Source organism: Mercurialis annua, linkage group LG3, assembly GCF_937616625.2.
Source record: "Mercurialis annua linkage group LG3, ddMerAnnu1.2, whole genome shotgun sequence".
NCBI lineage: Eukaryota > Viridiplantae > Streptophyta > Magnoliopsida > Malpighiales > Euphorbiaceae > Mercurialis > Mercurialis annua.
In genome coordinates, this window is record NC_065572.1 from 13,904,903 (window position 1) to 13,976,991 (window position 72,089).

A 72,089-nucleotide genomic window follows, 5' to 3' on the forward strand; every position below is an offset into this window, starting at 1 on the left:
ATCTTAGATTTATTTGAAACAAAATAAAAAGTCATATTTTTAAATACCAACTTTTGTGTAAAGATCGTGATTTTTTAATGAAATTAACCCATTTTTAATCTATCTACCTTCAAATAAAAAAAAATAGAAAAATGCAAGTGAAAGTAAGAAGATAAGTTACAATTATCTAACTTAAATAGGCTCAATACATCTGCACGTCCCTACACTTTCATTATTTTTTACTTTAAATCCCTCCACTTTCAATTGTCTATACTGCGTCCTTGCACTATGATATCTTATTATCCTAGGTCCTTTTTTTTAATCAGATTTTCAAACTTTTCAATTATTACAGTTTTAGTCCTTCAACTTTTATTTTTTCAAAACAGTCTAGAAATGTTCAAAAATTTACTAGGCTCTGATACCATCTATTGTAAGCCTACTCCTACAAAGGCGGAACTAAAGAGTTACTCAAAGATCCTTAAAATTTATGTCTGTTATTTCTGGACTCCTTCAGCTTCTCATACTCATGAAAGTATCAAGAGTTTGCAACAAAATCTAATGGTTCTCTATTTTTAAGAAAATAATTTTCAAATTCACTCTGTTTAAGAGTCAACTCTTCTAAATGTTTAGAAAAACTTTCTACAGATTTATTTAATGTTTCTAAAGTCACACTTAGAGAATTAAGACGATCAACAATAGAATTTAACAATCCTATTACTGGTTCCTTGCCTACTCTGTGATCTAAATGGAAACAATCAGAATGAGGGCAATTATAATTCATCAAACTTCTAGCTAAAACTTCAATCCTAAATTTTATCAATTAAGGATTAATAAATTTCAAGTTTCAACTTCAGATAAATAAAACAATTTATTCATCTGAAAATATATACCTTCAATGAACATGGTCCACTAAGTTTCCGCAAATAGCTTCCACTTCCTTTACGCTCGTCACCAGCAGCTAGAAGGTTCTTCTGTGTTATGAATGCCCGCCTTACTTCAGTTGGTTATGGGACTTATGAAACACTACTTCACTAAAAAAGACCGTCGTAAAATAAATAAGGTATATCGTAGCAAAAACTCTTCAGCAAAATAATATGAAAGAAACTCTGATTTATTTCTGCTCCCTTTGTTCATAGAATTTTAGGGTATTTATAAGAAAATACACGAGTAGTTGGTGCCTCCAATGATGTTTGCCAACTCAAAAGCAACAATAATTACAAGCACTAACAAAAAGTAGTGCGCAATAATAAAACAAGACAGCTGGTGTCTCTGGTACTGTTGTCCAGCTCGTGCACACCATTTTACAATAATTAGATGCCCATACAGCACTAAACTTGTCTCCACTAACTAAAGTAGTATGGGCAGTCCACATGTAGTGCTTTGGGAAGGGTGTCCGCCTCAATTATGTATTGAAGCATTCGTCACGCATGACGTTTTTGTCATGCCACCTGTGAGTGAGTGACAGGCAGGTCCCAATTTATTTCGTCTAGTTTCTGCCTTGCTTTTTCAAAGAGCTGATCCTTATACTCAGCTACTTTCTTCCAAATCTCAAAGGTTTCTGATTTGAAATTCATGCTATCATCTCTTTTGACTAGCTTCAAGAGTAATGCTTTTGCCTCTTCTCGTCCAGAGATAAATTTTTCATTATCGACTACTTCAAGATCTTTGGACCATATAGTTATGAACATTCTTTCATCTCCGATAATGATATAGAGAGAATTATTAACTATATTCTCCAGAACAGACTTGAGGAATTCAATATGAAGAGCTTTGTTTGCGAGCTTTGATTCTTCATACATTTTCCACCTTAACCTTTGATTTTGACTATTAATTTTTTGGGGTTCCACAAGTTCTCTATTGGTAACAGGACGAAGATCCCAAATTTGATAAGGATATCAGACCTTGCCATCCTCTTCATATTCCATCATTGTACTTACAATTTGAAATGTAACAAACTTAGATGTTTGTTTAACATAACTTAGAGCTGTTTGCACAATTCCTGGAAATACTGACCGGGGAGTTTCTAAATCCACTTCTAAAATTGAAGTTAGACCTGCTTCTGTGAATTTTAGACTTTCCACCGCCATATCTGTTTCAACTTGCAAACCAAGCCATCCATGTGACTGCCAATGGATATAAGGTTGTAACATAGAACATTCTTTGAGAGAACGATCTATCGAATCAACTATTTTCTTCTTGATGGTGTATCTTACATCTGGGGGCAAATATTGATTCATTCTTTCAAGAAGTTTTTTCCTCTCAGAAATATGGTTAGGAAATCTTCTTCTCATGCTGAGCGGAGTCCAAGTTGTTTTTCTAATTTTAGGATGTACTGAACAACTTCATCTGCAAAGTGTGATATTTGATGAAAATCTTTATTTTGGATTCCTCCTTTTAAGCTTGCACACAAATTAGATTCGTCTTTTGAAAGACCAAGACTTTCGTCTTCATAATAATTCCAGGTTTGTTCAACCTCAGGATTTTCTAATGATGCAAGAAATCCTCAAAGATTAATATCTTCAGATTCGTTTTTTGAATCTTTTTCTTCTTGAGAATGTGCTGGTTTTTCCACAGAATATTTGACTTTAAAGTCATATTTTTCAGAGGGTTCTCCCAACGTATCCCATTCAGGACCATCGTCAAGAAGATCATCACTGTCTGAATAGTCATCTTCAAAATCACTGAACACTAGTATCTGATGATACTTTCTGTTCGAATTTTTAACCTGCTTGTTGGTGCTTGCCTAATGACTATTACCAGAGCTGTCTTTTGAAGAAGGTTGGTCATAACAGTCTTCTCTCCTATGCATTTCTTCAATAATTTTTACAGCCCGTTCTTTTGATAAGCCATGCTTGGCAGGTCCTTCAGCTAAATAGTCTCTTCCTGTTGTTTGAGACTCTTGCAGCTTCTCGTTCTTTTGAACCAAGAATTTTTCTTTTCGTTCCTTTTGGGGAACCAAAGTTTTTTCTTTAACCTTTTCATAAACCTTTTTAGAGTTTACAATTCTTTTGAACTCGCAGCTTCCTTTCCTATTGGGCATTCTGAAGTAAAATGACCAAGTTGCTTGCACCGCCAACAAAGACATCTTTTGAAGCCTTTGTTTTCTTATTCGTCCTTTTAGGACCAGAGCAACTGCTCTCGTTCTCTTCATTTCCTCGCTTCATAGGGACTTCTTTCTTGTATGCCCTTCCTTCTTGCAAATCCAACATAGCTTGTTCTTGGCAGCAGGATCCATCTACAATATCAGAAAGTTCACGAGAAAGAGAATCAGCTATTACATTTTTATCAGATGCAATATATTCAATATCAAACCTGTAATAACTAAACCATTCTTGCAACCTCAAGAGTCTAGTTTGTCTAGCTTCTTTGAAGTTCAGATTCCTAAACCTTTTAACATAAGTAGAATATGTTCTAAGAATAAACCTTTTTGGTGCTAAAAAGAGATAAAAAGCTTTCATTCCATTTTTTGCCGCTAATACTTCCTTTTCATGAATTGGGTAATTTAATTCTGCACCTTTAAAGGTTCCAGACCAATACTTACAAATAGGTTCAGGTTTCCGTCCTTTGATTCTAAGGACTGCACCCCAACTCTTTTCCGAAGCATCTGTCTCTAAGACTAACTCGTCTGTATAAGAGGGTAAATTTAAACATGGCAAATTTTTCATTTTTCCTTTTACCTGTTGTACAGCTAGAGTGTCTTCTTCATCCCAATGCCAAGGAGTTTTATCAGAAGATTTCTTAAATATCCTTCCTAAGTATTTGGACAAATCTTTCACGAATTGTCTAGCATAGTTAGCAAGTCCACAAAATCTTTGTACTTGCTTCCTATCTTCCAATTCATCAGGAAAATTGATAAGTTTTTTAGAGATATGACTTTGTAGCCATATTTTTCCTTTTGCTATTTCTATCCCTAGAAATTTTATTTTTTCCTTAAACCATTCTATCTTTATTTCAGATAGAATCATACCTTCCTTTTGAAGGATATCAGTCACTTGTTCAAGGTGACTCATGTGTTCAGCTTCATTATTGCTAAAAACTAACACATCGTCTATATAGACCACATAAAACTTCTTTAATGCTTTAAAAGCATTATCCATTTTGCGTTGAAATATGCCTGGGGCATTTTTCAAACCGAATGGCATTACTAACCATTCATACATTCCTTGAGGAGCAATGAAGGCTGTTAATGGTATAGAGTCTTCTTCCATTTTTACCTGCCAATAACCGCTTTTTAAATCAAATTTAGAAAAAATAGACGGTTGTTTTATACTTAACCTATCAATTACATCTCAGGTTGTAGGAATCTTATAACCATCATCTTTTGTCATTTGATTTACCTGACGATACTATAACCATGTGCTTTTCCACGCACCTGCTCTACATGATTAATTACCATAAAAGCTGGACTAGAATGTGGACTTTCACTATTTCTAATCAAACCTTTTTCGAGCAATTCAGGAATTTGTTTATTAAATTCTTCTATCATTTCTTCAGAATATGTTATATTTTTTGATCTGATGATAGTATCATGATTTTTTAGTTCTAGTTTGGCTTTTATACCATTTAGAACCCATAACTTTAATGGATCTTCACTAAAGTTATCAGCTAACTTGTTTAGAAACTTATCCCATTTGTTTCCTGCAAGTTGTATGCTTCTTGTAATAGGTTTTTCTATTACATCTTGTGTTTGACACAAATTTTCATACCAATTGGTATCATTTGGAATTTCTGATCCAAATAAACAATCTATCCATGACTCACCACCCTGTGCTCGCACTATGTATGCTGGTTCGCAAGGTATAGATTCATACAACTCAGAAACTTTTACCGGATAAAAATCAAATTTTAACTTTAATTGCGGACTTTTAAGAGTTGTGATTCTGATACCTGCAATTGAGATAAATACATCATCTTGCGCAAAAGGACGGTTTTCTTTTTGCCCTTTTAGGAAAGCATTTCCTAAAATAATATCTGCATCTAGTTCAGGAAAGGCTAAAATCTTATCAATAATGAATTGTTTTTCATTAATGATAACAGGAACCTTTTCAGCATAATGTGTTACTATATTTACCTCACCTCCTGCCATGCGTAAAACAATAGGGTCGGCCAATGGTTTCCACCATTCATCTGGAATGCATTAGGTATTGCACTACTGATTGTTGCTCCTGTGTCAATTAACGCATCTAAACAATAATCATAATAACCTGAAAATTTGAATGTTAGTGAAATATAAGTGCTCAAATTGGTTTTTTCCAGGCTAAAGATCTTTTGTGATGCCATTGGAATAGGTGATATCATATTCCAAATATCTTCAAAAGGCATTGAACGTTGTTGCAAAATTGTTTGGATTTTTCGAACAACCTCAAGAAGTATTATTGCTTGTCTCATTAATCTTACACTTTCCTGACCTTCTTCATCATCTGCATAGATAGGTAGACTTATTTCTTTGTAGCCTATAATTCTCCTATTATCAGATGATTGTCCATCTTCTTCTCTTATTGATGTTCTAGGAATTTCTATCCTATTTTGAGTTGCACTAGACACTGATCTTCTAGGAAGTTGGTCTACAATCGTAGGATTAAGCATGTTCCTAGATGATAATGATCTCCTGAGAATAGGATCAGAGATTCTAAAAGTTCTTATAGGCTCTTCTAGATTTAGAATGATGTCTTTTCCCCTTTGGGTTATCTGAGGAGATCCTATTTGCCTTGAAGATTCAGCTGGTTCTGTAAGCACCCAACTCTTGGGCCAACTTAGTTCTACAGGATTTATCTCTTTCCTATTGAATTGCTTATAGTTTTCTGAACCTTCTTCGAACAATTCTGTTACTTTAGAAATGTTCCTCACTCCTGGATTAGTCGTGTTAATAAGTCTAAAGACAATCCTAGTGTGATACGCCAAATACTTGGCCTGAGAACTCATTCTATTCATCTTAGAGGATTTAATCCTAAGAGTCAAAGAATTTCCCAAACATTTATCGCTTAAGGCCATCAAATAATTTGGATAGGCTTGAAATCAGACTGGACCATTTGCTAGGTTAGTCTGAACACCTGATATTAGCTGGTCTTTAAATTCTTTCCATTTTTTGTCTAAGACTGCTGCTATCACAGGACTGTCCGCTGGAAGATTAAACAAAGGGACTAATCCTACTTGCACTAGACCAACATGGATGTATTTATATTCACCTTTAGACTTGTTCATCATTTCTCTAATTTTGGCAAGTGTAATTAGAGATACATCCAACGTTTCTAATTCTATGCTAGAAACCTGAGCTGTGGACTCAGACTGGGAGACATCTACTATTGATTTGAAGCTAAATCTAGACTTACTATAAATAGAGTTGATGTCTACCTTCAGCAGTTTCTATTCTAGACAGTTTCTAGATGGATCCTCGTACTGAAAGGATTCTTCATGCACTAGAGTAGTATCCAACGGTACTAACTCATTATCCATGTCAGCTCCTGAAGTGTTCATCATGAATATTTTAGCTGTCCATAAATTAGATTCATCATTATCAGTTTCATATTCAGAAACTACTTCATAAATTGAATCTACTTCAGAGTCTATATCGGAAAATTCTTCTTCATATATTGGCTCATATGTTAGACTCTCATTTTCGAAGAATACTCTCGTAAGATTTTCTCTTCGCTTATTCTTTTGAGAACAAGTATCGGCTTTATGATTTTTAGAGACACATACCCAGCAACAAGAACAGTTACTCAAAGGTTTTTTCTTAGGACATTTTGGTTCTCTACCATATTTTTTCTTGAAAGCATCTATCCTATCTTTGTCTCTAAGGTTACTTCTTTTTCTAATAAACCTACCTGGTCTATCAGACTTTCTCTTTTCTACTCTATCCCTTCTCGATATTCTTCTCTTTCTATTGTTAGCATAATTAATATGCTATTGGAGTAATGGCCAAGTATATGACTTGGAGTAGTGGCCAAGTATAAGACTTGGAGTAGTGGCCAAGTATATAACTTGGAGTAGTGGCCAAGTATAAGATACTTTCCTTTATTATTGCTTAGCCTTGCCTATATAAAGGCCTCCTATGTTATTCTAGGATTTAGGATTTTCTCTTCTATTGTTAGCCTCTATTTCTTTGTATCTTATTCTTCTATTCAATCAATGGTTTCGTATATTTCTATTAATGTTATCATGGTATCAGAGCCAAATTATTCGTCTGGTTGTTAGTCTTTTCTACTCCTCCTTTAAGTTTGTCCTCTCTAATTCGTTGATTTAATTTGTTAGTATTCTATTGATTTCTTTTTAATATGGCTAAAATTCGAGATGATTCGGTTCAAGCAGTTAGTGTTCAGTTAGATGGTAAAAATTATGCATATTGGAGTTATGTGATGAAAAATTTCTTAAAGGGTAAACAAAAGTGGGGTTATATTTCGGGTGATTTTGTCAAGCCTGAGGATGGCACAACTGCTGATTATGTGTCTTTGTTAGATAAGTGGGAAGTTGCTAATTCCAAAATTATTACTTGGATCAATAATTCTGTTAAGCACTCGATAGGGACCCAGTTAGCAAAATATGAGACAGCTAAGGAGGTTTGGGATCATCTATCTAGACTGTACACACAGTCTAACTTTGCAAAACAATACCAATTGGAGTCTGATATTCGTGCTCTGCAGCAGAAAAGCATGAGTATTCAGGAATTCTATGATGCTATGACAGATTTGTGGGATCAGCTGGCTCTCACAGAATCTGCTGAATTACGAGGCTTTGGACCTTATATTGCACGAAGAGAGGAGCAGAGATTGGTACAGTTCTTAATGGCTCTTCGTGATGAGTTTGAAGGACTTCGTGGGTCCATTCTGCATCGTCATCCGCTGCCTTCTGTTGATTCTGTTGTTAGTGAACTTTTGGCTGAGGAAATTTGTCTTAAGCCTTCTGTTGTAAAGGAAGTTTCTACGGTCTCTACTCCATCAGTCTTCGCCATGCCTCCACGACCAAACTTTTATTCTCAAGTCAGGCCATATGGAACTGTTGCTCGTGATGAATGTAGTTTTTGTAAACAGAAAGGTCATTGGAAATCACAATGTCCAAAGTTGGGTAAAGGAAAGCAGCAGTATACTCAGCAACAGCCCCATCAGCAGTCTCAGCAATGGAGTTACCGACCACCAGCTCCTCATAATGGACCTCCTCTTCTTCCTCGCCCTCACAATGCATTGGCGACTTCTTCTTTAGATCCATCAATGGTTGAGCAGTTTCAACAGTTCCTTGCATCTCAGTCACATGCCATGGCAGCTTCATCTCAAATAGGTTTGTCATCTAGTTCGTCAGGTATACCTTCTTCCTCCTGGATTTTAGATTCTGGTGCTTCGAATCATATGTCACCTAATTTGTCATCTTTTACTTCTTTGACTCCTAAAGTTTCTGTTCCTGTCATGAGTGCTAGTGGTACACCTATGCCCTTGCAAGGTGTTGGTTCAGTTACTACACCTTCTTTGTCCTTATCTAATGTTTATCATATTCCTAGTCTTACTTTAAATCTTGCTTCTGTTGGTCAAATTTGTGATAATGGTTGTTTAGTTTCCTTTTCTTCTTCTGCTTGTTATGTTCAGGATCCAAAGTCTCAGGAAGTGATTGGGACCGGCCATAGGGAAGGAGGACTTTATATATTGGATCAGCTCAAAACTCCTAAGATTGCGGCTGCTGTTCCTAGTGTGGATGTTTCGTCTTTTCGTTTGAGTCAGTCTTCTTCTGTGTTTTATTTGTGGCATTCTCGCCTTGGTCATGTCTCTAGATCTCGATTACAATTTTTAGCGTCTACAGGAGTTTTAGGAGATTTGAAAACTCATGATATTTCTGATTGCAGTGGTTGTAAACTTGCAAAGTTCTCTGCTTTGCCTTTTCCTAAAAGTAATTCTTTTGCTGTTGCACCTTTTGATCTCATTCATTCTGATGTTTGGGGACCCTCTCCTGTTCCTACAAAGGGGGGCTCTCGTTATTATGTCTCTTTTATTGATGATTGCACTCGTTATTGTTGGATTTATCTTATGAAACGTCGCTCAGACTTTTTTGACATTTATAATGAGTTTCGCTCTCTTGTAAAAACTCAACATGAAGCTGTTATTAAATGTTTTAGATGTGATTTGGGGGGCGAATATACTTCTCATGCTTTTAAGGAACTTCTTGCTTTAGACGGCACAATTTACCAAACTTCTTGCACTGATACTCCTGAACAAAATGGGATTGCTGAAAGAAAACATAGGCATATTCTTGAGACTGCTAGGTCACTTTTATTGTCTGCTAGTGTTCCTAGTGAATTTTGGGGGGAGGCAGCTCTTACTTCTGTTTATTTGATTAATAGAATTCCTACTTCTCATAATTCTGGCTTGTCTCCTTATGAGAGATTGTATGGTATTCTTCCAGATTATTCTTCTCTTCGTGTTTTTGGTTCCACCTATTTTGTTCTTCTTCCTCGTGTTCAGCAGAGTAAGTTAACTTCACGGTCTGCCATATGTGTTTTTCTTGGTTATGGCGCAGGACAAAAGGGGTATCGTTGTTTTGATCCAGTCAGTCATAAGCTATATGTTTCTCGTCATGTTGTTTTTCTTGAACATATTCCTTATTTTACAATTCCTGACCGTTCTCACAGTATATCTATGCCTGATCTTATTCACATTGATCCTTTTACTGCTGATAATGATGAGATACCTCGTGATGGCCATCCTGACACTCCTATTGGCCCCTCAACTACAATCACTACCCAATCATCTTCTGAGACTGCGGATACTACTGAACACCGTTATCCTGTACGAAATCGTAAGTCTACTAAACAACCTGATTTTGCTTATTCTTGTCTTTCCAGTTCATTTTCTTCATTCCTTGCTTCTATTCATTGTCTTTCTGAGCCTTCATCTTTCAAAGAGGCAGTTCTTGATCCTCTTTGGCAACGTGCTATGGCTGAGGAGCTCACTGCTCTTCACCAAACCCATATTTGGGATTTAGTGTCTCTTCCTGCAGGAAAACGTGCTATTGGTTCTCGTTGGGTCTATAAAATTAAAACTAAGGCTGATGGATCTATTGAAAGATATAAAGCTCGCTTGGTTGCTAAGGGTTATTCTCAGGAATATGGTATGGATTATGAGGAGACTTTTGCTCCTGTTGCAAAAATGACTACAGTTCGAACTCTTATTGCGGTTGCTTCTGTTCGTCGTTGGGATATCACTCAAATGGATGTTAAAAATGCCTTTTTGAATGGCGACCTTCATGAAGAAGTCTATATGGTTCCTCCTCCTGGTATTGATCACCAACCTGGTGAAGTTTGCAAACTTAGGAAGGCTCTTTATGGTCTCAAACAGGCTCCCCGTGCCTGGTTTGAGAAATTCTCTACTGTGATTACTTCTCTTGGTTTTTGCCCAAGTAACCATGATTCTGCTTTGTTTGTCAAGTGTACCTCGGCTGGTCGAATTTCGCTTTCGCTTTATGTTGATGATATGATTATTACAGGTGATGATGTTGTTGGTACTAACTTATTGAAGTCTAAGTTGACTCGAAGTTTTGCCATGAAAGACTTGGGTCCCCTTCGTTACTTCTTGGGTATTGAAGTTGCTTCTTCTCCAAAAGGGTATCTTCTTTCTCAATCTAAGTATATTTCTGATATTTTTGAGCGTGCTCGCCTCTCGGATAACAAGACTGTTGATACTCCAATTGAGCTCAATGCTCGGTACTCTATTTCTGATGGGTCTCCACTGCCAGATCCGAGTCTTTATAGAACGGTTGTTGGAAGTTTGGTTTATCTCACTATCACTCGCCCTGATATTGCCTATGCTGTTCACATAGTCAGTCAGTTTGTTACTTCTCCTACTACAGTTCATTGGGCTGCTGTTATTCGCATCTTGAGATATCTCCGTGGCACTCAGTTTCAGACTCTTTTGCTTTCCTCTACTTTATTTTTAGAGTTATGTGCTTACTCTGATGCTGATTGGGCTGGTGATCCTACTGACCGCAAATCTACTACTGGATTTTGTATTTTTCTGGGTGATTCTCTTATCTCTTGGAAAAGTAAAAAGCAGGATGTTATATCTCGGTCTTCAACAGAGGCCGAATACCGTGCTATGGCTTCTACTACTTGTGAAATCGTCTGGCTGCGATGGTTGCTTGCTGATATGGGCGTTTCTTTGCGGCGACCAACTCCTTTGCACTGTGATAATAAGAGTGCTATCCAGATTGCTCATAACTCGGTTTTTCACGAAAGGACCAAGCATATTGAGATTGACTGTCATATTACTCGCCATCATCTTCAGAATGGCACATTGACATTGCCATTTGTCTCTTCCTCCTTACAGCTTGCAGATTTGTTTACTAAATCATTGTCCTCTTCGCGCTTTCGTTTTTTGACTGACAAACTCTCGATGCTTATTGCTATCGCATCATGAGTTTGAGGGGGAATGTTAGCATAATTAATATGCTATTGGAGTAATGGCCAAGTATATGACTTGGAGTAGTGGCCAAGTATAAGACTTGGAGTAGTGGCCAAGTATATAACTTGGAGTAGTGGCCAAGTATAAGATACTTTCCTTTATTATTGCTTAGCCTTGCCTATATAAAGGCCTCCTATGTTATTCTAGGATTTAGGCTTTTCTCTTCTATTGTTAGCCTCTATTTCTTTGTATCTTATTCTTCTATTCAATCAATGGTTTCGTATATTTCTATTAATGTTATCATCTATATCCTTTGAAACTTTTATTTTTTGAAGAATATCCAGTCCTAGATTTTTCTTCTGTTCCAGAAGAACATCCATACTTTCCTGGAACATACTCAATCTGAGAACAACAACTCTTGTTTAAATAAGGAAGACGTTTTGCGTCTTGCCTTACTTGGAGTTCAGTGCATGCTTTTCTCATAGCATACCTCACTGCTTGTATCCTCCCTCCTAAGCCATTGACCACTTTGTCTTCATTTAGGAGAAGTTGAAATGCAGTCTTTGATACTTCCGGCCAAGGATCCGGGAGTTTAGCAAAAAATAATTCTGACATGTAATTTTGGGCTGCCAAGTTTAAATTATAATAATATTTTTGGAATTCACATGCAAAGTTATCAAAATAGCACATGTCACAGATTTGAAGTTTCATTAAAGCCATTAAAGATTGTTCTTTTTCTAATGACTCTGTGGACAATGAGAAACCACAAAAATTCTCTTTTCAAGGCATCTACCACTATAGCTAGAACTCCATCAGCAAACACTTCTCTATCAATTTCTTCTTTTATTGGAGTGTGAGCTATTAATAATTCCCATTATTTTTGAGCATTGCCAACCATGGTGGCTTTGCACAATTCGTAGGCACCTCCAGGAGTGTAACCACCTGATTTGACCGTAAATCTAATCATAGTAATCCGCTCATCTATTTTTTCAGACGCATGTTTTTCACAATCTAAATTGAGAAATGCCGTCGGGCTAATTACCGGTCTCAAAGGATTATCCCTAGGTACAAATTCTTCATTTGTCCTATGAGGATAGTTGGGTTTGTACATCGTTCTTTTTGTAGAGACTATCTCATTAAAAGTTCTATCATCTATATGCAGAGGAGCTTCTTCTACCAATCCTAAAGATTTTCTAAGGTTGCCAAATTATTATTGTTCGTGTTGGCTGCTTTAGTTGCCAGATCTGCAATAAAAGGAACAATTTTTTCTTTTCTTAGTTGGAAAATTTCTTTTTCAGTTATTGGTCCTTTTATCCTTTTTAACCCTTTTTCCCTGATTGCGTCTAATCTTTCATTTACCAGTTTTCCTACTTCATTTGCTAAAGTAGATCTTTCTTCTGGTGAATCACTTAAAATTTCTTTTGCATGAAATGTTCAAGAAGTTGGTGCACTTCGCTTTGCACGTTGTGTAGCGAAGTCAATCCTGATGGATTACTAGAGTCTGTACTCTCGGATGGATTTCCCATTAAACTAGCTTAATTAGGCCTAATTTAATTAACTATTCAAATAGTATTATGTGTACTATTTCAGAAGTTTATTCCCTTTTTATTTTAAAAATTATAAAAATATATGGACTTATTTGAAACTATTTTTTCTTTTTGTACTTGTCAGTACTGCTGCCTAAAAAGTCTAGGAACCAAATTTGCCTTTTTTGATTTAAAATTCTGATCTGTTTTCGCGGGGACCTACGCTAAACGCGCTATGCAAGTGCATGGACCTGTAGTGCAGTATTCAAAGTGCAGGGATTTAAAATCAAAAATGATAAGAGTGAAGGGACTTGGGGATGGGTTATCTCACTTAAATATGGATGTCATTTTCTTAAATAATAAAATAAAAATATATGGATGTCATCGATTGATGTTGCTAAGAACTGAAAAAACACAAATAAGACGACACTTTGGCAATTTTAACTTGTAATAATTTTCTTAAAAAAAATTATTAATCAAAATTTGATAAATCAAATGGTATAGAGATTTTGATATTGAAAGGACTGCATCCCATCGATCTAAACATGTGTAAAATATGTTGTGTTAAAGGAAAACTATACAACACAACTGTTGCGCTATGTCATTTGTGCAATAAACCAATAATGCATTAATCATGTGGAAAATTTGATGAAAAAAAAGAATAATAATTAAAAAAAAAATCTATGAAAAAAAAGAATAATAATTAAAAGATTTTCTATGAAAATGTTCTTTGACTTGTTGTGTATGATATAGCACAACCAATGCATGAGATAAACACTTTATGTTAAAACATTACTTACCAATTACGTATTTCTATTTGCATAAAAAACCTTTATACATATTACTTTTTTAAAACAGTCTTGTGCTATCAAACTAATAATAATTATTTGAAATGAAGAAGAGCTTGTTTTCCACTTTCGATGCATGACACATTCGTGCTGCCATCACAAGAGCATGAATGAAGAATAGCCAAAGACTAAGGAACATAAGCAAACTAACAGCATACACTTTCATTAGAATAGACCTGTTCATGGGCTTGGGTACCCGATCCGCCCACCCAGGCCTGCCCCCTTAGGGCCGAGTTTAGGTACTAATATTTTGTCCCAAGTTCGGCTCGAGCCTAATATACAGGCGGGCTTTGACTTTCATTTTTGTTTTTGTAATTTCTCATGTAAGACTAAAAAAATCCCGGTCCAACCCCGCATATATGTTGTGTAAAGGCCGAGATTGGTTATTTATTCTTCACAATAATTCTATTCAATTGCCTATAACCAATGCATAATCGCATACTACCATCTTTCTTCTTCATAAATAACACAGGTGCGTCCCAGGGAGATATACTAGGTCTGATGAAACCCTTATCAAATAGTTCTTCTAACTGTTTCTTCAGTTCTTTCAATTCTAGTGGAGCCATTCTATATGGTTCTATAGAAATAGGATCTGACCCAGGAATAGTTTTAATTTCAAAATCAACCTCCCTATATGGTGGTAAACCATGCAAATCATCAAGAAATAAATCTGGAAAGTCTCGTACTATTGGAATTTCTAAAACAACCTGACTAACTTTAGTCATATCTATTACACTAGCCAAATATGCTTGACACCCATCTTTAATCAAATGAAATGCAGTAACAGCAAAGATTAAACAATTAGGCACTGTTTTCCTTTCCCCAACAATCATTGTTTTCATCTGTCCTTGAATTTTCATAACTACTTCTTTAGTTTGACAATCAACAATGGCATGATGTTTTGACAGCCAATCCATACCCAATATAATATCAAACTCTCTCAGGTTAATAACAATCAAATCAGCTTGTAAGGTCATACCATCCATAACCATAGGACAAGATTTTATGAATGTATAAACAATAAGAACACCCCTAGCAGGCGTAGAAACATATGTATCATGTCCCAATGGTTTTAATATGCCATGCACACGTAATGCAAACTCATGTGATATAAATGAACATGATCAATTAGCACATGTGCTTCATAGTTAAAGATAGAAAAATATACCAGTAATCATATCCGGTGCAGTAGGTGTATCTTGTCTCGTCACTGCAAATACTTTGTCTTGGTTCTGAGGTCGGCATGTATTTCCAGATTATATAGCTGAAGTTGTTCCTCCTCTATTGCCTGTTCCTCTTTCCCAGCGTACACCCACTTGGTGTATATTCTCACCTATACAACTCTGACCCATAGCTTGAGATTCTTCAAGAAAACCTCTCCTAAGTGGACAATCTCTAAAAACATGGCCAAGCTGACGACAATTATAACACACAATATGTTTTCGTCCCCAACACTCCCCTGAATGTACTGTACCACAATTAGTACACATAGGAGTAGACCCCACACTAACTGATCTTGTTGGGCGTTGTCTATTATCAAACCCATTAGATGTATATCCACCCCTGCCAGATAACATTGAGGCTGGCCTTCTTGATTGGCCTCTTCCCTTTCCTCTATAGCCACTAGTATGTGAACTTGACCCTCTAAAAGAAAAGGAACTACCATATCTTGAAAGAGCATTAAAAGTCCCAATCATTTTCTTCTTTTTAGACTCTATCTCACTCTTTTCAACAGGTATTTCTTAATCCCTCAAAGCGGCTTCAATCAGTGCACTATAGGTAGGGTCTTAACATCAATTTTCTCTCGAATTTCAAGGCTCAAACCCCTTACAAATTTGCTTCTTTTCCTTTCCTTAGTACTTATCTCTTTAGGTGCATACTTTGATAATCTGATAAATTGAAGTTCATATTCAGAAACTGATAACTTATTCTGCTTTAGTTCCGTAAATTCAATTTTCTTTTTATCATGATACACTGGTGGCATGCACTTTTCACCAAATTCTCTGAGGAAATCATCCCAAGTTAAAGTCAACGGCCTATTCCCGCTTCCTGAAATCCCACCAATCCAAAGCATCCTTCTCAAACAACAATACAACATATTGTAGCTTTTCCTCAGGAGTTCATTTTATTCTGTCTAAAACCTTTTCAGTATTTCTCAACCATTCTTCTGCTTCTGCAGGATATGTAGTACCTCCAAATGTCTTTGCCCCTTATTTCCTAACTCTTTCATAGTTTTTGTCAGTTTTTGGTTCTTGTGCTCGATGTTGTTGAGGTGGTGCAATTCTTTGCAAACTTTCAAGAAATTGTCGCAACAAAGAATTTTCATCTTGTGGCGGAGTATTATCTTCATACTGTTCCTATTCATTAAATGACGCATTTCCAAGACCATGCACAAACTCTAAAGACACTTCTGGGCCAATGGAATCATCTCCATGCTTATCCATCCTATAAACGATGTACTACATCAATTAGATGTATATCATGTTATGCATGTTATGCCAATATGCATCACAACTCTACGCCCTATGGAATCTAATCCCCGCTCTGATACCACTAAATGTGACACCCACTTAATTAAAACATTATTTACTCATAAAGTTATAACAAACACAATAAAATCCATTTGATACATGTCATGTTACAACACAAAAGTGTTAGCTAAAAGCATATCCATATACATTCATACTATCTCACATAAAACACTAACTCTTAGTATAAACGTTTCATTAATCTAACTTATATACATAAACACTTCAAAATATGCACTTGCAAGAACTCTCTATTAGCCCACCTGAAACCTCTATCAAATGCAAATTTCAACTCAGTGCATCTCTTTGTATCCTGAAAAAGAAAAATAACGCATAGGGGCGATCATGCAACTCAATAAGAAAATAGATATATGTATACTAAACATACACATTCATAAGCATTCCAAGTAACTAAAATATAGCTCAAGCGATGATCCATTCAACATAAGCAATAATTATAAATATGTCGCTAAGTCCGCCGCTAAAGTCAAAGGGGTAAATGAAACGCATCGTTTTATTTATCCGGGTAGCGACGGATACGGACATAAAACATCCGTCGCTAACGTGGAAAATAAAACGGTGTGTTTTATCTGGGCTTAAAGTTAGCGACGAATATGAAAATCTGTCGCTAAAATTGGCAAAAAAAACAAGCGCCAATCTCCCTCCAAAATAGCGACGGTTCAACGACGGAAAGACCGTCGCTACTCCATGTTAGTGACGGATTTGGTGTCCGTCGCCAAATCCGTCGCTAAAGTGATATGTTAGCGACAGAATTTTAGTCCGTCACTAAATTCCGTCGCTAATAGCCTATTTTCTAATAGTGTAACCCATAGAGCAATCCAATAGTCAATTCAAACTTAACACATTCACACAATTTTAATCAACATCAAACTTATAAAAGGATATTCAATCATGCGCATTAATTCACATGTTGGCCCAAATCGCCATATAGGCAACCAACATACGTTATTGGCCCGAATCGCCCTTTAGGCAACCAATAACTAAATCTCACGTCGTTGGCCCGAATCGCCATTTTAGGCAACCAAAAGCTATCTCAATTCTTATTGAATATCCAAACATAAGCATGATATGATTCTCATAACCAAAACATGACTCGCACCAACAATTCAACCATAATTCACAAGTGCATTTACGTCTAAAATCAACACACACTTGTAATTGCAAACAAACGTATATACCAAGTATAACACTATCTATTCACTTACTCAATTCACCGAGTCTCAAACCCGTGAAGTTTCAGGATTTTCCGTCGAATTACCTTCTAGTTTATGAGTACCTATTTACATATACAATCTCAAATCATTCACAAGGAATAACTATTTTGTTAATTTACATAAATAAGCAAACTAGTAATAACAATCCTCTTAAATAGGAAGATTTCATGTACCAGCTTCAAATAGGTACAAATCCTAACATAAACATCATTTGTACAAAAATAATGATATGAGTCCTGGACATTTGATTTTAGTTTCATTTTCAATTGGAAGCACATAAATTGGATGAGTATAAAGCAAATTATGCAATTTACAATACAACTAGATTAAACTTTCTAGATAGACTGTACAACTAAATGTTTTCTCCTTATTCACCATCCAAATGGAAGAATTGGTCTTCTGTCAAAACTAAATATTTTTAGTGAACATCCTAAATAATCCATTGAATTAAAAATGACATTATTTATATATGTATAACTCATTTTATCAATTTTAAAATTAGTTAAAGTTGCAGCTATAGTTATACAAGTAGATAGAACAAATAGCCTACATTAAAAGTAATCCTACATATATAATTTTATAAAACTCTTTGGTGTAACTATAGGTATATGAGTCTATAAAACATATCAAAAAGAACCAACTCAATTAGATTTCTATACAATGAGATATTCATGTTTTGGTGACACCCTATCAGGCTGTATAACAATAAAATGGTGTGGACTATTAGGCCATCATAACGACTTCAAATTATGCAACACAAAATAACAATTGTAGTAGACTAGATATAGTTTCCACAGACTTAAAAATAAATTAATATGGTGTTATATAACTGAAGAAACATACAAATTACAGAGGCTGTTTTGAATTGATGTTTAAGACAGTTTTAAGTAACTTCAAACTTTCTTTTGGTATATGATCTAATTGGCATGTCCATGATAAAATTGGATTTGATTCTAACATTTATAACCCTAAGCCTTTTATTTAAATCATCTAAATTAATTTCCCTTAAATTCCTCCAAGAACCCTATTTCAAATACTTAGGAAGTAAAGAATACTTACCAATTTGCTTTTAAAAACTTCTAATTAATTGTATAAATTCTTATGAAAAGCTTTTTTATGTCTTCAATTAGATTTAGGAATCTCAATTTCTTATCTTCTCTATGGTTGATGTCTGTTCTCTTCTTTCACTTGGTGTTTCTCACGTTTTTACAGTGATGAATTAAGTAGATATATCTTTAAGTAAAGGAGACAAAGTTTCCCTTTTAAGCTAGCACATTCACTTATTTTCAAAAAAAAAAGCTAGCACATTCACTTAATTACCATATAATAAGCCATAGCTTATCATTTCTATATTTTTTATTATCTTAACAATATATATATACATATACATATATATCAAACTTATTCCTTTGTTTTCATCTAAACACAATTCAATCCCCTAACTTTTAATTCTTTCAATTAAGTCCTTATCTATAAGTTCAATCGCCTTTATTTTAGTGTAATTGAGTCTCATGATATTTTCTTCTCAGTTTTAGAAATCATAATCATATCTTCTATTCAATTCATCATTACTATTTATCATTTATATATTTTTACTTATATGCTCACGACCGTTGAAAATGAATAAAATGCATGAATGCATATGCATGATATAGTGTGGGCGTTACAACTAACATCAATGATCCTCTCCAATTTTAAATAAATTTTTAATTACACTTTATTTGTATCAATTAACTTAATTCATATATTTGTATAATTATATTAAATTATAATTTTAAGTCATTTAAATTGATTTAAGCATGAAAAATTAGAAAACATATCAGACTAAAACAAATTATTATTTTTTAATTATTGTCATTTTGTTCTATCTTGTTGATAATTAATTTTAGGGTTAAGGTATAAAAATTTACTAACTTTAAATATTTTTTTAATTTAATCGCATCTTTTAAATTTTATCATAAAAATACACCAACTTTTATTTATTTTTTTAAATTCATGACCTGAAAATTATTTATTGGTTAAAAATGACCTCCACCTCAGAAGAAAAAAAAAGTGTTGAATTTGATTAATTACTTATCGTTTAGTCCGGGGCTGAAAACGTTTTTTTGGCTCTACCACTTCGGTTGTATATGGGTGATGCGTTCACCAAGACGACAATGATGGATATGAATGGTGGTGATTATTTAAAACAATAATAAATAAGTATAAATTATATGGTGGCACCGTGGCAATCCACATGTAAAGGTGATAATGGTGGCCATGTATTTGTAAGCAATGACGATGGTGGCTTAAAGATGAGTGTTATCTATTTTTTTATGTAATTCTTTTATTGATGAAATTGTATCCATATGTTAAATTAGATGTCAAATAGATTTAAATAATTTAATGAAAATGGGTGAACTTTTTTTTTTAAGAATAAATATATTTGACTTTCTTATTTTACAATTTATTCGAAATTAAGATTGTGAAAAAAAATAATATTTTATAATTTTTATAATTATTTTTCATTTTTGTATACTTATGTAACAAGTAAAAACTCATCATTTCTTTCTATATCTTTTTCTGATGAATTTCTTTCTATATCTAATAATAGATTAATTGTGTTTTTTTCTATAAATAGTATTAATTGTGCACATTTTAAATAATTCATACGCAATGATATTGATTAACTTAAGTAAATTAACTTAATTACCTATTCGGAAATAATGACAAATCTATTATTATTACTAGGCCTAATTACTTAAAAACCACTGATATTAATTTTTTTTTTAATTTATACCATGACCTAGAAAAAAACCGTTTGTACTCTTTTTTGAATTTTCATATTTCACCTCTACCTCTAAGGTATTAACTCGACATCTTTTCATTTGAAAAAATAATAATTAAAATGTCCTTCATTTTTAGTCCATATTTTATTTAGATGTTAATGTTATTATAAGTACAAAAGACCCTCTTTCTCACAAAATTCAACAAATAATAATAATTTTTTTATTTAATTTATATAAATTATCAATAAATTTATAAAATTCAAAATCGTAAAAAAAACTCTTTATTCAAAACAAAATCGAGCTATGTGTTTTCAAAATAAAAAAAATTAAATTTTCAGACCCATCGGAAGGAGGAGCAAATCTGCTCCTCCTTCCACTTTTCCTTCCTCGGAAGGAGGAAAATATGTTCCTCCTTCCATGGAAGGAGGATACTCTGTTATCGCCAATTGTTTGTTTTTTGCTCGTTCCTCCTCTTTTTATCATATAGATTTTCTTTATGATGATTCTTTTATTTCTTCTTAATTTTTTGCTCCTTTGTTTTCTAGAAGGATTTCTTCAATGAGCCTTTTTTTTAATTTTATCACCTTTCTCGTTATTTCTGTTTACTGGAATTTTTGTCTTTTATAACTATTAGATCTGAGTTTATTCACTCCCGTCGGTTGTTTGTTCCTGTGGTCTTTTCTAGACTCTCCAAATTTGACAGATTTGTTAGATCTGTTTGTTTGTTCTTAGGATTAATTCCACCAGATGTCATCCTTCAATGAGAATTTGTTTTGAATTCAGAAAAGCTCCTTCAAATTTTGATGTTTTCAAGCTGTTTTCACAGACGGCGCCAATTGATGTATCCGAGCATCTCGACCGCTTTAACCTACAAAACAGTGTAGATGGCTAACGGACGGATGTCCGATTAGTTTTTTATGCTTAAGTCAGTATTGAGTTTAAGGGAGAATAATTGTATTATTTTTAAATTGTGTTTTTTGACATATCTCAAACTCCTTCTATAGTAGTAGTAAGAGAATATCTTGTAGTCTAAATAGGAGAGATTAATTTCTTTTTAACATATGAATCTAAATAGGAAACTGATTATTATTTGGCTTGTGAGCTTATTTAGGATGCATCTCCTAAATATAATTATCTTTTTAGAATAGGAGTATTACCCCGAATAGGAATATATTCCTTTATAAGATTTCTATCATTTCATATTAATAATAGAAATCCAATAATCTCATGTCTTTTGCATAGTTGTTGCTGATAATGTTGAAATATATTAATACATACACCCGATTAATATATGTATAAAATAATAGAATAACAAAAGATAGAATAATTTTTCATTGATAAACTTACACTTATTTAATACGCCAAATCTATATATTGGACCTTCACGTTTAGTTGAGTTTTGAATTTGGATCCTAATGGATTTTTTTTTCGATGGATGTACTTAACGTCATAAAAAAATTCACATCGGACCCTCAGAACATAAAATGCCACATGTCCGTTAGTAACTGGCCAAATCAGCGGTGACGTATTAGGTTTGATGGTTCATATTGACCAATCACTAATAGAACATGTGACATTTTAGATTCGAAAGGTCCGATGTGAATTTTTTTTATAACGTTAAGTACCTACATCAAAAAAAAGTTCATTAGGGTCCAAATTCAAAACCGAACCAAATGTGAGGGTCCAATATGTACATTTAGCCTATTTAATATAATTTTTTTCATAAAAAAAGAATAACTTTTTCAATAAAAAAAATAATTGAATATAAAGCCACCCAAAATAATAAAATCAACAGAAAATATCACTTAGAATTGTGTAATATTTTTTTTGGAATATAAAATATAAAGCAATTTACTATATGTAATTATGTATCATTTAACTTTGTAATGAATATTTCCCGTTTTTGTGGAGATCTTTCTCTTCTACTTTAGGGTTTTCCTAGGGTACGGTTTACTTCTCTTTTTTAGAGTTTCAATCGAATTTTTTTTTTGCTTTTCCTGCCTATCAGGATCATTTGTTTCTTTTCTTGTGGCAGACTCAGGTCGTTATATAACTATGGATGGGGACTTGGTGAATAGGTGTGCTAATTTGCGGCTAATGGATATAGAGTTTTCTATTGTTAGTTTGGAGGATGTAGTGGATGGCAAGGTGGAGATGAAGGCACGTTTGAGTCTGGTAGGGAGGGTCCTTACGCTGAAACCGTATAAACTAATCCATATGAAAACGCTCTCTCGAGTGCATAGCGACTGGCGAAAGGATGTAATATACGTGACATATGAGATACTCTCTTCATATGTGAATTCAGTTCCAAGACAAACAAAGATAGAATATTGAAGGAAGCCCTGTGGCATTTTGATAAACAGATGATTTAATTTGAACAAATGAACGGTAACCTACAACCTAATAATATGATGATACAATGATGCCCAGTGTGGATGCGAATTTATGACCTTTCCCTGAACTGTAGAGGAAAGGCTCCAACGGGGAAAATTTGCTCAAAGGTGAGAAGACTTATTGAATATAGTGCAGAACATACGGAGTGGAGCAGATATAGTAGAATTAGGGTTATGATTCATGTTTCTACACCCTTAATTAGGGGTACGAAAGTAATGCTGGATTTCGTTTAATCATGAATGAATCCAAAATTTCTGCTACTGGTGTGGCTTGCTTGATCAAATAGTATACGATTGTGAGGAGAAGCCAAAAGAGACAAACTGTAACGATTAGCCGTTTGGACTTGCTCTACACGCTACACCGAGAAGGAGAGTTATGTTGGGTAGTAGAAATGATTACGGTAGCAACATGTACGAGACTATCAGAAATAATGCAGGGAAGAATAACATGGAGATAGGTTATGCTAGAGATGTTACTGCACGACGTAAGCTGAATTTTGAGGAGGATGATGTAAGGGTGGAAGGAGTTCAAGGGAGTGGAAATACAAAATGCTAACACGCTGGTAAAGGAAATACATGATGTGCTGAATGGAACGGTAAACGAAAGGGTAATAAGAAGTGATGGCTTTGTAGAAGTTAATATCGAGTAAGCACTGTTTGAAAATAACACTTCAGCTATTCCCCTTTTTACAGGTGTTGCTGCACCTGTACAGAAATGCTCCAATAAAAACTCATGGTTTGACTCAAAAGCAAACGATTAGGACCAACAAAAATAGGGGCGAAGAAGGGTAGCTCGAGTATGAGTGAAAGGCAATATGATGATATGCAAGACGTGGAAGAGTCATATGAATGGAGCGGGGTTCGGGGGCCGCTCGCCCAGACTTATGGCTTCTGGATCTGGAAATGGTTTGAAAATGGAGTCGCCACCTAGTTTAACTAGGAAAAGGTCTTTTATACAGACTAGATAACCATACTCGCTTATGGGTAAGATTATCGTGCATTGGACCAAAAGACCGGGTTTGTTGACCTCCCCGAGACTCGTGTGCTCGGCTTATCAGTTACTGCTTTATTTACTGGACATATTCATTTTATCTCATCTCAACATTTGATTAGCAGTCCACGGGATATAGTGCTGGAAATATAAACAAATATGGAAAAGCAGTAAACACGTTTGACGCGCATATGACTTGATCTCTACTGGTCATGCAAAGCAAGTAGCAGGTACTCCTAAGCATACATCTAAACCTGGAGATATCTAGCAAATAATAGAAGTTTGGCTAGTCTGGATTGATTACATGCATAAAGCCTAAACTGGAAGTCTAAGTTTGATTGATTTTACTAGGTGATCTTTAATGTCCTATACAACCATTACTACATTTTCACGTTAGTCCTAAGATGTCTAAGAGATTGGCTGTAATTTATTTGATTAGCTAAATTAACGTGCTTAGTCCTTTAGCCTGTTAATATTTAGACTTGGCATGCTTTTTGGAAAGCAGTAAACATTGCAAACATGCTCACGGGCAGTTGGTATGCATATAAGGTGAGGACCACTTTTAAACCTCGTTGACTTTCTAAGTGCCTGGCACTCGTGCGGGTTTGACTGTCGGTGTGGTCAAAATTGGTTCTCGGTTAAAACATGAAAGTTGTTCGTCTCGTCGATACAGTTCTATCTGGTATGAACCGATATCGATTCCGAGTTCGAGTGGTCCCTAAACTCAGTCTGAAAGTTACTGAGTTTGCTGGCTTCGTGCTCGTGGGCCCGGTTTATACTTTATGTTACATTTTTGGGCTTATGGGCATGTATTACATTGGGTCTAACCCGTTATAGTGCATGAAAATAAAGTATTTCAAATTATCTACGTCCTGGTTCGAACCGCACCTAATTCCGAGCCCGAAAACGCGTCTGGAAGTTTGGATCAGGGTTTGGAAGTTCTGGGAGGCTGGTTTTGGAGGCAGGGAAGCATGAACTGGGCACTGGTGTGACTGCTAGCACCAGAAGTTTAAAGTGGTAGCGTCGCTGGTTCATTCAGGCTGCGCTGTCCATTGTAGAGGCGGCGGTGGAGGCGTTGCACGCAGTGAACAACAACAGTTTTCATCAGTTATTTTGGGACGTTTTCAGTCCATTTCAGCTCGTTTTAACTCCGTTTTTCATGCAAAATCGAAAAAATGCATAAAATGAAACAAGAAATCTAAATGCGACAAGTAAGGAGTGTTTGGAGGTGATTTACATCATCACAATCATCTAGTTACAACAACTATTAAGCTAAATAAGTCATGGCAAATAAGCTTAAAAATCACCTAAACATGCATCATAAGTGATTTAATTGTCTGGATTTCTAAAATAAGTGTACAAAACATATTAATTCAGCCATTAACATGCTTTTTCATCGATTTCATGATTATTTATTAAAAATACATAATTTGGTAATTATGGTAATTTTATGAAAAAATCAATAAAAAGACTAAATATGCATCCTAAATCATACAAATTCAGAAATAATGACAATCATGGCATAAAAATTGATATGAGATATAGAGGGTCCTCAAAATTACCGGTTTGAGTCCTTGGCTCGCTTTCTAGCAAAGTGGATGTGGAATCCAGCTTCAAATTTGTGCAGGGCTCTGTTTTTAGAGTATTAAAGTGTTTTTAGTGTTTTTTGAGACTGGAATCGAGTGTGATTTGTGTATGTGTAAATTTTGGCCAGTTAGGGTTTTTAGGGGGGAATTCGATTTCTAGATCTAAGATTTTGTTGTTTTTAGACTAACCCCTTGACTCAGCTATCTTGAGGCTGTATTTATAGTGGTGAATTAGGTCTAAGGTTAGGTTAAGTCTAATTCCCGTTTTGTCTAGTTAGAGTTTAGGTTCTAGTTAAAAAAGTGTTAATTGATAAGCTATATTTATTATTCAAATTATTCAAATTAATGTTTTATGATTAAAATTCGTACTAGAACTTGATGGTTGGTGCCCGAAAGTATTAAAAACGACTATTGGAACCCTATTGGTTTGGGTATGGTCAATTTTAGTCTGTAAAACTTATAAATTGGCCCATAAACGTCTAAGATATTGCAATTAGTCTAATTTCTTGACTTAGACTGCAGTCTCTTCTAATTTTTATAAGCTATTTGCGGCTAATTATATTATAATCCTCTAAGTTTGCAACCATGCACTAATTATGCCTGCTTAGATTTCAGCAAGCAAATCAATAACTCGTCACCAGGGCAAGTTTCTCTGGAAATCATCATTGGACGCTTTAGTCCTTTATCACTTTTTATCTGTCCAAAAAATAGGTGTCTACAAGTCCATTAATATTTTCTCAAAGAAGGCTAGAGATGGTTTAATGGTTTAGGTAGAAAACTTAGAGATATCGGCAGAGATTGCGAGGCAGTCTCGACGGAAGCCATGAAAATCCCTACTTGGAACCTCAAAGGTGCGGAGAACCTACGTGCTCTAAAATTTGTTATTAATATTAATTTCCCCGATATTTTCTTTTTGTTGAAAACTAAATTAATAGTTTGAGAGTTTAATTTTATTTGTAGAAGTTTTTCGGAGTATTTTTCTTTGATAGTAGATTCACATGGTAGAAAAGGTGGTTTAGAGTTATTTTAGAGGAAACACTTAGACATGGATGTTACCAATCACACATTTAACCATATTTCCTTTACTGTGCATGATCCTGAGATTGATTTACGATGGAAAGTTGTTGGGATATATGGGTGGCCGGAAGCTCAATTTAAAAATCTTACCTGCGAGTTGTTAAGGCAACAGTGTCTGAATGTAGCATTGCCAATACTAGTTTTCAGTGACTTTAACATGTATTTGTATCCTAGGGAGAAGAGAGGAGGAATAGTTCAAAATCAGAATGAACTGGATATGTTTAGAAGAGTGATTTATGAATGTGGCTTAGAAGATTTGGGGTTTTCTAGGGATGCTTTTACATGGACGAACAATCGAGTGGCGATCAAGATGTTCAGGCGAGACTCGACAAGTTTTGTGCAAATTTCACTTGGCAGGAAAGCTATTTAGATTGGTAGATTCAACATTTAGCTAAGTCTAAGTTAGATCACAGTCCTATTATTATTAATACTAAGACCGAGTTGGTTAAAAAATCATCCAAACCCATTCGTTTTAAGAAAATATGGATGAAATGCTCCATTCAATTCAAAAACAGTCTCAAGGTAAAGTAGGTATGGTTGCTCTTAAGTTGGATATGAGTAAAGCGTACGATCGAGTAAAGTGAAGTTTTTTTAGAATATGTAATGATGAAAATGAGATTTCCTATCATGTTAATTCAAATTATCATGGCATGCATATGCTCGGTGACATTAGCCTGTTTTGAAAAATGGTGATCCGCGTGGGTTTATTCAACCTCAAAGAGGTCTCCGTCAGGGAGATCCGATATCTCCATACCTGATCTTAATTTGCTCTAAGAGATTTTCAGCGTTACTTCGTAAAGGTGAGCAGAGAGGGGTCTTGACGCGTAGTAGAGTGTGTCGAGATGGTCCTATAATTAAACATCTATTCTTCGCTGATGATAGTATTCTGTTTACTAATGCGTCAATCCGGGAATGCCAAGTGTTGAAGAACACTATCAGCCTATATGAGAGAGCGTCCAGGCAAGAGGTTAACTATGATAAGTCTGAAATGGTATTTAGCGCGAAGACCGTTGGTGATATTAGGCAGGCTGTTCAGCAGGTGATGGGTGTTAGAGCAGTGGATAAATTTAAAAAGTATCTCGGAAAGCCAACGATGGTGGGTCAATCCAAAAAACCAATATTTGCTTTCTTGAAGGACCGGCTTCACAAAAGAATTTTTGGATGGAAAGAAAAATGTTTGTTGAAGGTTGGAAAGGAGATTCTTATTAAATCTATTGCTTAATCCATACCGACATATATAATGAACTGTTTTGCGATCCCCATCGCATTTTGTAATGAAATGCAAAGCATAATTTCTAGATATTGGTGGAGCGGTTTGGATGATAAGCGAAAAATACCATGAGTCAGTTGGAGCACAATATGTAAAGTAAAGGAGAATGGAGGGTTGGGCTATCGAAAATTGAGGGCGTTTAATGTAGCTATATTAGCTAAGCAAGCGTGGCGGTTTGTTCAAAATCCAGAGTCTCTTTATGCAAGAGTATTCCAAGCTAAGTACTTTCCAACTTCTGAATTTTGACATGCAGTCGCCAAGAGGGGCTCAAGCTATGCCTGACAAAGCTTAACTTGGAGGATAGGTAATGGGTAGTCAGTGGATGCCCGTAATGATAATTGGATAACTGCTTCTCCTATTTTCAAGTCAACCAGCTAGTTTAATGGCCTAAAGTACTGTCGAATTAGTTATTTTATTGACCAGGGCCATGCCTGTTGGAATATTAGATTGCTGAAATCTTGCTTTTTGCCTCAAGATGTGGATGCAATTATTCAAATGCCGATCAGCAACAGATTGCCTCCGGATAAATTATTTTGGCCATTTAGCAAGAGTGGGCACTACACGGTAAAATCTGGTTATCACCGTGCTTATAACATGTGTGATCATTCTCGAGCTAATCAGAATAATTCAATTGCGCCGGATCCTATGTGGAGAAAGATATGTAGTTGCTTTATCTCACCTAAAGTGAAGCACTTTTTGTGGAGGCTCTGTCATGGAGTGCTACTGTGTAGTTCAAATTTAGCAAAGAAAGGTATTGAGTTGTCTCCGCTTTGTCCGAGATGTGGAAATGAAGTAGAAACTGACCTTCACTCTCTTTAAGATTGTGAGATGGTCTGTGAGATTTGGTTAGTATCGCCGCTAAAAATCCGGGTTGACAGCGCCCAAGTTACTTCTTTAGTGGAATGAGTGTCTAGTCTGTTTAGCTCACTAAAACCGGAGGACCGGCAAATTTTTGTGATGAGTTTATGGTGCATTTGGAATGATAAGAATAATGTGGTTTTCGGTAATACTCGTCTGCCACCAGCCTTTCTTGTTCAAGGCATTCCTAGTATGTTGAGTCAGGTCGAGAGAAAGGGCAGAGGTAACTGATCTGCTGCTGAAGCTTATATCGTTGTTGGAGCTGTTGTTGAACCTGCAGGTCAATCCTAGAGACCCCCTCTCTATTCGGTCATTAAAGATAATGATGCTATTTCTATCGAGAGAAAGCTGTTTTTAGTAGTGCGGTGCGTAGGAAGGCGTCAGGAGCTGTTGTGCGAAGTAGTGTTCATGTTCTCCATGGAGTGACACACGTGTAATTGGCCGAAGCTTTGGCTGTTCGACATGGTTTGACAGCATCCGATATAAATGCTCCAGAGTTAATTGTCGAATCCGATGCAACTACGATAGTTATCAGACTTGTTAACCATGACCAAGCGATGGATTAACTTCAACTATTACTTGATGATTGTTTAGTTAGCTCGCCGAATCGGAATGTTAGTTTTGTTCATGTTAAGAGGGCGAGTAATCAAGTTGCTCACGCTCTATCTATATGGGGAATATTCTTTGGCAAGGGATTGTAATTTTATTGAAGTGGTCCCGTTTCCGGCAAATGAACTTGTAATTGCCATTGTTTGATCAATAAAGAGCTTATTTCTTCTAAAAAAAACTTTGTAATGAATAAAACAAGTGCCATTAAGACCAATTCAAATGGACAAAACTTTACAGAGTATTTTTAAAATTTTATTTCGAGTCTCAATAGGGTTAGTAATTTAATGCCAGTTTAAAATTAAATTGTCTAATCACTAACCACTAACTGTTAACGTAATTAGATTCTATTTTTCAAAAAAAGAAGCAATTTTCTATTAGCAAAATAACAATGAAAGGATAAAATGAACGTCATAATGAGTATAAAAATAAAAAAAATCTAACCGTCTAAATCGTTTTGGTTCTCGAGATTTACTTTTGCCATTGACGGTAATTTCTTGTTTAATTTGGTAAAAATAATATGTAGCCCGTTTTTCATTTTTTTTCTTAATAACTATATCAGCGAATCGTATATTTAAAGCGAATTGGAAATCAAAGATAGATTGAAATGGTTTATGAGTTATAGTCATTCTATTTGTTTTTTAACATTGTCTTTTATTTGTTTGTCTTTTTTAAATATTTTTGTTATTTTTTGTGAAAAGATTGTTATCCTTTTCCAATGAATGGTTTATCAAATGATGGTTAATCGGATGTCATGGTTGTAGTGTCTGTAATTGATGGATTATGTCTACTGATTAACGATTTAACCTGCAAAACAGGGTGGAAGCTAATCGGACGGTGGTTGTCCGATTAACTCTCCGATGCTAAAGTCAATGGTGTCTTAAGCAGAGTTTTGTGTATATGAATGTAATTGTGTGTTTAGGCATATATCAAACTCTTTATATAGTAGTTGAATGCATACCTAATATACTTCGAATGTGAAAGTGATTAAATAGGATTTGACCTTGAATATGATGAAGGTTTCCTTTTCAGGTAAAAGTCTTATTCAGTGATATCTCCTGAATAAGCTTATCTTCCTAAGTTGGAGTTCGTATCCAAATAGGAAAGATATTTCGCAGATTTGATTTTTGGGCGAATCTCTCGGGTGACGCGCTTTATCCGAGTCTTTAGGGATTCGGCCTTATCTCTGTGATTCGGTTGATCAAGGCGGATCTCTTGGATTTGGTCCTTGATATTATTTAGCTTTCAGCTTTTTGGGTGAAATCGCGATGTTATCTTAGAGAACGAATCTAGTGCGATTCGACCTCATTATAGTTATAATAAGATTCAGTATCCATCAGTAATCAATAAATTGGTTTGCGGTTAATGGAGAGGTTGGTCGAAAATTGCACCCCATTAACGTGTTGTATGTTTCATATTAAGTCATTAGATTTAGTTTTAAATTTTTTCGAATTTTTTATACATGTAACTGTTTATATTAAAATCTGATTAATCTAAAAAATAAAAATTATAAAAGACTTCCTCAAAAAAAAAATGAGAGAAAATTATACTGAGATCCCTAAGGTATAACATAATTAACAATTTGGTACCCCTTATTTTAAGAGTTTATTTAATGGTTACTCAATTTTAATTCTGTTAGCTGAGAGACCCTTCTGTTAATTTGGGAGATCAAATCGTTTAATGGAATTAAAACCGAGGTACCAAATCGTTTAATAGTAAGGTACCGAATCGTTTAACAAATTTAAAAATGAGGATCAAATCGCTCACGAAATTAAAAGTGGAACACCAAATCGTTTGAAAGTAAATGTCGAAATTAACGGAAAGACCTAATAGTTAACGTAATTGAAATCAATGGACTATTAAATAAACTTTTAAAATAAAGAATATCAAACTATTAATTATAATATATCCACGATCTCGGCTTAATTTGCTTAAAAAATAATAGTGAAAAACTTATAAAAAAACAATGACCCTTAACATCATCAAGAAGATTAAAATAAAACGAGAAATCAAAATCAAAATCAAAACGGGCGGTCCAGATCATTTCACCGACTCAAAGTTCATACTAAAATCAGCAACACATATTCACACGGTACAGTTCCCTCTTCCTTCTATAAATACTCACAAAAAGATCCATCATCTTCCCCATATCGAAAACATAATTAAAAAAATTCACAAACACTTGTTAGGGTTAAGATTAGAATACAGATATGGCAATGACCAAGGCTAAAGAGCTTGTTTCTTCAAACGCTGTTGTCGTTTTCAGGTTTCATCTATATTCTTTCAAGTTTTTGTTTTCATTCTGATGTCGTTTATGTAATCTTTTTGTTAATTGTTTGAAATTTGCAGCAAGTCTTATTGCCCGTATTGCCAGAGCGTGAAGCAGCTTCTGAATCAACTGGGGGCTAAATACAAGGCTGTGGAGTTGGATATTGAGAGTAAGATTTTTTTTATTTTTTATTTTTTGTTTTTGTTTGTTTGTTTGGTTTTAGAAGGAATACAAGTAATTGGATTTGAAAATTTTATTTTTTAATAGTATTTTTTTGGAAATTTTTGAAATTGTATGAATTTCAATTTGATTGAATTTTTATATATTGGGCTGCTCTTTTGTTTTCAATGATAATAGTATATTTTGTTTTTGATATTTGGGAGAGGGAGCGTTTGTGCGAGGAATAGAACCCACGACCTTAGTAGAGTGTTGTGCAGGCTTATACCATTTGAGTTATACCTCGTTGTTGAATGATATTAATTGCTAGAACTCACTTCTTTGAACACATCATTCAATTTGAATGAATTGAAATTATGCCAAGAGTGACAGAAATGTCTAGAGATGTGTTTGATTTTCTCTTGAGTAGTAAATTGGTTTATTTTGGATGCGGAAAGCTGATTGATTAGGTAGAATGAAAGCCGTGACTTATTTCCGTAAGAGTAACGGCAGTAGTAACACTCGTCTTTCAATTTGATTAATGAATTTGTAAGTCAACACACCTTACTTTGGTGATTGTCGAATTAGTACTATTAGAGGTTGACCCTATGTAATGTAATGGTCAAATACCAATTAGAAGTACGGCCTCCTGATTAAACATTGTCATGATATCCATTTTCGATGAGCATGTCATTTATATGTATTTGAAGTGAATAACAAGCTGGGTGATTAATTACTGTGTGATGTTTTCAAGGTGATGGAAGTGAGCTTCAATCAGCATTGGGCGAGTGGACTGGACAGCGCACCGTGCCAAATGTTTTCATCGGAGGAAAGCACATTGGTGGCTGCGACGGTATGTTCTGAATTCTCTGTGCTTTCTATTTTCTCCAATATCGGCATAGTTTCCTACTCTTTTGTTATTGGGTTCCCTGGATATGAATTTATTATTATGTTTGTGTGCAGATACGAAATCCAAGAACAACAAGGGCGAGCTGGTTCCTCTGCTCACCGAAGCTGGAGCTCTCAGCAAGTCTTCAGCTTAAAAAACGAGTTCAGCTATCTAGTCGATATGCTTAGCAATTAATAAAAGAATCATCTTCTGTGTTTGATTTGTTGTTGCCTTGTTGGTAAATGTATTGCCTTGTTAAATACATTTTTAGTTTTATGTGATTGGATGATTTATAGTGTAACCTGTGGGAAATTTATGAACTTTGGTCACCATGTTTCCTGCTGTTATGTGGGCATTAAGAAAATAAAGTATGACTTAGAGCTGAATCCAAATGATAGTTAGGTTCAATTTGGGATGCGTTTTGATTCAAAAAAAAAAAAATGGGTTGAGTTGACTTTTTGAAAAACAATGTTTATTTACACATCTATTATCAAAGACTCTTTTTTGATAATTATTATCAAAGACATTTAATAAAGATTTTCTTTAGTATTTCATTGTTTGAGTTTTCATTTCCTTAAAGTAGTGTTGCACTTTTTGAAAAGGGAAATCTAGAAAACTATTCAAAATATTAATTAAGCTATAAAAATGCTAACTAGAGTCATTTATTTCACTAGCATTTAATTTTTTTTTTTAAATTACATTTTATATCTTTTTATTCAGAGTGCAACACATCATTCTGTGGCAAAAAATGCATCAGAAAATGCTTCAACGCGTTAGTCAACGCGTTACGTGTGCCAGTCAACGCATTAGTCAACCGTGTCAGCCAACGTGCACATATGCGCCAGCCAATATGCAGCCTGTCAACGCTACAATAAATCATCCATTAGAGATTTATCTCAAATGCATATCTGATAAATCTATGATACATTTTTAATAATACCTATCAGAAATATTAAATAAAAATTATATATATCTTTTATGTATATAGAAGGTATTTCTAATATATTTTAAGTATTATTTTTCTCATATATGTATCAAAATACATTATATATAATTAAAATGTATGTATATCATATATCATATCAAAAGATATTGTATTAAATGTTCTAAAAATGTATAAAATAAAAGATTATACTTAATACATAATCTATACAATTTTAGAAAATTTAACACATATCTTTTGATATATGCTAAATATACATTTCAAATACATGTCATGTATTTTGATAGATATATGGAACAAATAATGTCTAAAATATGTTAGGAATACTTTTCATATATATAAAAGATACATACAATTATAATTTAATGGTTCTGATAGGTATGTTTAAAATGTATTATATGTATCCATTGTTACGCTAGATGCGTTGACTAACTCGTTAACTGATGCGCTGACGTATTTTCTGACGTGGGCTGATGTGTCGTGCTCTCAATACAAACTGAAAAGGTACAAATGTAAACTTTTTAAAATTTGGTTTAAATACATAAAAAATCACCAACTTTCGCGTGTTTCTAGTGTAATAAATGACTCCGGTTAGCATTCTTGTAAACTTCATTTATAAATTCAAAGAAAGCCCTTTATATGGAATTCATAAAAACTATAAACAAACATTGAAAAATAAATAAATTAATGATAAAACTATATTATAAATCCATATTATAAAGTATTATTTTAAGATTAAAATATATTTATACCCACCAAATGCTGTGTGCAGATCCTCCCATTTTAGAAAATAACCATATATAATTTGAATATAATTTGCCTTTGTTCAAAGGAAAGAAAATAAATTTTATTGTTTGTTTGATTCGGTTACACCCTAAAAGTTATTTAGTAATCAATTCTATAAAATCTAATAAATTAAATATAACTTTATTTAAACATAATGAATTCTGTACAGCTTTTATAAAATTCATTTATCAAACAACGGAGATAGAGGGAAAAAGAGATCAAAACTCTCTTACTTTAATTTCTCTTTAAACAATTTTGTTTAATTTTTGTATCATGCTAACTATTTTAATTTTATAAGGGTTAATTCTATAAAAAAAATCATAATCTTTATACGAAATTTCATTTTAATCACGACTTTTAAAAGTTTTCTTATAAAACCAAGAACTTTCATTTTTTTCCAAATCTATCACCAAATTAATTTCCGGTGTATTTTTACTGGCATGACCATTGGAATTTGGCAGATTTGAAAAAAAATGAAAGGTAAAAATACACCGGAAAAAATCGGATATATTTGAAAAAAAGAATGAAAATTCATTATTTCATGACAACTTTTAAAAGTAGTGATAATAAAAATTCGTATAAAGTTCGTGATTTTTATAGAATTAACCCATTTTATAATGTACATGACTTCCTATAAAAAAATTCTTGAATCCTGTCAAACCTATCATTTTATATTTTCTTCTACTGTACAATGTTAGCTTCTTCATAGAACATCATTGGATGGTAAACAGATCAGAACAATGAAAGCATCGCATAGCCGATTTCAGTATCATATCCACAGCCAGGATCACTTGAGTATAATTTTGATGAGTCTCGTTAAGGAAATATCGAATTATTGTTCATTTTAGGCATCGATAAGATTGAGGGAACCATTTCGACAAGAGGTCGTGTTTCATTCTGACAATTAACACAAAGAAACCGTAGCATGGCAAATGCATCAATCCAACCAGCAAGTACCTGTAAGATTCATCAATCATTTGAAAGACAGTATTGTCCGAATTGAGCCAAAAAAACTATAATGAAACATGAAATCCCAGATGTTAGAACAATATTGAAAAAGTATCGAACATGTTTCGGGTGCTTACCATAGTGGAGCATATGGTGATGACAAGTCGAGAAACGGATATGGCCACCTGAAGCATCCACAAGAACCCACCAGTTTGAGACTAACAAATATGAAGATATGTAAAGAGACGAGAAACATAAATTACCAAATTGGTTTACAAGCATGAAGAATCCATTGGAAAATGACGAAAGCACCCGTCCATAGAATGAAGTAAGAAATCCGAAACCAAGGAAACGGCTGAAACAAAAATAGACAAATGGTTCAAGAGTAAATACAAACAGCAAGGACAATGAGAGGAGAAAAGAAATCAAAGATATCATGTTACCAAGCAGTTCAAAGCTGTGTCACCGAGGAGTACAACGACATTGAGCGTATGCATATTCACAGTCATCTGTTATCATTGAAGACAATATCGTTTATTTATAGTGACCATATGCAATACAGAAAAAAGAATGCTAGAGAAGAAGCAGAAGCCAAGACAAACAACAAAGGTGAGCAGAATCATAAGCATGACACAACTAGGCCACAATTTCCGATTCACTGAACTACAGATAATCATAAGTACAGGACATTACCCAACACATACAGCGGAACTAAGCCATTTATACTGCTTTCGGAGTAAGGCATATTTAAGATAAAGTGAAGATACGTTTGAGCATAACAAGAGTTTAATTGTCCTATCATTCTCAAGCCTTTAAAACATAGAAGTGGCTAACCTAAGCAGTAAGCACTGTGTTCAAGAAACGTGGAAGTGGCTAGCCTAAGCTCTAAGTTCAAGCTACCACTCACTACTAATTGTACTAGGTGGAGAAAAGAGAGCACAAGATTGTGGCCTCTTGGAGCTCAAGAAGATTGCAATGTCACTAATTGGTCCATGAAACAGGCAACTGCTGATCAATGGGCCTCCCTATTTATGAAGAATAATGAAAAAATGTAGTGGTTAACAAGAACCGAGGAACTGATACAGCGCCTAATCACTTAAACGTAAAAATTCCCAAATGGTACCAAATGTCGAAGCATTAGCCCCTCTCTTATCAGCAATCAGATGCGGCGCCTAAGACCTCAAGTGCTTATTGCTCAAGATTGTAGGTGATGAATTAAGAGTCGAGACATAGCACATTTCTTAGTACATCTCCCTGTCTAAGAAAAATGCAATATGAAATCCTGCCTATATCACGGCCCACGAGTGGCGGGATTAATGTGTGGAAGGTAGTACATTTAGGACAAAATATGAAATTATATCTAGGTAAATATCATATATAGGAACATCCCAAAGATGAGCCACATATAACACTTCAAAATGTAGTCCATTTACATTTGCAAAATATTAGGTCAGATTTCCACACGAGCCAATAATTATTTCAATGACTATTACTATGATGAAACAAAAGAGAATATGTTATGAGGTCGATGTCTTAAACTTGCTTAAGAGATTGATCACAAAGGAAACAACTGATATAGGCTAACTTAAAATGAAATACCTACAAAATTCATATTGTAATCTTTGATGGTAAGAGATGGAAAAATAATGGCCCAATATACACAATCTGTGAGCATTACTGCCCCGGCATTCATCTGTTCATGACAAATCAAACATAGGAATTTAGTGAGTAAACAAAACAAGGACAAAAAGAACATGTGAATCTTCCAAGCATGAGAAAAAAAAGACAATTAATTTGAAGCCAATAATCTGAACATTTAGACTGACAATATTTGAAAAAACCCTTTATATCTCTAAAGCATTTAAATTCTTTCATGGTTGACAATTATCGACCTGGAACAGAATCTGAAATAGATAACTTGAGATACTTGCTGCTCGGGAAACAGAAATCTCCCTTTGAGAATTTGTCAATTTTCTCTCCTCTGTCATATTTGTGCTTTCCTCATGTAATAGAGGCTCGCGATAACCTTGCTCGGTATCATCCACAGAACGACTCCTGCTCCTTTTATGATACTGGTAACAGCCCCAGACGGAGAGCACTATTCCAAACTACAAATCCAGTTAAGCTCATTATGAACACGGAAATGATTAAAGATCCAAATGCATACTAAGGAAAAAGATAAGCTTCCAACATTATGCAAAAGGTTTCTGAGAAGCAGAATGTGCCCATGACTATGGTAACAAAATAATATATAGAAAGAAACTTAGCGATTTTCGACATAGAGAAGTTGAACACATACTCCAAAATAAAAGGTGACAGAAATAAAAGTCCACCTGAGCAGCAACCAAAATGAACTTAAGTTAGCATAAGATATACATTTCTTTTCATAAAATATCAAATGGGAATCCGAAAGTTAAATGGCGCAAATCCCTTCGAGTTCTTCTAATTAAATGCCAAATAGAGCCACTAACGCCATTCACATTGCAACATCAAAATAGTACATTTTATTGAATAAAGATACGAGATAACATACTGAGTATAGAAGAAAAACATGACGAGGAATCCATTAACCGAAGCTTTACTAACGAGGGAAGCAAAAAGCACAGAGAAAGCGACGACTCGATACACCAACAACCAAATGGGATGAATTTGATCAAGACATGGTCTCCAAGTTCTTTGTTCATGCAAACAATGGTCTGCAATTTCTTGCTGAGTTTTCCCTCTGCAAAATCTGAAATTATCCAAGCCTTCATATTTCCAAAGAATGAATAAAGCTACAATCACAGGAGTCAATACCCAGATTGCACATAACAAAACCCTCCAGTTCAACCAGTAATTCAAGGTGGTAGTATCAGGAATAAACAATATCTGCAACCTGATCAAACAAAATGAAAATTAATCAAATTTGTTAATTATTGAACAAAGATTCTTGCTTTGAAGGTTCTTTCAACAGGTGATAAGCAATTAAACACAACCCATGTCATAAATTTCGCTAATTTATATAATTAAAGAATGAAAAAAGAGTACTTACATAGGAAAATGGTGAAAAAGAATGGTTAATATGAATTGAAATGGAACTAAAAATCAAAAAATGATTTCAAGAAGATGAAATGTAAGGTTGTTTATGATGGTAAAGGGTCATGTTTTCGTTGGATTGCGTATCCAGAGATTTAGGGAAATGAAAGCTGAGAAAAGAGTGAATTTTGGGTTATCAAATGATCGGTGGAGTTTTGCTTTTCTTCTATTGAGTGATCAAATTCTCATTGCCATATCACATATCTTATTTTTGTCTTATAACCAACAAACGATCAATTCACCTCACAATATAGGCACCAAAGATATTTGTTGTAGTAAAGGTTTATCCCCCTTAAATCCCCTATCTTTTACTCCAATTCGTTTACACCCTCACGTTGTAAAACCACCAAATATATTCAAATTACGACCTTTCACTTTCAATTGCACCCTCAAACATTAAATTGACCTCTTTTCACTTAAAAAATGTTCAAATCAATACTTTAAATTTTAGCATATATTTTAAAATGGGATTTAATATTTTATTTAAAACAAAAATAAACCTATTTTTTCAAGTGAAAAGAGATCCATTTAATGCTTGAGGGTACAATTGAAAGTGAAAGGTTGTAATTTGGGTATATTTGGTGGTTTTGTAATGTGAGGGTGCAAACGAATTGGGGGTAAAAGGTGAGGGGTTTTTAAGGGGATAAGCCTTTAGTAAATCGTCAACACAAATTTCAACTTTTTTTTTTGGGAAATTGCAGAAAATACTCTGTTTTTCAAAATATTTGCAAAAATATTCCGTTTTTAAAAAAATTATTTGTCTACTATTTTTTTTCAAAAATTTATTTTTTTACTCCCTTTTTTTTTACTCTGAAAAAATTTGTAAAATTCGTTTTTTTTAAACTGTATTATAAACGGTTTCAAAGATGTCAAAGTTTTTTTAAAAATACTCCGTTATAAACCATTTGAAACTCTATTAGAAACTGTATTTGAAATCGTTTGAAACTCTATTTTTATGAAACCGTTATAAACCGTTTGAAACTCTATTAGAAACTGTATTTGAAACGTTTTTATAAAACAGATTCAAATTGTGTTTTTTGAAACTGTATTTGAAACCGTTTGAAACTCTATTTTTATGAAACCGTTATAAACCGTTTGAAACTCTATTAGAAACTGTATTTGAAACCGTTTGAAACTGCGGAGTAAAAAAATAAATTGCGGAGTAAAAAAATAAATATTTATTTTTTAGGTACACTTATAAACTTTCCGTTTTTGACGTAAATTTACAAATATTTTAGTTTTTTAGGTATTCTCCTAAACGTCCTTTTTTTGTCAAAGATGGTAATCAACTCTTTAAAGTCTCAATTGTTAGACTGTTAGTTACCAAGGCGTGGTTCAAACCACAACCTCTTGATACACTTAGAGACGCCTTAGCCATTCAAACTACGCCCACATTGCAAATTCCAACTTTGGTTAAATCGTATTAAAAAGTCGTGAAAAGGGGCAAATAAGCACATTCAAACCCCTTTATCTAACATCGTTAACGAAACACTATGTGCTGTTACTCCATATCTACGTGGAAAGTCCTTATCAATTTAATATCTCAGATAAAAAAAACGCATAGCTTATTCATTTTTAAAGTTTAAAAATCATTTTATTTTTTAAATAAAAATGTAGAGACCTTTTTAGCCCTTTTTTCTTATTATATCTTTCCTCTTCAGCTCTTCTCCTTTCTTCCGCCGGTTGTCAACCGTATTTACCACGTCCTTTTGCTTTTATCGGACATCCATTTTATAGTCACCTGTATTCGTCGTTTCGAACACAGCTAGGTTGAACTGACGAACACACCATATGTTTGTCTATTTGAATCCTGCTGGGTTTAAACAGACGACAAAATAGACATGTTGTTTGTGTGGAAAGACTATATACATCATTCGTCTAGAGCCGCTATTTGAAAAAGGGCTAAAAAGGTTCTTAAGATTTTATTATAATTATAAAATGTTTTTTGACCTTTAAAAATGAGTAGGACACATGAATTTTTTTATCTGAGATATTAAATGATATGGACATTACACGTAGGTATGAAGAAACGGCACAAAACGTTTCATTAATAATGTTAGATAAAAGGGTTTGGATGTGCTAATTTTGAAACGTCAAGGACTTAATTGAGATCGAAAATTTATAAAGGGCCTACTTGCTCTCGCCCTAAACTATGTGGGCATATTTACCCCCTTTTGGCTACATGGAATTTGACATGGACATTCCACGTAGACAGAAACTAATGTTTTATAAACGTTGTTACATAAAGGGGCTTATATGGTTTGTTTTTAAAATGTTAGGGCCTTAATTGAGATCTGAAATTCAAAAAAGGTCTACTTAATCCATACCTTAAATTACAGGGGTATATTTGCCCTTTTTCCCTAAAACGTCCTACACCCCATTTAACCTTACTTTTTTTGGATAAATTTTTCAAAAAATCCTAATTATTAATTTCATTTTTTAAATTGACACTTTAATAATTTTATATGTCAATTAAATTAAAAATCTATAAATTAAATTAAATTCATTAGGATACCCGAAATTTGAAAAATAATAGAATTTGTCTCACCAACATCAAAGCTGACGTCGAACAACTCATAAGTTTGTTTAAATAGTAAATGAAAACAAAAGCCCTAAACTTTGGTATTATAAGAAATAAAATAACAAGTCTAAAATCAGCAGTAATTGTAAAAACGGGATTTTGAAGGCTTAAAGAATAGAATTCGGCTAAAAATTGATAGGACTTGTAGAATAACTAATGAGTCTTATTTATTGGCCCGTTTTCACTCGAAATAGTGTTATTCGCACACTTTTTGTATTATGGAAGATTGTTGAAAATTCCATAATTCAGACTCTTGATCCAACTATCTTACAAATTCTGAATCCACATCATTCCCTTCAGATTAGAGGAAATTCGTTCTCGAATTTAACTTGTAATTATGTTCGCTTGCAAAAATTCTCCAAGCACGAAATATTTACCCACTTTTATAAATGTACCCACCCATTTGCCCAACTGTAGTTTGATACCAACTATAGCGGAAGTCACGAATAAACAAGAATAATTTAGGCGCATCAAACTTCGATGATCCAATAGAATATTGAAATTTTAAAAAATAATAAAATCTGTCTCACCAATATCAAAGCTGCCGTCCAACAACTCAAAAGTTTGTTTAATTGCAAAAGAGCCATTTAATAATGTGTGAAAACTCTATATTATGGACTCCAAAATTTCACTTGAAATACATTGGTATATATTGTTTGGTTTATTATTTCAAAATCAGTTTTATTTTTAACAATAATTACATATGGAGTGGTTGAGGTTGGATTGTTGGCCATTATAGTCTAGAATTACCAGGTATGTGGGCTTGCGGGCGGTCCACATCCCGGGATTTAACAATGTTATTGAGTTTCGGCTTAATAGAGTGAGTCCTCGTCACAAAAAATAAAAGGTGCCAAACAAATTGTATAACACATAACATTGATAACTTGTAAAATCAAAAGATTCATGGTAACGAACAGAGGCATGTAAACATCATCCTCGACCTTATTTAACACTCAAAGACAACAAACAAACATTATTCAAACAAATGACTTAATCAAAACATAAATAAAATCAAACTACTTAACTTGGATTACTCCACTCTTGTCCCTGAAGTTCACGAACAAAATTCTTATCCAAATGAAAAGCTTTAGCAACGACATCAACATTAATGGAAGGCTCAGCTCCGAAAACCGCATTAGCTACGGTCATCACTCCTGGATTTTGGCTCGTCAATGCAGCCATAGCGAGAGCTGGTTTCTTACCAAGATTCAACTGAAAATGAACCATACCGAACGGGAAAACAAACACATCTCCTGGTTTTAAAATCTTGCTGAAGAGACGATGATCGGGATTTGACGTGACGAATCCAGCATAAATAGTTCCTTCTAAAACTACTAGAATTTCTGCAGCTCTAGGGTGCGTGTGTGGAGGGTTCAATCCTCCGTTTGCTGCGAAGTCGATTCGGGCTAGGGTTAAGCCGTTGGTGTTGAGTCCGGGTATTGCATCGGCTGTTAAGATGGTCACGTTTACTCCGAGTTGATTCGACGTGTTTCCGGGAATGTTAAGTCCCGAATAGTAGAAATCATCGGCTGTTACGTGGTTCGGATCCTTGCAGATTAAGCCGTTCACGAATACTACACAGGAATAAAATATGGTTCGTTAGCAAGACTCAATTAAATGAACAGATAAAGTCAAAAATAATCTCCTGCATTATTTGTTTGGAGGAAAATGAAGTTTTGAGTTAATGTTTTTTAATTCATTGATTAAGACGGGAGTACTAACATAAAATTTGATGGTTCTAAAGATGGCTATTTAAATCACATAGAGACATAAAATTTGACCATAAATTCCTTTACGACTTGTTGCAATTATATCCAAACCTTTTAATTTTTGCAATAATATCCAAATTGCATTTTTTTTATTGCAATAATATTCAAATTGCATTTTTTGTAGCAATAATAATCAAATTGATGGCTAAATTTGTTATTTTCAATTAAAATATTAGGCTATTATTATTTTAATGTATAATAATATAGTAAAAGTCCCAAAAAATGGCAAAAAACTCAAAAAAAATTACATAAAAAGTGCAATTTGGATATTATTGCAACAAAATAATGTAATTTGGAATTATTGTAAAAATTAAAAGGTTTGAATAAAATTGCAACAAGTCAGAAAGGTTTGGGTTTTTTTTGCCAATAAGCCATTAATCTAAAATAATTTATTTGTACTGGATTAAATCAAAATTTATTCTAAATCGATTAAAATGGTAAAATTTGCTATTAATGCCACTAAATACCAAACTAAATATGATTTTGTTTCTATTATTAGTTAGTCGATCAGATAAAAAGAATCAAATTTTATATATGTATATATTTAATTTTTTCTTGGCTAACCTCATTCTAAAGTTTTTATACAATTGCCTTTTATTTTAATTGATCCTTGATAATATGGGGATTTTATGATGAGTTCAACCTATTCTTTTATGACTCGGAAAATACATTTACGAGCCACAAAAAGTGGCAAAAACACTCCACTATTCAAGAGTTTATACACAATTAAGATTATGACTATAAGAAAACAAATTTGAAAATGATTAGTAAATACATATAAATAAATGTATATATTAATTTAATGTTTTTTGTCATAGGTACTAATTTAGTTACTCTATATAATGTTGGTCTAAATTTATATTAACCGAACTAAATTAAACCAAATCAAAACAAAGTTTTTTAAATTTTAATGAATTAACGGTACCAAAAGTATATGTGTATATGGTATTGTTTGATTTTAGTTCTATCCCTTATAGAATAGTTTGATTTTAGATTTTGCTAAGCCGAATCGTGCTTAATCCTCCCCATAATAGTATTTTTAAAAATTTAATTAATCAAATCAAAACAAAAATTAAATTAAATTTTATTATTAAAAGAAAAAAAACAAAAAAAACATAGTACTTATTTGAGAAGAGTTGATATAAATTACCAGAAGGATGAGAGCTGTCAGTGGCTACACAGAAGTCTTGAAGAGGACTTGGATCAAAAGCATTGCCTACAAATGAAAGAGCCAAAGAGACAACAATAACTAAAATGAAACTATTAATTTTCATAATTAATATTTTTCTCTTTTGGAGCTTAATAATTATAATTATCTTCTTAATGTGAGATATAATATATAGAGATGATATATGAATTACTATTGAAGACGTGTACAAAATTAATTTCTTTTTGTCTTCTTTGAACTAATTTGAAGCTAATTATTTAACCTTCCTCAGTCAAAATTTTCAAAGGAAGTGGGCGACATTCTTTTTCAAAGAACATATAAGAACAAATCTTATCTAATAATTTAGATTCTTTTCAAATCAAGGGGGCGGTTTTTCACAAAATGTATACAAACACAGTTAAGGCTGCTGAAACTATAATTAGGCAACAACTCCCTATCTATATATTTATATAATCGACAGATACTTATATAATTGAGAGGACCAACGGAGCCCTCCCTTTCAGTGGTGGATCCAGAAACTCGACAAGAGTGGCGTTATTTCCAGAGCAGATATTATTAAAGCCAGAGCAAATTCTTTTGTTTGACCAAATTGTCCTTTGTTAATTTGAGCTTACCTCTTCTTCTTTATTTTTTTCCTAAAAAATATCACAACTATCTTAAATAGAAAATAAAACTCTTAAATAACATATTTAATTATAGTAACTTTCTTTCTCTCTATTTATAATACAAATTTATTTTATATTCCTTTTTGAAGAATTGAAATTGAAGTTGAATCAACTTAATTTCCATTTTCGGTATTTTTATATAGAGTCTTATTAATTTTTGTTTTATTCATATTTTTTTATTTTTCTTTATTTAATAAAACAATATTTTTTTCTAATTCAAAAATAATTTCTTTTAATTATAATCTGCTATCTAATTTTTAAAATAGTCAATGATTAAATTTTTTCTTTTGAGGATAGAATATGTAGCCAGTTTTAATTAATAACTAGTGCTAAAAATTACAGCTCAAAATTAGTTTTTGATCAAAAGATATTGCTAAAACGATTTCTTTATTATTATTACATTGTTAACTAGAAAAATAACGATATAATTTGGTAAACTGATTAGCTTAATTTGTTTGAAGGGGATATTTGAAGGAAAAATAGAAAAAAAATCTTTGAAGTAATTAAAACAAGAACAAGAGAGTCAAATTAACAAAGGATAATTTGGTTAAATAAAAGAATTTGCTCTTACCCTAATAATATTTGTTCTGAAAATATCGCCACCCTATTAAAAATTATAGATTTTGAATTAAAAAAAATAAAAAAAAATAAATTTTATTTTTTAATAAGTATTTTCAATAAATTTCCATTAAAATGCTCAATAATTACACATTTATTCAAACTATTAAATTTATACTTTACTGAAGCATTATTCATCATATATTTCAGATCAGAATTAATTTTCATGTGAAGTCAGATAATTAAAATATTAAATTATTCTGTTCAATTGTATATAAATTTTGTTTATACAATATCCTAACATAATTAACTATATAACTAAAAAATAATTAAATAAATCTACACTTTAAAATTTATTTACACTTTATAACATAATAAGATAAAATATTTACAAACATGTATACTTTCTCTTTACAAGAGCATTTTTCATATTTTCAAATATACCACCTTATCTTTTTTATTAACAAAAATATCATTTCTCCTTTTTTCTTCATCTTCTCCACTCATACCCTAATTTTATTTAATCTCTTCCTCCATGCCTAGCTTTGTCCTATCATATGAAATATACGGAACCGGTTGAAGGTGCTCTCTTCTCTACTCCTAATTTTATTTAATCTCTTCCTCCATTTACATCACCACCACTAACATCAATCTTCATCTTATGTAATAACCCGGAAATTTAAGAGTTAAAATATAGCCACGTGTCTAATATTTTATTAGACGGGAGTAGGTAAATTAAATTTAAAGATAAATTTAATTTACAAGTGTCCCTAAATTTTTATTATGGCTATAGGATTACAAATTTAAATTTTTAGAATTTAAATTTGATTAACCATATAGTTAACGGTGGCAATTTGGATTTATGAATTGGGTGCAGAATAATTCATAAGTCCCTAGCGAATATTTTTGGTACTAGTATTCGCGAAATATTTTAAAAAGGTTATCGTGAAAATTTGATAAAATTTGGAAGCAGAAATTTTATCAAGCGCAGTCAATGCGGGCTTAATAAATTAAAAATAATTTATTAAGAATAGAATATAAGTCGGATGGGAATAAAAATAATATTTTTATTCTTTCTATATTTTATTAGATTTTTGATAAAATTTTCACGAAATTTGAAAATCGTTTCCGTTTAGGCTACGAACGACTAGTTTAGAAGTTGGTTTAAAGTGCATAATTGAGCTCGTATTAAACGGCACTTTAGCCATTTCCTATTTAAATGAGCCTAAGCATGTGAAATGAGCTCAGAAGCTCATTTCATCAACTTTCAAATTTTAAAAGAGCAGCTTGCTCTCTGCAGTGCGACGGAAACCTAGGGTTTCGGCCGTTCGATCCATTTCTCGATTCTAACTCAATTTCTTCAACGATTACTCACGTAATCGAGGTATTATATCCGTATTAAACGTTTATTTCGATTTATTTCGAATATAAACTCGTTTATAAACGGTTACCGTATCGAATTATCGTTTTAAACGTCCGTATTGATTTTGAGTTGTGTATACGTGATTGTGGACGTTAGAATAGTGTTTTTGGACGTTTTAAGCAGGACGGGAAGTCCCAGAATTTCAATTCCGGGGCTGTGCGGAAGCACAGCCCACTGTGCGCATGCACAGTGAGCTATGCGATCGCACAGCACAGTGTGCGGGCGCACACTGTGCTTCGCGGCCGCACAGTGTGCGGGCGCACACTGTGCTGCGCGACCGCACAGCATAAGTGTGCGGGCGCACACTAAGCTGTGCGGGCGCACAGCTGCCCGACGACAGTCGGGGGTCGATTTTCTTCTGGCTTTTCGGAGGACTTTCCGGGGGCGATTCCGACGTGCTTTCGCCTAATAACATGAAGTGTTTTCCAACCGAATGTAATACCCCAAATAATTAAGTCGTGCCACGTGTCAGGAATCCCGATAAATTAAGTTAAGAAGAAGTTAATTTAATTATATCGGAAAATTGGAATAATTTTATTAAGCTAATTAGCGGGATTAAAGGAAATAACTTCGGAAATTAATATAAAATAAATTATAAATCCCGTAATGGAAATTATTTCGCCAAGGTCCGCGAAATGTTTTATAGTATATGTGGTAAAAGTTTCGGGTCAATCGGAGACCTTTTAAAATTTGGACGCGGATACATTTTGGACTAAATTGCAACTTTTGAGAAGTTTCAAGGGCCAAAATATAAATTAGCCAATTAAGCTTCGAGAATAGCAATTAAAAGATTATTGTCGGAAAATAATAATAATTGGGTTAGTATTATTTATTGGATATAAATAATACGTAAGTAATTGAGTTGAAGTGAATAATTAACCATTTGGTTAAAATAGAAAGTTTAAAAGAGAAATGGTTTAAGTTAAAGAAATGAAGGATTAAAGTGGTACATTTTCCAATCATATATAAGAAATAAGATAAGGAAAGGAATGATACAGAAGCTATCAGTAACCATCAGATTCATTTCTTTCGTTCTTCGCCGTTCTCACCGTTTTCATCGTACGATCTCCGTTTCTCGTCCGTTTTTGACGTTCTATAGCTCGAAACGATCGTATTTCAATGGGTAATCACGGTAAGCACGTCGTTTTGCCGTTTATTTGAGTATATTGGATGGGTTTTTGAATTGAAAATTAGGTTACGGCGAAACCGTATCGCGATTACGTATTTGATTCGTTTTATACGTTTTTATTGTGTTTTTGGATAGATTAGGATGCTATATGGATGTTGGATGAGTTCGGGATTGATTTTGCACGTCGAAATGGCCGTTTTCAGCGGCCGGGGTCGTGCCCACGAGGGTGCACGACGTGCTCAAGGTTAGAGCACGTCGTGCAGGGGCACGACGTGCCCTAAGGAGGTGCACGACGTGCACCTCCCAAATTTGAAGGTGCACGACGTGCACTAGGGGGGTGCACGACGTGCACCACCCTTCTTTTAAAGGGGAATGGTTCCAAAAACCTAATTTTATGATCCCCTAACCCGATATCGACTTCCGGACTCCAAAAATGCAAGATTCGGACGTTAAACGAGTAAAATATGACTAGTTGTTTGGAATGAGATAGTTCATGGATATCAATTGGTTTTATTAAGAAAACCTATATTCTCTATTGAGGATTGAACCAAGAAGTATTAAGAAACGAAAGAAGTATGATTCGTTTATCGGAAAAGATTACGTTTGAAGCACGACGGTTAAAGAGTGTGGCGTGTCGTGTCTCGAGTCTAGAATCAATCCTCGAATAGAATTCTGATATGAGTTATGACTTGAAATTGTTTTAGATCCGGCGAGGCAAGAGGCAGCGGGACAAAGAGCTCGGGAAGCTTGACGTGTCTAAGCCCCGAAGTGTTTTTGGATAAGCGTGTTCTGTGAGTACACTTTAATTACTTGCTAATATTCATAAAGTCGCGTATTTTTATATACAGACGACTATATGAATACTTATATGTTTAAAAGTATGTTTGAAAAAGTATATGTATACGAATGCTTAAAGAACTGGGGAAGGGTAAAAGCAATGTGTTATGAACTTAAAGGTTTGGTAATATACATGTATCAAATAAGATACGTATAAGAGCATATAGTACATCTCTATATGTACTATATTCACAAATATCGAATAATATACGAGTATCGTACCAAATATGCACGAGAAAAGTATAGTACATTCCTATATGTACTATTATTCATATATTTATAAAGAAACATAGTACGTTCCCATACGTACTTTTAAATATAATGAATACCCATACGTGCGTGTGTTATAGATGTATGTTTGTAGATTGTGATGTGCATGTCATGGTCCATAAAGGATCAATATAACAGAACAAGAATTGTACTATGGTACAGCCAAATATAAGAACTGAGATGCAAGGTTGAACTTGAATGAATTATCCCGAGACTCAATAATAGTCCTTGGGACTCCTATGAAGATAAAATTAATCATAATATATCGAGAATCAATTTGAGATAAGAGAAATAATTAAGATATGATATGAAACACATCGGTTGGCTTTGCTATCGATGTCAGATAGATGAAACACATCGGTTGGCTTTGCTATCGATGTCAGGTATGTAAAACACATCGGTTGGCTTTGCTATCGATGTCAGATAGATGAAACCCATCGGTTGGCTTTGCTATCGATGTCAGATAGATGAAACACATCGGTTGGCTTTGCTATCGATGTCAGAAAGATAAAGTCAGAGAAACTTAATGAGAAGAACAAAGATAATCGAAAATCATAACAATAAACAAAATATGACAAGTATGTACGTAGTATAAACGTACATGAGATATAGGAATGAGGCAAAGGTATCAAGTACGTCTATAACATAAACGTTATGACACGTACGTGATCATGGAAATATGAATGAACATATGAAGTATGTTTGGAAGTAATATTATATGAAGTATGATCCAAAAAGAATATTTTCTACATAAAGAAGTTTTCAAACGTTTTCACCCTTTATGTAATATTACTTGTAATTATGTGTATTCACTCAGTTTTATACTGACCCCGTTGTTACTCCAATTTTTACAGGTTGAGTTAGGTACGATTTGGAGAATGAAGCTTCCGAAGTTTTAATTCTCGGAAGTAGTACGAGTCATGAGACCAGGTTCTCATTCTAGCAAGTCCGCAGTAGTTTAGAGTAGACAGACTCTATTTTGTAAAACGCTTTAACTCTGATGTATATTTCAAACAGGGGTCGTGCGTATTTTGATATTATTGTGATATATAAAATATGATTTAATTTGCGAAAAATTTATAGTAGTTTTAGGCTTGCTACGGGTTTTGGAGCTATCACTCCCATTCCCTAGCGCCGGTTGCGACTCATGATTTTGGGTCGTGACAATGTTGGTATCAGAGCAATGGTTTAGTATTTCTAGGCCATTGTTCTTTTGTGATTGGAGTTCAGGAACGAGTCAGTCAGTACCTAGGCACTACTGCGGATTTTAGGGATTTCCAGTCATGTCTTTTGAACGTTATCATCGTTTTCATCGATTTTTCAAACGTTTTCCAAAAACGTCCTCTCCTATATGTGCTAATAGGAGTCGAGTTAGATGTGTGCGTGAGCACAATACATGTTTGTGTTTACTCGAATAAGCAGTACGCTTTCGAGTATCTATAGTCTGTAAAGAGTTATATACTCTCGAGACTCATATTATATAAGAATATCATCAATAATGATGATGAGATTGAAATGATCAGCTGTTATATGATTGATAAGATGAGATATGTATTGTTTTGTAGCGCGATCACTCATGAGAGTGATATGCTCACAGGTATGTACGCTTGTGATAATATATACGATATATGAAATGTGTGTTTGTGATTGGTTGTTATGAATAGAACTTGCGCTTATTGATTAGATGCTGCTTAACTTTGCTAAGTCTACAGTGAGCGGAATGCTCGCAAGACTTAAAATACGCGACGTCACCGAGGAAAATCTAGGGAATACCGATTTTCTTTGGATTTGATCAACATAAAATGTTTATATACATGCGTAGCATAGGAATGGAACACGTACGTATGACTATATGTTCTTAATGTTCCACTAAGTCTACAAAAGAGCGGAATACTCTCAAAACTATCAAGTTTGTGACGTGGCCAAGTTAAGCCAAAAGGAACTTGTTTGTGATGGTTTGTTTATGATATGTTTTAAGGGACACATCGAGAATTCTATACGAATAGAATGGCTGAGCAAAGAACTACACAAGCGCGTGCAGTCGCACAACTCGTAAACGAGGCCCGCGAGGAGGCCAGAGGTAATACGGGCGAATATGACCCGGTCCAATCGGCAGGTAGAGGCCGTGGACGGGGCAGAGACCAAGAGGAACCTGGAGTAGGCCAAGTCGGGAATGTGCAGGCACCAGGAGTGCCGCAACCACCCAATGTCGATGTTAATCAACTCACAGTAGAGGTAACTGATATGCGGAATTGTATGTTAATGATGGGGCAGTTGATACAACGACAGTATCAACGTGAAGAGAGAAACACAGATAAAGATTTGTTATTGGCTTATACGAAGTTAAACTCAAAGAAGTTTGACGGATCAAGCGATGCACTTGATTTCCTAGAAGAAGTTGAGCAGAATGCTCGTAGACTCCAAGCAGACGAAAGACAAACGTTAATGTTGACTGAGATGTCAATGAAAGGTTCAGCCATGGATTGGTTTCGACAAGTAATCAGACCGATAATGGGTCAAATAACATGGGCGGAGTTTGTGACCCAATTTAAAGAATTCTTCCTACCATTCGCTGTGGTTGAAGGTAATAGAGATAAGTTATTATCATTATCTCGAGGTGATGGATCAGTTCACGATTATGTCACTGAGTTTAATCGACTGAGCAGATTTGCTCCAGATTTAATGATAGATAGGGTCCAAGTTAATACAAGATTCGTGAATGGATTAGGATCTCAATTTATAGGATTATTGAGTCATACTGATAAAGAGTTTGTTCAGCTTGTGGATAGTGCGAAACAAATGGAACGAGCACTCATCCATTTTGATGAAATTCCTGATCCTTCACGTTCTAATCAGACAAGAAGTGAACGTTTGAATTGCGGACATCAAACGTCTAGTCAAGTGAGAAGAAACAGAACGACGATATGGCCGGACGCATAAGAAGGGCAGGCAAGGAAAAGCAGCCAAAAGGGCTAGAACCATTAGTCTAAAGTCTGAGCAAGGAAGTTCAAGCTTTACAAACCCCATATGTCCACAATGTGGCAGAAGACACTTAGGTATCTGTCAGGCTGCAAGGGATGTATGCTTTAAGTGTGGACAACAAGGTCACTACGAGAGTGAATGCCCACTTTCCATATAACGGAGTACAACGAATCATGTGAAATGCCCAACAGTTTTGTCTCTACAATGATGTTTGGTTAAACATTACAAGATAGACCACATAGTAGCTGTGGAAGTTATGGAATCCAAACACAAGAAGCTCACTAATGATTGGACCTCTTTAGCTAATCTAGTACAGAGAAGAACGTTTAGGACGTGAGTTTAGCACGACGCCTGAAACAGACGAATAGGGTTACATCTTTTCGTATGTAATATGTATGTTTAGTTTGTGAATGATAGAGCGTTAATCGCTATAAATAAAACGTTTGTACAGAGTCTTATGTCGATAGAAACTTACGTAAATTTCGTTTTGTGAAAAGAAATGTATTTGATGAAATGAAATGTTTTGAAAAGACATAATTGTGCCCGGACACGAATCATAAAGACATCGCATTGACACGAATAGAAATGCATCACTACATTAATATTGCATTCACTAGTAGGACATGCATCATATACATTGTGTGTCTGAAAGAAAAGAAAAGTGTCTTTGCAACTCTTGTGATGAGAGAAGTCATCACACCGGCGCACAATTATGACATGATTTGAAAATGAAAAGTATCGTGATTTTAAACGGATGAGTTTTCAAACGTAAGTAAGCTCAGACAATGACTCTGTACTTAGAGGCGTAGAACAAGACTGATCATCTTGTTAGGCCTACATAAGGACATACGTGTATAGAATAACGAAATGTATCGAGATTTGAATTGCAAATCTCTAAGGCGGCCTTGTGTATTAAATACAAGAACAACTACGCTACTTTACAAATATGTATGGTGATAGCGGCCCCGTTTAAACTCGAAGCATGTTTACCTCTAAGACGAGGAAATCGAACATGAAAGTTAAATACGTCAGGGGATATGAACCCTACGAACAAATAAACCTTGTTCAAAAAGGTCAAATAAAGAGAATTGATTCATAATAATTATGAGTCAAGCCGTAATAAAATGGTTAGAATTGTTAGCATAGGAAGTTACTCGATAAGTATATCGAGATACTTTCACATAGGAATAGTAATAGATAAGAGACCGTATGAACCTAACTGTAAAGTCAATAGTTAGTGAATATTTAATCAGAGTATCGCAGCGGAAGTGTGGAAAGAAAAGAATAATAAGTTATGAATAAGGATTGTAATATAAATAAAATGTTATCGTAAACGATCGACAAAAGAGAATTGATTCATAATAAATATGAATCAAGTACTAAGTAGTAAAAGAAGGAACTTCTCTACAATAAATGGAATAACGAGACAAGAGAAGATGACGAATAATGAAACTAAACCCCTAAGGTCACGACAACTAGAATTGGATGATGACAGCAGTAATACGAAAAGACTACGTAAGTAGTGAAACACGTATTAATTGAGTAACCATATCACTCAATAGGGAATGATCATAGGGATAGACGATATTGGAAAACAAGATATGTTAGAAAGGTATATGAAAATTCGAGGACGAATTTTTATAAGGGGGGAAGAATGTAATACCCCAAATAATTAAGTCGTGCCACGTGTCAGGAATTCCGATAAATTAAGTTAAGAAGAAGTTAATTTAATTATATCGGAAAATTGGAATAATTTTATTAAGCTAATTAGCGGGATTAAAGGAAATAACTTCGGAAATTAATATAAAATAAATTATAAATCCCGTAATGGAAATTATTTCGCCAAGGCCCGCGAAATGTTTTATAGTATATGTGGTAAAAGTTTCGGGCCAGTCGGAGACCTTTTAAAATTTGGACGCGGATACATTTTGGACTAAATTGCAACTTTTGAGAAGTTTCAAGGGCCAAAATGTAAATTAGCCAATTAAGCTTCGAGAATAGAAATTAAAAGATTATTGTCGGAAAATAATAATAATTGGGTTAGTATTATTTATTGGATATAAATAATACGTAAGTAATTGAGTTGAAGTGAATAATTAACCATTTGGTTAAAATAGAAAGTTTAAAAGAGAAATGGTTTAAGTTAAAGAAATGAAGGATTAAAGTGGTATATTTGCCAATCATATATAAGAAATGAGATAAGGAAAGGAATGATACAGAAGCTATCAGTAACCATCAGATTCATTTCTTTCGTTCTTCGCCGTTCTCACCGTTTTCATCGTACGATCTCCGTTTCTCGTCAGTTTTTGACGTTCTATAGCTCGAAACGATCGTATTTCAATGGGTAATCACGGTAAGCACGTCGTTTTACCGTTTATTTGAGTTTATTGGATGGGTTTTTGAATTGAAAATTAGGTTACGGCGAAACCGTATCGCGATTACGTATTTGATTCGTTTTATACGTTTTTATTGTGTTTTTGGATAGATTAGGATGCTATATGGATGTTGGATGAGTTCGGGATTGATTTAGCACGTCGAAATGGCCGTTTTCAGCGGCCGGGGTCGTGCCCACGAGGGTGCACGACGTGCTCAAGGTTAGAGCACGTCGTGCAGGGGCACGACGTGCCCTAAGGAGGTGCACGACGTGCACCTCCCAAATTTGAAGGTGCACGACGTGCACTAGGGGGGTGCACGACGTGAACCACCCTTCTTTTAAAGGGGAATGGTTCCAAAACCTAATTTTATGATCCCCTAACCCGATATCGACTTCCGGACTCCGAAAATGCAAGATTCGGACGTTAAACGAGTAAAATATGACTAGTTGTTTGGAATGAGATAGTTCATGGATATCAATTGGTTTTATTAAGAAAACCTATATTCTCTATTGAGGATTGAACCAAGAAGTATTAAGAAACGAAAGAAGTATGATTCGTTTATCGGAAAAGATTACGTTTGAAGCACGACGGTTAAAGAGTGTGGCGTGTCGTGTCTCGAGTCTAGAATCAATCCTCGAATAGGATTCTGATATGAGTTATGACTTGAAATTGTTTTAGATCCGGCGAGGAAAGAGGCAGCAGGACAAAGAGCTCGGGAAGCTTGACGTGTCTAAGCCCCGAAGTGTTTTTGGATAAGCGTGTTCTGTGAGTACACTTTAATTACTTGCTAATATTCATAAAGTTGCGTATTTTTATATACGGACGACTATATGAATACTTATATGTTTAAAAGTATGTTTGAAAAAGTATATGTATACGAATGCTTAAAGAACTGGGGAAGGGTAAAAGCAATGTGTTATGAACTTAAAGGTTTGGTAATATACATGTATCAAATAAGATACGTATAAGAGCATATAGTACATCTCTATATGTACTATATTCACAAATATCGAATAATATACGAGTATCGTACCAAATATGCACGAGAAAAGTATAGTACATTCCTATATGTACTATTATTCATATATTTATAAAGAAACATAGTACGTTCCCATACGTACTTTTAAATATAATGAATACCCATACGTGCGTGTGTTATAGATGTATGTTTGTAGATTGTGATGTGCATGTCATGGTCCATAAAGGATCAATATAACAGAACAAGAATTGTACTATGGTACAGCCAAATATAAGAACTGAGATGCAAGGTTGAACTTGAATGAATTATCCCGAGACTCAATAATAGTCCTTGGGACTCCTATGAAGATAAAATTAATCATAATATATCGAGAATCAATTTGAGATAAGAGAAATAATTAAGATATGATATGAAACACATCGGTTGGCTTTGTTATCGATGTCAGATAGATGAAACACATCGGTTGGCTTTGCTATCGATGTCAGGTATGTAAAACACATCGGTTGGCTTTGCTATCGATGTCAGATAGATGAAACCCATCGGTTGGCTTTGCTATCGATGTCAGATAGATGAAACACATCGGTTGGCTTTGCTATCGATGTCAGAAAGATAAAGTTATAGAAACTTAATGAGAAGAACAAAGATAATCGAAAATCATAACAATAAACAAAATATGACAAGTATGTACGTAGTATAAACGTACATGAGATATAGGAATGAGGCAAAGGTATCAAGTACGTCTATAACATAAACGTTTAGTTTATGACACGTACGTGATCATGGAAATATGAATGAACATACGAAGTATGTTTGGAAGTAATATTATATGAAGTATGATCCAAAAAGAATATTTTCTACATAAAGTAGTTTTCAAACGTTTTCACCCTTTATGTAATATTACTTGTAATTATGTGTATTCACTCAGTTTTATACTGACCCCGTTGTTACTCCAATTTTTACAGGTTGAGTTAGGTACGATTTGGAGAATGAAGCTTCCGAAGTTTTAATTCTCGGAATTAGTACGAGTCATGAGACCAGGTTCTCATTCTAGCAAGTCCGCAGTAGTTTAGAGTAGACAGACTCTATTTTGTAAAACGCTTTAACTCTGATGTATATTTCAAACAGGGGTCGTGCGTATTTTGATATTATTGTGATATATAAAATATGATTTAATTTGCGAAAAATTTATAGTAGTTTTAGGCTTGCTACGGGTTTTGGAGCTACCACTCCCATTCCCTAGCGCCGGTTGCGACTCATGATTTTGGGTCGTGACACCGAACCTAAAACATTTTTAATAAATGTTTTTAAATCAAAGTTAGATATTTTAAAACAATAACTTGTGTTAGAAGAAAGTGAAAAGGTTTTATATACTAAACCTAAAGACTTTTAAAAGGAGATTTTAAAAGTAAAGTTAAACATTTATAATGGACTTTAAAAGAGTTAAAGTCAACGTTGAAACGGTTTAAAAGATTTAGCAATCAGTTTTGCTAAATACTTAATATATGACCGAGAATTGTTTTGACAATTAGGTCTATACTATAAATGGTTTTCTTTAGGTATAGCGATACCTAAAATAACTTCTAGAGAGAAGTTAGAACGTTTTCTCAAAACGAGAATTTATAATATGGTTTTAAAAGAAAACAGACCATAAGTGCTACGTGTTTAAATAATTATATGTTTGACCTAGAACTGGGGTTAAGGACCTAGAAATTTTATAGGAAACATATATTGATGTATTTATCCTGTTTGCTTTGTGTGTTTAGTCCGACCAGCTAGCGAGCAGTCTGACCACAACCACAGGATTAAGTTCCAGACCTAGCGGTGTTTGTGAGTTCATTTGTTTACTTTTGAATATTAGTATTCAATTGTTTTAACTCCATAAATCGCACTAAGTATGAAACTTAGCTAAGGAAGATCCACTGAAACGAGCTATCTATTGGGCAACAATAGGACTGTGTGATCACCGGTGTTAATGAACTAGATGAGAGGTAAATATTATAAGCATACATATTGAGATTAGGTTTTAAGCCAGATGCTTGCTAAGCGGCTTAAACCTAATGGATAGTCCTGAGGTGGCAGTGATTTAAGTTCCGGCCCAGCAACCCTATACAGAGTCAAGATGGCTGTGATACATATGTATACAGCTCATCCTGTATTAAACAAGAGTTGTGCATATGCATTATATATAAGATAGCATTATAACGTAATCAGGATTAGGGTTTCATTTGGATCGAGGACTGGTAATATTTTATATACCGACATTTTGTCTATACGCGATTTTGGTATTTAACTGTAAACCTATCTACTCACTCAGAAATATTTATATTTCTGACCCCGTTGTTGTTTATCATTTTCAGGTACCTAGCTACCGGGTCTGGTCAAGCTTCCACCCTTCTTCCATCAGGGAAGCTTATTCTGTTGTTATGTAAATAACACTTTAAACTCTTAGATGCTGCAATAGTGTATATAGGTTTGATATGCTTGTGGCCACGTCATGGTTCCTCTGTCTATATACTCTGATAGGAACCTGACTTTGTCTAGCTCTAATGAGTGGCTACTTAATAGGCATATGGTGTTTTATGGTGTCCCCTACGGTGGGCCAAGCTTCGTGTCTTTGATCTGCAAAGACACTGTGTGTAGTATTAGCTGGCCTTACGTTTGTGTGCCTGCTGTGCATGTTTTTAATATGTTTGATATAACGCTTTGAAAAGGAAAGTGTTCAATATATTTTATTAAACATATTGTTCGGGTGCGTGGTTTGAGACAGGGCTGCTTGCGAGGCAAGGCACGTGAGCTAAGTCCCTGTACCACCGCACCGGTTTTCAGAAATACGCGTGGGTCAGAATAACTAGGGTTATTCAACCAGCATTTCTGAAAACGCGATTTCGCCTATATGAATATTTTCAGAATGTGTTTTCCACGTTAAACGAAAAAATGTTTTAACGGTGTTTTCTGAAAACGGGTCGTACGCGAGGTACGATCTAGATTTATATATAATTATATTTAGGAGGCGAAAAATTAATAGAGGTTTTAGGCTTGCTACGGGTTTCGGAACAACCATTCCCATTCCCTAGCGCCGGTCTCGGCTCGAGTTTCGAGGCGGAAATCGGGTCGTGACAATTGTGGTATCAGAGCAATGTTTTAGGACTTGAATGTCTAAGGTATTGTTGTTGATATTTGTTAAGTAGAGGTACTAGAAGTCATGAGAATTCCTAGTGAACTGTTGCAGCAACATAGGATTCGAGTCATGTCTTGATCAGTTGTCAGTTATTGAATACAATCAGCTATAGATAGCAACTATACATGTGTGTAGTATGTATTGATGTTTTGATTAGGAACACATGAGTTGTTCTTGTGTTCGAGACACGTTACAACTGATGGAACATGGGAAGTGTTCCTAAGTTGGAAACACGTTACAATCATGGAGTGAAATGGTCAGAGCAGATGACCAGTATTCGAGGAGAATGGTTCTGTTTGAACACAGGACAAGGCGAAGAATTCCTCTGAATTTTTGTTCGAGAAAATAGTAAGATTTTCTCTGAATTGTGTTTTTATTGTTATATATTTTATTTATATGAGTTAATAGTTGATACCTGTTATATGAAAATGTGATTTTTCTATAACTATTACCTACGGTACTTATGCTGAAATTTCATGTGTTTCAGTATGTCTGGGCCTAGTAGAGCTCATACGCATGTGGGGTCTTATCCACATAATGTACCAGGTTTGCCTGTTATACCTGATACATCTGTTCCCATAGAGGTTGTTGACTCAACATCAGCATGTGATATGGACATATGGGAGGATGCTATTGGAGTAGAAGAATTAGAGAGACTGTTGAATGAAGACATAAACAGTACTGGAAATAGTCATAGCTCTGTGTCTGAATCGACTGCTACATCAACTTATCGGGGATTTAAGGTAAAAGAGTTCTTAGCTGAGGTGGACCATCTAAGGAGGGTTCAACAGCAAATAAGACACTCGCCAAATCAGTCGTGGGAATACGTGAGCGAGTGGGAGGTATAAGAGAACCAAAGTTTGGATAGGCTGAGGGATTATATGGATAAGTATACTAGGGAAGATTTGAATGTGGAGGCATACACTGTTGAGTTTATGCGTTTATGTGAAGAAGTACCTGAGTTAGTTCGTGATGGTGAGGAAGTTGCAAGTAGGTACGTCAAAGGTTTAGGGCCTGAGTTCGAGGAACTCATGGCGGTAAAGTCTGATTCTGTGGCATATCTGGCTGGGCGTGCGAAGCAGATAGAGAGTAAGTTGAGGAGGAATGATATACCCCTCCATCCGTACTATTACACCAAACCTGAAGAACCTACTGCTACATTTCCTGGGGTAGGAAACTCTGGACCCGCGAGGCACTACAACCCCTACTTTGTTCCACGAGGGGGAAAGGATAAGGGAAAACTGAAATTCCGCGGAGGGCGAGGTAAAGGCCCGATGATTCGTGAGGCGTTTCCGTCTTCGCGATCATCGTCAGGTAATGTTTAGTTATGTGTTTAATGTTTAAGTTGGTATGTTTATGTGTTTTCAATATCACGTTAGAATTGGAAAACATAAACTACAAATATAAATCATATCCTTAAATAAAAAGAAATACACATATAAGTAAACATTAAAAGCAAATGATAAATGAGAATTGATAAGTTAGGGATGTTAGAAACGTGCATCCTTAAAAAAAAAATAGGAATCAATAATTATTGATAATCAACCAAATGATGTGAAACAATAATAATCCTAATGTGAGGATAAAATTATTAGGATTAAGAAATTTGAAATGTTACGGAGATGTAGTTTGAAAGAAGCTTACAAAGTGAGTATTGCAGTTTTGTTTTAAAAGAATGTATTATTGTGCTCAGATGCATCATGAATGCACATTGCAACAATCACTATAAAAAAAGGAATACTTGAATTCCATATATCTATACAAAATGATTTTGTTAGGACATGCATCATGTATATTGTATATCAAAGAGAAAGAGGACTGTATAGCAACTCTTTGGGGATGAGAGATGTCATCACCCTGAGCCACAATTATACAAAAGTTTTAAAATGTGAATTGTAGATTCACAGTTTTGAAGAGATAAATTTAAAGAAAATCCAGCTGGTACACACATATACTTATATATGTGGGTGAATATGTGTATATGCACATATGTTTGAAATGATTGGTTTGAGAAACCATTTGTTTATAAAACAAAATTTTTGTGAAATAAATTGTTGAGAAACAATTTGTTTACAAAATAAACTGTATTTGTTTTAAAATGTAAGCGTATTTGAACGAAAACTCTGTAATAAAGTCAAGGTAGGATACAAAATAGCGAAGATAGATGTTGTGATTTTTATTGTTCATAATAAACAGTAAAGATCTGGATTCTAATGTTTCATTCTGAAACATCAAGAATTAATAAAGATTGAGAAGAGTAGGAAGTGAGAATTTACATTCTTACTCTGAGTTAGACTGAGAGGTAAGTCTAGTGATGGACTTTTATAATAAATAGAAGTTCAAGAATAGATAATAGAAGATAATTGCGATTAAGATAAGAGAGAGTAGGATCTAATTAAACACAACTCGGTTAGTTTGACTTCAAGTAACAGTCGGTGAACAAAGTCATACGCATGTGTTTAATTAAAATGGATCTGAGATTGGTCTTACAGACAGAGCAGATGTCAGTAATGGACATATCTCTTGAATCCAAACGAGTGGTTAGATAGACCAAAACTCATAAGTCTGAGAGGAGTAAACCTCAGCACTTAACCAATAAACAATAACAAAATAATTAATTAAAAGAAAGATGATGAAAAGGAAAATAATTTTTAGAACTAAGTAGTTACACTACTAGTTCTGATCTGAATAAAGAGAGTCGTTGATTATGTTAACGACTGACAGACTTTGTAAAGTCGTGTCAAATGATGTATTCATTAATAAATAATTATTAATTATTTAATGAATTAACAATATACTTAAATAGTATAATAAACCTTGGATTAACATAAGATGGAAATGTTATCAAGGTAAGAAAGAGATGAAGATAGTGAACTAAAGGAGTAAGTTTCAGATGTTATCTGGAACTAACAGAGTATAGTAAAACCCCAGTAACTAGTGATCGAACCGTTAGATCGGTTTGATTTTGGGATATGATAATCCCAGGACGGTTATCTAAGTTTTAACCGTTGCGATTGACGAACGGAGAGGAATATGATGCTTGAAGATGAAGGTGATGTTGTGAAACTTGCGTGAATTTTGGCAGTGAGCCAAAAGTGCAAGTGATCACGATAATAAGTGTAAACTTTAGTTAGCTTGGAATTATCAACATAAGCTCCATATATGTATACAAAATGAATTTGAAAACTGTATTGAGACAGTAATTTCAAAAGATAAATTCCGAGAACCGAGGCTTATGACTGTGAAGTCGAGGCTGACTGGTAACGGAATATACATGTAGCATACATGTATTTTGAGTGTCGGGCCAGAAATGCATAATGCATGGCCGACTAAAAGTGGAAAGTATTTAATGAACATTTTGTTTTAATGTAAAAAGTTTTGAAAATGGAGCTACAGTTGATAGTCAGTTAATTAAACATGATAGTAACAACTATAGTACAGTTATGAAAACTGTTAGCTGTGAATAAGAATGCTATGTATGTGAAGGAAGTTAGAAGGTGTTTCATAGTGAGGTAGTTAGATTATAACCACACCCATACCTATACAACCACATTCCGGCAAGAGAGAAGATCAGTTACCCAATCTGTAACAGGAAGTTACTATAGATGGAGGAGTAAATAAAAGGACATTCTATACAAGGTATAGAAATGTAAGGAAACTAAAAGATGAGTAATTAGTTTATGAAACAGTAATCATAAAACATACTAAAAATCATCTCAATAATAAGATGAGTCATAAACAAACAACTAAGGTTGAAAAGAAAACAAAAGAAAGAAAATAAATAAAGATGCGTGACAAAGGTGGTATACTAAAAGTGAAGTTATCAGAAGCTAGCAAAGGTAACCTAGTTTTATGGTAACCCTGGAGTAAGTTAAATGGTATTAACTTATACCAACCTATTTGGATCACTTAGGAAGAAAGAGATTAGAGATTAGTCCTTGGATTGCGTTGAAAGACGCTAAGCTAAGAAGTAAAAGATATTCTATACAAGTTATAGGATCAAGAGAAGTATACAAAGTGGATAATCTGTTGCTGAATGGAAGTTCAAACAGATAATAAGAACAACAGTGAGAAAATGAGAATATGATTGAGAATGCCAGTCAAGATGGTGCTATGCTTTCCGAAGCATAAAGTAATATTAAGTATAAGTGAAGTTTGGATTATAAGTGAAAATTAAGTATATGTAAATTCTAGGACGAATTTATATAAGGAGGAGAGAATGTAATAACCCGGAAATATAAAAGTTAAAATATAGCCACGTGTCTAATATTTTATTAGACGGGAGTAGGTAAATTAAATTTAAAGATAAATTTAATTTACAAGTGTCCCTAAATTTTTATTATGGCTATAGGATTACAAATTTAAATTTTTAGAATTTAAATTTGATTAACCATATAGTTAACGGTGGCAATTTGGATTTATGAATTGGGTGCATAATAATTCATAAGTCCCTAGCGAATATTTTTTGTACTAGTATTCGCGAAATATTTTAAAAAGGTTATCGTGAAAATTTGATAAAATTTGGAAGCAGAAATTTTATCAAGCGCAGTCAATGCGGGCTTAATAAATCAAAAATAATTTATTAAGAATAAAATATAAGTCGGATGGGAATAAAAATAATATTTTTATTCTTTCTATATTTTATTAGATTTTTGATAAAATTTTCACGAAATTTGGAAATCGTTTCCGTTTAGGCTACGAACGACTAGTTTAGAAGTTGGTTTAAAGTGCATGATTAAGCTAGTACTAAACGGCAATTTAGCCATTTCCTATTTAAATGAGCCTAAGCATGTGAAATGAGTTCATCAACTTTCAAATTTTAAAAGAGCAGCTTGCTCTCTGCAGTGCGACGGAAACCTATGGTTTCGGCCGTTCGATCCATTTCTCGATTCTAACTCAATTTCTTCAACGATTACTCACGTAATCGAGGTATTATATCCGTATTTAACGTTTATTTTGATTTATTACGAATATAAACTCGTCTATAAACGGTTACCGTATCGAATTATCGTTTTAAACGTCCGTATTGATTTTGAGTTGTGTATACGTGATTGTGGACGTTAGAATAGTGTTTTTGGACGTTTTAAGCAGGACGGGAAGTCCCAGAATTTCAATTCCGCACAGCCCACTGTGCGCATGCACAGTGCACTGTGCGATCGCACAGCACAGTGTGCGGGCGCACACTGTGCTGTGCGGGCGCACAGTGTGCGGGCGCACACTGTGCTGCGCGGCCGCACAGTGTGCGGACGCACACTGTGCTGCGCGGCCGCACAGCATAAGTGTGCGGGCGCACACTAAGCTGTGCGGGCGCACAGCTGCCCGACATCAGTTGGGGGTCGATTTTCTACGGGCTTTTCGGAGGACTTTCCGGGGGCGATTCCGACGTGCTTTCGCCTAATAACCCGAGGTGTTTTCCAACCGAACGTAAAACATTTTTAATAAATGTTTTTAAATTAAAGTTTTATATTTTAAAACAATAACTTGTGTTAGAAGAAAGTGAAAAGGTTTTATATACTAAATCTAAAGACTTTTAAAAGGAGATTTTAAAAGTAAAGTTAAACGTTTATAATGGACTTTAAAAGAGTTAAAGTCAACGTTTAAACGGTTTAAAAGATTTAGCAATCAGTTTTGCTAAATACTTAGTATATGACCGAGAATTGTTTTGACAATTAGGTCTATACTATAAATGGTTTTCTTTAGGTATAGCGATACCTAAAATAACTTATAGAGAGAAGTTAGAACGTTTTCTCAAAACGAGAATTTATAATATGGTTTTAAAAGAAAACAGACCATAAGTGCTACGTGTTTAAATAATTATATGTTTGACCTAGAACTGGGTTTAGGGACCTAAAAATTTTATAGGAAACATATATTGATGTATTTATCCTGTTTGCTTTGTGTGTTTAGTCCGACCAGCTAGCGAGCAGTCTGACCACAACCACAGGATTAAGTTCCAGACCTAGCGGTGTTTGTGAGTTCATTTGTTTACTTTTGAATATTAGTATTCAATTGTTTTAACTCCATAAATCGCACTAAGTATGAAACTTAGCCAAGGAAGATCCACTGCAACGAGCTATCTATTGGGCAACAATAGGACTGTGTGATCACCGGTGTTAATGAACTAGATGAGAGGTAAATATTATAAGCATACATATTGAGATTAGGTTTTAAGCCAGATGCTTGCTAAGCGGCTTAAACCTAATGGGTAGTCCTGAGGTGGCAGTGATTTAAGTTCCGGCCCAGCAACCCTATACAGAGTCAAGATGGCTGTGATACATATGTATACAGCTCATCCTGTATTAAACAAGAGTTGTGCATATGCATTATATATAAGATAGCATTATAACGTAATCAGGATTAGGGTTTCATTTGGATCGAGGACTGGTAATATTTTATATACCGACATTTTGTCTATACGCGATTTTGGTATTTAACTGTAAACCTATCTACTCACTCAGAAATATTTATATTTCTGACCCCGTTGTTGTTTATCATTTTCAGGTACCTAGCTACCGGGTCTGGTCAAGCTTCCACCCTTCTTCCATCAGGGAAGCTTATTCTGTTGTTATGTAAATAACACTTTAAACTCTTAGATGCTACAATAGTGTATATAGGTTTGATATGCCTGTGGCCACGTCATGGTTCCTCTGTCTATATACTCTGATAGGAACCTGACTTTGTCTAGCTCTAATGAGTGGCTACTTAATAGGCATATGGTGTCCCCTACAGGTGGGCCAAGCTTCGTGTCTTTGATCTGCAAAGACACTGTGTGTAGTATTAGCTGGCCTTACGTTTGTGTGCCTGCTGTGCATGTTTTTAATATGTTTGATATAACGCTTTGAAAAGGAAAGTGTTCAATATATTTTATTAAACATATTGTTCGGGTGCGTGGTTTGAGACAGGGCTGCCTGCGAGGCAAGGCACGTGAGCTAAGTCCCTGTACCACCGCACCGGTTTTCAGAAATACGCGTGGGTCAGAATAACTAGGGTTATTCAACCAGCATTTCTGAAAACGCGATTTCGCCTATATGAATATTTTCAGAATGTGTTTTCCACGTTAAACGAAAAAATGTTTTAACGGTGTTTTCTGAAAACGGGTCGTACGCGAGGTACGATTTAGATTTATATATAATTATATTTAGGAGGCGAAAAATTTATAGAGGTTTTAGGCTTGCTACGGGTTTCAGAACAACCATTCCCATTCCCTAGCGCCGGTCTCGGCTCGAGTTTCGAGGCGGAAATCGGGTCGTGACATCTTATAAAATCACAACCACAAATCTACTTTCCTTCTCCTCCACTCGCGCCGTACCCTCTCTACGCCGCCCGCGCTGCTCTGCTCGCTGCCGCCGCCGTGCCCTCCCTCACGATCTCGCCATGTTCCTCTGCACTCCTCACGCCGTCGTTCGTATTTATTTTATAAAATCAGATTTCAAACGTTATGAAATCATATTTGTATGTTTAGATCTAGGATTTGTATGTCTAGATTTAGGATTTTGTTCTTGTTGTATGTATAGATCTAGAATTTATTGTATATGATTCGTGATTTGAATTTTCAGTTCGTCTTCATCCTCATCTCTTTCGTTTTTCAGATATGGAATTTTTATTTTTGGATCTGATTTTAAAAAAATCGTATATATTTCGTATTATATACGGATTATATATATACAAATTATATGCAAATAATATATAGATTAGATTTTCAAATTTGATAGATCTGAATTTTCTTTTAAAAAAGATGTATATAACTTATATATAATTTGTATTATATACGGATTAAATAAGTAATATACAGATTATATGTGTATACAAAAAAGTTGTATTCTTGTAAATATTTTTTGAAAATTTGTACTTTTATAATTATTTTTTATATTTCTGTTAAAAAAATGCAAGTAGTATCTTTGTAAATATTTTCATTTTTTCCGGTATTTGTAAAATAATCTCTTAAAATTTTAGTAGTACTTAATAAATAAATAGAACAAATATATATAATTGTACTATATGTTCATATTTTATATTCATATAAAAATTAAGATTTAAAATGACCTAATAAATAATTTAGATGTAATTTAATAAATTTTATACTTAATCTTTTAGAATTGTAGTTTGTATTCAATAATTTGTAATGTGTATATCAATTTAAAGAGAGATTTATAATTTTAATTTGACATATACGGAAACATAAGATTTTAAAAGAATTTTATTTAATTTTAATTTTGTTTGTTTTAATTAAAGAAAATGTATTATATTATCTAAAAGATAAATGGTTTAAATAATAATAATATTAATATTTTATCATTATGATCTAATTTGGTAAACTATTATATAAACGATTTTGATTATATTATATTAAAGTTTAATGGGAAAAAAAAAATCAAACCTTTACGACTTGTTGTAATTATATTCAAATCTTTTAATTTTTGCAATAATATTCAAATTGCATTATTTTGTTATAATAATATCCAAATTGCACTTTTTATGTGAATTGTTTTGAGTTTTTTGCCATTTTTTGGAACTTTTACTATATTATTATACATCAAAACATAATAGTAGCCTAATATCTCAATTGAAAATAACAAGTTTAGCCATTAATTTGACTATTATTGCAACAAAAAAATGCAATTTGGATATTATTACAAAAATTAAAAGATTTGGATATAATTGCAATAAGTCGTAAAGGTTTGGATTTTTTTTTTGCCATTAGGCCTATATAAACATGATATCTTAATAGGTTTTAACAAATATATTAACATGTATATGAGTAATTGTTTTCCAAAAAAAGGCGGGGTCCATGGACCCCACCCTCATTAACCTGCATACGCCTCTGCTTCCATTAATTATTACCAAATAAAATTTTGAGAAAATTATGCCATATGACTCATTTTCAGTTAGACTTACCAATTTTTTTTAGCAATAATCTTTTAATCTTTAAAATTTGTTTGCAAGGTGTACCTTATTTGAATTTGAAACTTATTTACCTTTTACTTAAAAATTAGAATTTAAGAATTATGGATGGCTTCGTGGCCGGAGGTGCTAGTTCAATAGGTAGTTTATAGTCCGATCGAAAATGGTAGGCTATGCCTTGTCGCCAATAATGGTGATGCGATGTTGATTGTTTAATAAGAATTTTATTTTGTTATTTTCATAGTGATAAAAAATTGCAATTGATTTAATTTTGCTTATGATTTATTGATGTTGCTGATTTTTAATTGAATTGGAGTTTTTTGTTTATTGTTTCAATCTTCTTTTTCAATTTTATTTTTTTTGTTGGTTTATTTTGATGGCCATTTCTGTTTTGATTGGTACTATGGCGGCTCCTCCATCAGATACTTCATACTACTTTCTTCGGAACAGGGACTGCTGCTCCCGGTAGTGATTGGTGCTCGAATAATGCTAATGTAAATGACGGATTTGAAACTGCTTTAGCAGGCTATGCTTTGAGAAAGCAACCATCAGAACTCTTATGGTGAAGCAATTGAGGAAATTGAAGAAGCAACTGCAATTTCTTTGACGTCGATAGAACGAGGAACATGTCTGCTTTGTACAGTCCAACTGAAAATAAAAGCAAAATTGGTAAGCCGTTTTAGTTAAGAAGTTCCAGCATATAATTTAACTTCTTTTATATTAGGAAAAATCCATTTTCAGGTCCTTAAGCTATATCTGTTTTATTTATCTGATCCTTAAACTATTTTTTGTTCCTATATGATCCTTTAACTTAGCGAAAAACCATTTTTCAGTCCCTAAGTGCCAAAAACGACACCGTTTAGGGTATCAATTTGCATTTTCATAAATAATGAAACAATGTCGTTTTTATCATTTTGGGACTTAAAAATGCGTTTTCGCTTAGTTGAAGGGTCGGATAAGAACAAAAAATAGTTTAAGGACCACGTAAATAAAACATGTATAGTTTAGGGACCTGAAAATTGGTTATTCCTTTATATTACTCTGATGATGATGATATTGTATGGGGACTTCATTATATTTATGTATGGTGGAATTCAATTCCCTATATTGAAATGAAAACTTAAACGAAACGATTGAAAATGAAAAAGTGCAAAAAAAACTCCCTAAAATGTAAAATTAAGAGACTTTACAAATATGCCACATAAGCAACTTTACGTCCAACTATAAAATGTGTCTAGTATGAAAATTTATATAGACGGCTTAAAAACATTGAATGTCTATTATATCTTTATATTTTATTATTTATAATATAAATTATGGTCATTAAATTTTAGGAAATTAAGGATAATTTCCTCCTCAACTTAGCAGAAAATATTAAATAAACCATTTAAAAAAAAGATCAAATAAACCCGCAATTTATCACCTTCGTATCAAATTCACCTCTCTGGTAAAAACAAAGAGTGGGATTACCTAATTAAAAACAATTTATCTAATTAATTAAAATTAATCTTAATTAAAATTCTGATTAATTATACTCTAACTAATAAAAAGTTAGAGATCTTTTATGCCCTTTTTATCTAATTAAATCTATCTGGATCTAATTAACCTAATTAATTCTAATTAAACTATAATTAATTCTAATTAAACTCTAATTAAACCTAAAATCCTAAGTAACCCGCCTCTGCCGCCGGCCACCAGATATCTACAGTAGGCACCCAGCGGAGCAGAAGAATCCATTTGGGTTTCTTCTTCATAACAAATTCATATGGTAGTAATGCTTTGTTTCACAGCAAACGAATTCAATATATGGGTTCGCCTGTTTCTTCTAGGCTGTGAATGGCGTTGGAAACACCAGAGGCGGAAGAAGATGTTGGCGACGGAATAATATTATGAAGGAAGAAGATGAAATTTGAGTTACATTTGAAAAAGTGCACATAAATCCCTAATGTTTTTAAAATAATTGATATTGATATTTGAACTTAAAAAAATTATAAATGCATAATTGAATTTTAAAAATGATTAAGTATTATCGACACCTCTTTTTTGGACAAATAGAAAAGTAATAAGGGACTGAAGCGTCTGATGATAATTTTCAGAAACACCCGTCTGAGTGACAAGTTTGCAATCTGGGCTAGATCTATGCACAATGGAAAACTTGAAGTATTGAAGCGTAATTGTCACAAATAACCCATAAAAAGGCAAATGGGTTGTGATAGAAGTCTAAGGGATTGGACTAATTATAATGCCTAAAAATTTATGGGTCAATTTGTAGGTTTGATGGACTAAATCGCCTAAAATCTAACCTTAGGGACCCTAAAGACCTTTTTGACACTTTAAAGGAACAAAATGACATGTTGCCGCCTTTTTAATTGCACATACTAATTAATCCAAAACGAATAATTAACCTAAAACCACGATTTCGACCTAGCCTAAACACCTAGCCTTAACATTAACCCTAACCTAGCCAAACCTTATTAATACTAACCTAAAACACTAAAAAAGAGAGAACCATAATAATAAAAGACACACAAAAAACCTAACTAGAACTACCCTAACCAAATATTCCAGTCCTAAAACACCCAATTTCCAGCCAGAAAGGTCAATTGAATTAAGCCAGAAAAGTTCGGATCTCTAGAATAAGATCCCATGACTTATAGTGATACTTCTAAGGACCCTAACCAGTCCTTATATTCATATTTATTGTTATATTTGCGTTTAATTTTGATTATGATTCATTAGGATGCATGATTAGCATTCTTGATATTCTTGAGTAAATTACCATAATTTGCCATGATTATCGTTATTTTTACATCTAGATTCATGTTTATGATGTTTTAATTACTGTTAAATATACTATTTCTATAATTGTTAATTTTCCAAGGTTACACTACTAGAAAACATCAAATTAGCGACAGATTTTAGCGACGGAACTAAAATCCGTCGCTAATTTAACTTTTTTGCGACGGAATTAACGACCGAATAATATCGGTCGTTAACCCATCAAAATTCATGGCGGGAGTGTTCCCGCCAAGTTAGCGACGGATATTTGGTCTCCAGTCCGTCGCTAAGTTGGCTGTAATTTGGAGGGAAAAGGGAGCGCCAAAATTTGGCTAAACATTTGCGACAGATGCCAATTTTCCGTCGTTAATGTTTAGTCCAGACTAAAACGCCGCGTTCAGGGTAGCTATTTAGCGACAGAGTGGAAATTCCGTCGCTAAATACGTTGCCCTGAACGCAGCGTTTCATTTAACACTGATTTAGCGACGGAAATAATATCCGTCGCTAAATCAGTGTTAAATTGAAAAGCTGCTTCTTCTTCCCCCTTTCTTCTTTCTTTCTGGTTTTCCTAAACTGCCGCCGTCAGTTTTTTCCTTCCCCTTACTGCCCACCACCGCCGTTCAGTTCCCCCTCCCCCGTTGCTGCCACCACCGCCGTCCTCTTCTCCTTCTCATTGCTGCCCACCGCGCGCCGTTCTCTCCCCCTTCCCCCCTGCCAGTTTCCGTTCCCCCTTCCCCTTGCTGCCACCGCCATCTTCTCCCACCTGCCGCTGCCTCTCCCTTTTCCCCACTGCCGCCGCCTCTCCCGTTTCCAGGTAAGTATTTTTTTTATTTATAATTTGTTATTTATTATTTATTTTAATTTATAATTTAAATTAATTATTTTATTTACAGCCTCTCCGCTGCCTCCGCCGACATTGCAACTCCGCTGCCGCGCCGAACTTCGCTGCGTCCGGTAAGTTTCAGTTTTAATTTTTATTATTTTATTTATTAATTAATTAGATTACTTTATTAGTTGTTACTTAGATAATTAGTAATAATTTAGGTTAGATTAAACAATTAGGTTATTTAATGAATAATTAGTTAGTATAAAATATTGTTAATTAAATTTAAGTATTTTAAGTATTTGCTAGATAAATTAGTGATAAACAGATAAACGGACCGAGAACAGCAAAGGCCAATCCACAGCACATCTCGGACCCACCGAGATAGGTCAAACATAACAAATAGAGCACACCAGGGGCGACTCACAACACATCTCGGACTCATCGAAGTACACCAAACACAACTAATAAGAATAAACCGGAATGTCACGACATCACAAACCGATCAGAGCGACAACCTAAAAATGAGCATATCCTTGTAGTCACCGAACACAACCACTCCGAACACACGGGACAAATCTGTCAGAACGTACTCTGACATTCCAGACAAAACAGCTGCACAGACAAAGAGAATGAAGTCAGACCTGTCGGCCCAGACAAAGAGAAACAAAGAACTTAGTATAAAAGGCAAAAGGAAAGTAGGTAAAAAGGTTAATTCTCTTTCTCTCTCTAAAACTCTTAGCCTCTTTTCACTTCTTATTCTTTCTCTCACTAAAACAGTTACTAACTAGACCGTCGGAGTGGTTTGCCGGAATCCCCTTCCGGCACCCTTCTCACGGTTGTTTTGTACCTTGTAGGTACGGCCTTGAAGTATTCATCAGAGCTAGCTACGATTCAAGATTACAAGTTATCATTTGGCGCCGTCTGTGGGAAAGAAAATAAGAAAGCTTCCCCCTTTCTATCCTTCTGGAAACTAATAGGATGAGCAGAGTAGAAGGAGATGATCCCGCAATCGGAGACAATAATACGCAAAGCAGTAGAACGGGAGAGGGGCTCAACGCTCCACCGAGAAGAGCTAGCGGCGAAAGCTCGTTTTGCCCGGTCACTACATCGATGGCGGGCGTTCACCCGAGCCCTATGTCAGGGGTTACCACTCATTACCCGTGGGGAATGCCATCGTCGGGTAACATCCCCCCAACATCATACTCCACCCCTACGCACCAAACCACTCAAACTTTCTTAAGACCGGGTGTAACCCCCATCAACCTCGCATTCACCCCGCACCTGGACAAACCACCACAGAAGTCCAAAATCCTACGCCAGCACAAATCCAAGAATACATCGAATTTCATACTCGGCAGCTAGCTTTCCTTCAACAGGTACAACAGGTCCATACTCGACCAACAGCCCCAACTGCAACCCAGGATAACACTACCACTCCACCATACATACCGACCGCACCACCTTACCCACAGGAATTCTACCAAGGCCAAAAAACACCCGAGGAAGCAAACCGCGAGAAAAATCCACGAGAACAAAACCCAGAGCCAGCACAGACCGGACA

General features: G+C 34.3%; 4 protein-coding genes across 4 annotated transcripts; 2 read left to right on the top strand and 2 right to left on the bottom strand.

Moving 5' to 3' along the window:
* Positions 1-7,721: 7,721 nt before the first annotated feature.
* Positions 7,722-8,870, top strand: LOC130015339 (uncharacterized). The gene is made up of 2 exons (XM_056105241.1): positions 7,722-8,271; positions 8,553-8,870. Exons 1-2 carry the CDS (start codon positions 7,761-7,763, stop codon positions 8,588-8,590), a joined length of 549 nt encoding a protein of 182 aa, XP_055961216.1. The 5' UTR covers positions 7,722-7,760; the 3' UTR covers positions 8,591-8,870.
* A 22,278-nt stretch (positions 8,871-31,148) lies between these two features.
* On the top strand, positions 31,149-32,743 carry LOC126675176 (glutaredoxin-like). The gene is made up of 4 exons (XM_050369778.2): positions 31,149-31,309; positions 31,393-31,481; positions 32,223-32,321; positions 32,432-32,743. Exons 1-4 carry the CDS (start codon positions 31,254-31,256, stop codon positions 32,509-32,511), a joined length of 324 nt encoding a protein of 107 aa, XP_050225735.1. The 5' UTR covers positions 31,149-31,253; the 3' UTR covers positions 32,512-32,743.
* Positions 32,744-34,659: 1,916 nt separating this feature from the next.
* Positions 34,660-38,362, bottom strand: LOC126674250 (uncharacterized). The gene is made up of 9 exons (XM_050368668.2): positions 38,066-38,362; positions 37,568-37,909; positions 37,334-37,367; positions 36,927-37,142; positions 36,638-36,727; positions 35,478-35,543; positions 35,298-35,389; positions 35,172-35,219; positions 34,660-35,043 (listed from the first exon to the last, which is right to left on the bottom strand). Coding segments are annotated over exons 1-9 (1,008 nt in total). The 5' UTR covers positions 38,068-38,362; the 3' UTR covers positions 34,660-34,925.
* Positions 38,363-41,542: 3,180 nt separating this feature from the next.
* Positions 41,543-43,770, bottom strand: LOC126674343 (germin-like protein subfamily 1 member 16). The gene is made up of 2 exons (XM_050368779.2): positions 43,610-43,770; positions 41,543-42,264 (listed from the first exon to the last, which is right to left on the bottom strand). Exons 1-2 carry the CDS (start codon positions 43,731-43,733, stop codon positions 41,711-41,713), a joined length of 678 nt encoding a protein of 225 aa, XP_050224736.1. The 5' UTR covers positions 43,734-43,770; the 3' UTR covers positions 41,543-41,710.
* Between the last annotated feature and the right edge of the window lie 28,319 nt (positions 43,771-72,089).

Excerpts from the sequence above, each read along its gene's own strand:
- LOC130015339 (XM_056105241.1), top strand. The coding sequence starts at position 7,761 with ATGGCTCTTCGTGATGAGTTTGAAGGACTTCGTGGGTCCATTCTGCAT. Across the intron at positions 8,272-8,552 it reads TTTGTCATCTAGTTCGTCAG|GATCCAAAGTCTCAGGAAGT; the intron begins GTATACCTTCTT and ends TGTTATGTTCAG.
- LOC126675176 (XM_050369778.2), top strand. The coding sequence starts at position 31,254 with ATGGCAATGACCAAGGCTAAAGAGCTTGTTTCTTCAAACGCTGTTGTC. Across the intron at positions 31,310-31,392 it reads AACGCTGTTGTCGTTTTCAG|CAAGTCTTATTGCCCGTATT; the intron begins GTTTCATCTATA and ends TGAAATTTGCAG. Across the intron at positions 31,482-32,222 it reads TGTGGAGTTGGATATTGAGA|GTGATGGAAGTGAGCTTCAA; the intron begins GTAAGATTTTTT and ends GATGTTTTCAAG.
- LOC126674250 (XM_050368668.2), bottom strand. Across the intron at positions 37,368-37,567 it reads ATGTTTTTCTTCTATACTCA|GTGGACTTTTATTTCTGTCA; the intron begins GTATGTTATCTC and ends GTTGCTGCTCAG. Across the intron at positions 36,728-36,926 it reads TATTTCAGATTCTGTTCCAG|ATGAATGCCGGGGCAGTAAT; the intron begins GTCGATAATTGT and ends TGTCATGAACAG.
- LOC126674343 (XM_050368779.2), bottom strand. The coding sequence starts at position 43,733 with ATGAAAATTAATAGTTTCATTTTAGTTATTGTTGTCTCTTTGGCTCTT. Across the intron at positions 42,265-43,609 it reads TGACAGCTCTCATCCTTCTG|TATTCGTGAACGGCTTAATC; the intron begins GTAATTTATATC and ends ATTCCTGTGTAG.